The sequence below is a fragment of the Falco biarmicus genome, chromosome 5, assembly GCF_023638135.1.
Source record: "Falco biarmicus isolate bFalBia1 chromosome 5, bFalBia1.pri, whole genome shotgun sequence".
In the NCBI taxonomy this organism is placed as follows: Eukaryota; Metazoa; Chordata; class Aves; order Falconiformes; family Falconidae; genus Falco; species Falco biarmicus.
The window spans coordinates 78,252,146-78,324,234 of record NC_079292.1 but is presented as its reverse complement, the minus strand read 5'-3'; the positions used below and the strand labels follow the sequence as shown (position 1 = coordinate 78,324,234).

At 43.3% G+C, this 72,089-nt stretch overlaps 1 long non-coding RNA gene across 1 annotated transcript; it reads left to right on the top strand.

Annotated features, from left to right (window-relative positions):
• The first annotated feature begins 61,986 nt into the window (after positions 1-61,986).
• On the top strand, positions 61,987-63,123 carry LOC130150811 (uncharacterized). The gene is made up of 3 exons (XR_008822390.1): positions 61,987-62,142; positions 62,741-62,773; positions 63,057-63,123. It is a non-coding gene; the product is annotated as an uncharacterized LOC130150811 (long non-coding RNA).
• Positions 63,124-72,089: the final 8,966 nt, after the last annotated feature.

The following is a 72,089-nucleotide window of genomic DNA, read 5'->3' as shown; positions in this document are numbered from 1 at the left end:
TTCAACACAGGAAAAGTTACTTTAACCTTTTTTAATTTTTTTTTCTGTTTTCCACACAGCATCTGCCTCATAGGCCACCTGGCATGGGCTTATGGGCCACCTGGTGCTCCAGCAGATGCTGAGCACTCAAGGAGTAAAACATAGCTGTACCACCAGCAACATTTGCAAACGCATTTAGCACAGCAGCCTCTTTTTGGTTTGGATTTTACCCAGGACGATGACCACATGGGAGGTTTTCAATCCGCCAACTTGTGCCTGACCTTCACTCCGCTGCCAGCCAAACACTGGGATATAGGGTAGCAGGAGTTGAGGGTCCATATGGGCCAAGAAAAAGCTGCAACTCTTTTGGCTGATGCTAGTGGCACACAGCACCTCTATTTACTTGGCGGCACAGATACCTGGACCCTTTTATACAGGCACACACTCACACAAGCCCCTTTTTCCTCAAGTCAGATAGATCAGCTTACCTGTGCACCGAAATTATGGTCTGATGGTCCCCAGCTAAGGGTTCGTTTTGATCCTCTTCACCTGCTATGGTGCAAGCTCTGAAAGTGGAGATTACCCTGAGCAGCTGGCCTCCTTCCACCCTCCTTGAGAAACTTGTTCTAAAGCATGAAACTGCCCACTGTGGTCTAGGAAGAAGCAGGGCTTTATTAATTACACTTTAAGAGCATATGAAAAATTAATACTTGCACTGCTAATACTGTTAATATATGTACTGTTATAGAGTCTGGTTTGTAAAACACTGATAAAATATTTACTTGGTGCTGTGGTGACCACTTAAAATGGAAGCATTATCGCTGTCTTGCAGCTCTGCTTAAAAAACACAAAATGATTTATCATCCTCCACTGGACCCAAAATTCATCGAGGATATATGCACTCCAGGCTGATGAGCTTTCCACGTTGAATGAGATCGTTGGGGATTAGATGATGATCTAATTTAGGGCAATTAGCTACTTATCTGTATTTACCCCTCAAAGGCTAAGAACCACCCCAGGAGGCTGCTTTTCCCTACTGTGCACATAAATGTCTCAAGGGAGGGGTGGCACAGGGGCTCTGCACTGCCCTGGGATGAGGAGCAAGAACGTGCCACGTTCCCTCCGTGACAGATTCCCAGCCGTCTGGCAGCCAGAGTCCTGTGGCTCTTGCTCTGTGTGGCTTGCTCGTCTCTTCATGGAGCTAAATTCCTTCTCACCGAGACAAACTGGCTTTTCTAATTGTCGTTTGTTTTTGTGTATATGGACTTGGCGATCAGGAAAGGAGCTGCACCGGCAGGCCTGGAGAGGGAAGGCCTCTCTAACTGCAGAGATGGAGCAGCATGGATGGAGATGCCAGTGTACCTCACAGGATGCCCTGCTGGTGGGACTCACCTTGACTTGAGTGACTGAGTCTGAAGGGGTGAAGGGGAAAAAGCAGGAGTGGCCCAGACGCTGTGATGTCTTGTTAATGCTTCCTCACTAGACTGTGATGGGGCAGTTGGGGCAGGGAGTGGGGATGTCCTGGTGAAAAATACCCTGGGTTTTGGAAAGTGGCTACTTGCTGAAGAGAAAATTTAAAAATGGGAGCCAGCGTTAGCAGAGTGGTTCATTATGGAAATGTCTTTGATGTTCAGAAGAAAGTCTTAGTTTAAGAGAGCATGGGGGGATTCTTTACTGCAGAACTTAATCTTGGTCTAGCAAAACTCTGGGATGGGGAAGTCCCTGTGAGCAATGACCAGGTTGCCACTCTTCCTGCTGTCAGAAAACACAGACAAGGCTAGCAGCCCTTCTCCTAAGTGCTCTTCATAGTTCCCCTGAATCGACCCCATTTTTTTGTAATTTCCTTTAATTTGCTCACCTCTGACAAGCCCTAATGATTTCTGATTTTTTAAAGCCCTTCTTGCTTGTTAGGTTTCCTTCACTTCATTTCCTCTGTCAGAATCTCCTCTGAGGAACATCCTCTGGTCTCTAAAGAAGATAGTACACCATCTATGCTCCCAAAAGTCACCAGACTCTTGACACAGGTGGGAATGAAGGGAGATGGCAGCAATAAAAATAAAGTTCTCTATTAATACAAGTTAAACATTTGAAAACCTGTTGCACAGAAATAGGGATGAAACAGAGCTGGCACAAAGCCATCTGTTCTTTTCTTGAAACACTTTATCTGGTACCACTGAAGTCAACAACAATTTTGTCATTAATTTCCACAGTGGGGAGAGTTGGCTGTCTCTGTGAGGAAAAGACCATAGTGACAAGTTAGTTGAAAAGAGTAATTGAAATTACAGTAAAAATGTCAGTACTTTGAAGAAAGAAAAGGGAAAACTGTGGGGCTGAAAAATAGTATTGAGTTTTCGTTGTTAACACTTGATAAGAAATAATGGCAAATTTTAGAAAATCTTTTGTTAGTGAGAAACTTGGTACAAGTGAGTATTCCCACAGACACTCAAGTCCTGCTTCTGAGTTCAATGAAACATGCAGAGCTTCTGCCATCGGGTTTATCGTGGAACCAAGGCTGGGGAAGGGGCCAAGCTGCAACACTGTTGCTCCTCCTGAATAATGCTATATATCATGATAACACTATATATCATGAATAGCCCCATTGGACTCAGTGGGAATTACTCATGACAGAGGATACCGTTCTGTGCAAGTGAGATGACTGCAATCTGGCTAGCAGAAGACAGCATCTGAGCCTCCAACGTGCTTTGGAGATGGCAAGAAGTGGCAGAGCAATGGGCTTCCCAGGGACTTCTATTGGAATTTTGGGGATGTTTTGGGGAAGAAGCTGCAGGAAGTTTATAACAGCACACTGTGGAAAAGTGAGCTGACAGGATCAATGAGCCAAGGAGAGCTGATCACGTTGGTTTACAAGAGAGGAGAGAAAGAAGACATAACAGACCGGGGACTGGTCTCTACTGAGCGCTGTGAACAATGGCAAAGGTGAGGCAATTTTGTATTTGAAAAAAAAAAAAAAAGGCAAAATAAAAGCTGACATTAAGAGCATTAAGAGCAGCTGTCGAGGAGATTAGACTCAAAAGCGTGGAGTCCCTGAAAGATCATTTGATTTTAAAGAGTCATGGGATTTGTTATGGGAGAGAAGGAAATATGTTTCCCACTCTCACTCCACAACCATTTGATGTCTTGATCAAGTAGGAAAATTATTTGGCAGGGTCATCCATAGATTTCTTTGAGCAGGTTTAGTGAGAAGAAAATGGAGATCCATAATTTAGCTTTCATCCTTATTTTATAGATTTTCATGAGGTTTTTCCTTTTTTTTTTTTTTTTTGTCTTATGTTTTTATCAATTTTTTCCCTAATGAATACAGAACCAAGCTGCATTTTGGATGTGCATCTTGTCATGGTAGAAATGACTCAACTGAAAAAGGAGAGATAGTGCTAGAGGATATACCTAGAAGGAAGTGTAAGGCATGACAGAAGCACACAATGAAGTAATCACTAGAAGTGAAAGGAAAAACATAAAGTACCTGTGTTCACAGTGATTGGATTTAGTACTAAGCTGACAACGCAAGAGACAGAAATCCTCTATTTATCTCTGAATAAATCCAATGCTAAACTGAAAAGAGAACATCTTACAGATACAGCGATATTAATAGCTATTAAGTTAGTATGAAAACAAGTTCCACACACTGAAATCCCAAGGCAACATTCATTGTATTCGTGTAATAGGTATTTGTCACCCTTGTGTAGACTGTTCGACCAGAGGCTGTTTAGCGATCAGAAGGGCAATCCTCCTCTTGCAGAAGACCACATAAAATCACCTTTTAGGGGGGGAAAAACATTTCTACAAAAGGCTCACTTTATGCTCCTCGCGCTTTCATTCTGGATGATATTTCAGATGACTTGAAATATCTGGTTTGCATCATATGGTGCAGTGTAATTGAGATGTGGATGCTGTATCTACAGATGATGTCACTGCTAGCATAGTGAATAGTGATGGACAAGGTCATCAGCTGGGTTTGGTCTGGGCAGAAGAAGTAGTTATCTTGAGCCGATACTGTAAGATGTATTTTGGCTATTGGTGAGGACAAATATGCCACTGAAGTTCAAAATCACCTGTTAATGCTGTAGAAAGGCAACTGCTTGGAGAAGCCCAGTTCTGGAATGTTAAGGGAGGTCCTATGTGATGAAAAAGGCCTTTGCATTCAGGTAGATCAGGAACACAAGTACCACCGCACCACCTAGCCATGATGGCACCCTACTGCCATTCCTGCAACAGCAGCTGTGTCACTGCCTGTCCTGGTTACAGCTGAGATAGAGTTAATTTTATTCTTAGTAGCTGATGCAGTGCTGTGTTTTGGCTCTAATATGAGAACAGTGTTGGTAGCGCACGATGGTTTTAGTTGTTGCTGGGTAGATATTTATACTGTCAAGCACTTTTCAGTTCCTTGAGCCTGCCAGCCAGAGGGCTGGAGGGGCACGGGAAACTGGGAGGGGACACAGCCAGGGCAGGTGACCCGAACAAGCCAAAGGGGTATTCCATACCATATGACGTCATGTTGAGTATATAAGCTGGAGGAAGAAGGAGGGAGGGGGGGGACATTTGGCATTACGGCATTTGTCTTCCCGAGTAACCGTTACGTGTGATGGAGCCCTGCATCCCTGGGGATGGCCGAACACCTGCCTGCCCATGGGAAGTGGTGAATGAATCCTTGCTTTGCTTTGCTTGCGTGTGTGGCTCTTGCTTTCCCTATTAAATTGTTCTTATCTCAACCCTTGAGTTTTACATTCCTTTCTGGTTCTCCTCCCCATCTCTCTGGGTGAGGGGGGGTGAGTGAGCGGCTGCGTGGTGCTTGGCTGCCGGCCGGGGTTAAACCATGACACTGCCCAGTTCTTTGACAGTCACTAAAAAGGCACCTCTTGCCATCGTTGTCTGGGTGGATACTCTTGTTAAAGGGGCTTTGATCCCAAACCTGAGCTGATCTTGTATTTCCAGTGAGGTCTTCAAAGACACAACCAAGTTACTGCAGCACGGTAAATAACTGTGTGGCAGCTGAGCCACAGTCACTGGCTGCGTGCACGTGCTTAGCCCACTGCTCCGATTATTTCTGCTTAATTTAGCCCTCTTTCCTGGTGGTGAAAGTCGACTCTGTAGCCGATCGCTTGCCTTCAGAAGGCATTTAGAAACCTGGCTGTGGACATCAGGATTTGGATTCATGTGTCAGTAATGCATATGAGACATTATAAGTGCAAGGTTCTCTGTCATATGGCTTTTATCTCACTTTATAGCATATAATAATTACTAGCATTACGATATTTTTAAAACCTGCTTAAGCAATAGTTGGCTGTATTTGCATGCCAACAAATATAATTAGATTGCTTTCACTTGACACAGATTTGACTGTACTAGATACAAACAGGCAATGATCACCTTCTGCTGAAGAAAAGGAGGGCAGAGAAGCAGAAGAGAAACTGGATGTGAAACATTAGTTAATGGTTTAATGTGCATGTTGCGTTCACTCCTGGTTTTCTGCTTTCCCTTTGTAGGCAGTTCTGTAACTAGCTTGGGTTTAGCCTGAAACACGACTCTCTTCAGACAGATATATCATGTAAACCAGAGTAGTCCCATTTTCATTTAAACTAGATAAGTTACAGAACATTAGTTTATTCTCTTTGCTGCTAGGAGTTGCATACAAAACACTGAAATCTGTATAAACGCTATACTTCTCAAATAAGTTAATTCACGAAGCCAGCTCTATTTTTGTGCCTACATGTGAACTGGGTCTTAACATGTGAATTTATTTGCCGGTTACGTAACCAACTTGAACTGTGGTAAATCTACATAAAAGAAAATGTGAGTTTCCTGTTGTCATTCCTGTTTAACCCCAGGTGGCAACTAAGCACCATGCAGCCGCTAGCTCAGTCCCCCTGTCCCACCCGTGGGATGGGGAGTTGAACTGGAAAATGGTAAAACCTGTGGGTTAACTTAAGAACAGTTTAAGAATTGAAATCAATAAAAATGTAATAATAATAATAATAATAATAATAATAATAATAATAGAGATTAAAAGGTAGGAATGAAATCTAAGAAAGTCACATGATGCACAGTACAGTTGCTCACCACCTGCTGACTGATGCCTATATAGTCCCTGAGCAGCGATTGTCCTCTCCCAGCCAACTCCCCCAGTTTATATACCCAGCTTGATGTTCTGTGGTATGGAATATCCCTTTGGCTTGTTTGGGTCAGCTGTCCTGGCCATCCTCCCTCCCTGGCTTTTTGTGCATCTCCTCACTGGCAGAGCACGGGACACTGAAAAGTCCTTGACTTGGAGTAAGCACTACTTAACAACTAAAACACCAGTGTGTTACCAACATTATTCTCACAGTAAATCCAAAACATAGCACTGTACCAGCTACTAGGAACAAAATTAACTCTATCCTACTTGTAACCAGGACACCTGTGAAGGGAGCAAAGATTTTATCCTTGATCTTTCCTCCAGGTGATGAGGTTGCTGTCTACATTCAATTTATTGTCCTTTTAGCCTCTTGGCTGGTGTGCTATGTTTCTGCTCATTTGTGTTTTTTCTAGATGCCAGGTGAAAGCATGCTTCCAGTCCAGCCACTGGCTTGGAACAGGCCAGTTCCACTGAGAAAACTGGGTACTAAACCCAAAGCTCCTGCACCCTGGTTCAGTGCCTTCATCAGAAATCTGACCCACCTCTTCAGCCAAGTCTTACAGGTTATATGCAGAGAATAGTCCAAAGCAATGTCAAAGGTCTCTCTTGGCTTGACAGTGGTGAGGAAATCCTGCATTAAAGCTGCTCTGTTACTTTCAGCTTACTCCCTGATGCTGGAGCAGACACTGTGTAAGCACAAGGCTTTGGCAAAAAGGAGAGGAGAAGACATCTCAGTGGGAACTCTTCTTCCTTTACTTGCTGCAAGTTGTAATTTTTTCAAATTTTTTAATGGCAGGTCAGCTGCTTCTGGACCGTATTGTGCACTTTGCTCCCACTCACTTCATTTCCATTCTCCACCATGGTGATTGGGGGGGGGGCGGGGAGTAGGCAGGGAGGGGAAAGAATGAAAACTTTGTGGCACATCAATATTTGTCTCAATTCATTGTCTTGCATGATGACTCACCGTCAAAATACTGCTGCAGCAACATTTGACATGCCACACTGGAACAGCTTCTGAATTGCTACAATGTGCTATTTCCAATCGTAAGATTATGGGGGAATTAAAAAAGCAGATCTTTTGACACAATTCAGCATACCAACTTCAGTGTATTGTGCTACTTTATACCACAGAGTCGCTACTAAATGGGCTGTTTGACGTGATGCATTATACAGGATTTAGAGGTGTCATGTATAAGTACTTTATAGTCTTTGTGATGCAAATGAAAAAGGATGTATCCTGGGAAAACATTAGCAGTATTGCAGACAGTCCAAAGGTGTTTCTCTGCACAGCTGTGCCATGTAGCCCAGGTCAAATCCTGGTCCTTGTTAGTAACTGCAAGTAGGGCCAAGCAATGGCATTTTAACAGCTAAAAGACCCTTTACTCCAGCAGTGTTAAAACAAGAGGTGCTGCACGCCAGACAGCTGGTAGGAAGCAACATGTAATTAAGAAAAAATAATAACATCAAACATTTATATTGTGCATTTCTCCCATGTCTTTCAAAGTGGTATCTGGCTACCATGCGGGGCAATTTGCATCGCTCTGTATTTCCAGTTCACTTAGAGATAGCTACGATCGATCCACACTTGCTTGCACTACAGTTGCAGGCGAAGGGAGACAGGGAACAGTGAAACTGAGTAATTAGAGACTTTCTGCACTGGTGGCAAAATATGTGAAAAGGAGTTTTTAATAAGTAATGAACACAGAGTTAAACTGTGCGGACAATTTGCAAACTGTGATGGCCATCTGTGAAGGGTGAAGGAAACCTCTCTTTGTCCTGTGGACATGTAACCCTGCATCTTGAAGGGAAACCCCCATTTTCAAGTTACAGAGCCTCACGTGTGCTCTTAGGCCTGAAGCTCTCCCTGCCTCACGCTCGGTGAACATTGTGCTTATTCAGAGCTGAGGAACCCTTTCACCTTGCACTGCCATTGCATGGCACTTACGTCGCCTCAATTACCTGGCTTTGCAAGGGTCTCGGCTGGGTTCTGAGGGACCCCTCCCCAGCACCCATGCAGTGCTTTTCTGCACCTTTACATTAGAGAGGGAGAAGCTGCCTTGGCGCCAAGGTGGACGTTTTGAAGGCACCTCTGTGCAGGTCAACCCCCTTCCTTCTGGCTAGCAGTTGCTGTGCTCTGGCTCTTCCGTCTCCTTCCCACCTCCCTCTCTGGGAACACACGGCCACGGTGGTGTGGCAGACAGCAAAGGGGATGGAGAAGCCTCACTGGTGGCTGCTAAGGCTTTTGAGTGCTCCAGTCTTTGTCAACTGAACTTGCTGTCCTCTGATGGGTGCAGATGCTCTCAGGAGAAGGTTTCTGACAATGTGCCACGTGTCGTGTTGTTTAAAGACAGGTTCCACCTGGGGACAGTATAAATATATTCTCTGGGAAACTGAGGTAAAGTCTCTGTCTCAATGCTCATTCTTTTTTCTCCCTCAGAGACTTGACATTTTTTTGTGTTAGTTATTTTTCTTGGTTTTAATTTTCAGAGGCAAATGATCCAAGCCATTCAGCCTTACACTAAACAGCACGTTGTCCTCACCCTGACTCCTGTGGTCACAGGGTGCCATACTTTGAACTCATTAGCCAGGTCTGCCAACTCAAGGGAGAAGGGGGACACATTCATCAGGCTGCTTGCCCAGCCCTGGTGAGCTCTGGCATTCCCCTCCTGTTTGACTACAGGCTTCTGATCTCTTGGTTACAGTGCCAAACTTGCAGGCAGCAGGTTTTCAAAGTAATGTCCCTACACTAAGTTAGACATATGTGTGGGTATACATATATATATGCACATGCACGTATGTCTGTGCATATATATGCTTTTGCAGTGGTGGTGTTTTCCATGGGGTCCATGTCAGAGATGGGGACTACAACCAGCTCACGTGCTGACGCTTCAAGACAAGGAAGACCATATGCTGACATAAGGGCTGGTTTTGAAATCCCACACTTTCTAAAAAATTGGAGGGTAAACTTCTCTGTATTAGAGTGGCATTAACCCTTTCTGCTCTAAGTGGGGGTTTGATTCTCCATCTCTGCAGGGGCCCTTAAGTTAAAGACTTGCCTGAGGCAGGAGCAGGGATTTTTTCTGCAACCTTTCTGATCTACCTGGCATAGGAAAATAAAAAGCCGTGGGGAGTGAGAGAGAATGAACAGGAATGTAACACTGACAGGACTCTTGTAGAAGATTGGAAAGGTTGCTTCTAGTTCAGAATAGAAACCTAAACCTGGATTTTTCACATGTGGTGTACGACTCCATTGGCACTTCCAAATACTGAGTGGTCATAATTAGAAAAGGAGGGTGATACTGCTGCTCAGCCCTTACCTTGTGGCTGTGTTTCTGAGCAAAAGCTACAGCTGTCACTCTGTTTTCGGTGGAGCCTGTATGGGTGAGAGAAAGGCTGTGTCAGCATCGCAGCTGCAAGGGCAAGGGCAGCAGCAGCTTGGAGGCTCTGCAAAGCCACCGGAACCCATATGTGTTTGGAAAACACCATCATAAGTCTTTTTGCTTCTTTCTTAACAGCAATTCAGAAACATTTAAACCTTGACAGACTTCAAAATCAGATACACAATTAAATTAAAATTATCATGATGGCAGTTTCTAACAGAAGTACACAAATGCAATGGCCACAGCACAAACAGCAAAACAACTGAGAAGTTGATGAATATTTATGCAACAAAATGTTGTAGACTGTCATTTCTTTGAGGGTTTTGACTTCACTCAAAGCTTGGGTAATAAGGAGGAATCCCAGTGCATTCGGTGGTACAGGCAGGAGGAAAGACTGTGTGAGGTTTGCATTGGGCCAGTATGTAGCATGGCAAATGGAAAATACCTTATAATTTAATGCCTTTTTTTTTTTCTTTCAGAAGCTTCTTAGGATTTCTTGGTTGTGAAATTATAAACCATCACCAGAAATTATCTGTGTCAAATTTCCTTTAGGATTTAAATATACCAAAGAGAATACACTTCCTCCAGTGGAGATGAGGGCGTCTTCTGATATTTTTCTGCAATAACCCATTCAGATGACAGGGAAATAGCAGACTGGTGGGCTAGTTTCAAAGATTCACTCCACCATTGGTAACTCCCTCAGACAGAAGATGAAGGTGCTGGATGCAGCGATCCTGTGCACAGCATAGCTGGCTTTGTCAAACACCTGGCATGTCTGGTAAGACTTTTGTAGCACTGGGTTTATAAGAGACTCTCCATAGCCAGAAGGCAAGATTGCTGCTTCTCTTTATGACCTAGATAGTGTGCTGAGGCATGAGCCAATGTGCCTTCGGTAGGACCTCTGCCAGGTGAGGATAGATGCCTTGATTGAATTCAGCTGTCCCTAGTGCCTCAGGCAAAATGAGGCTGATAACTCAGACCAGGTTAAGCTGCTGAGGCTGATCCAGGTTTCCTGAAGATAATTAGGAAGCACTTATAAATCCTACTCTGTCAGCAGGTGAGGGAGTGTGTTCATTTCTGGTTAAGGATATAGCGTGTGGGATCTTCTATGTATTAGCTACACTCAGGAGAAGACCTCTCTGGGGTCCTCAAGTGACTAGACAGCAAGGTAATTCATATTACGAGGTCACCTGCAGACCTTTTGTTGTTTATGGGAGTGTGTTAGTGGAAGTGTTCCTTACAATTATTTTTTATTTCCATACAAGAATGAAAAAGAATGAGAAGTATGTTGGTGTAAATTGCCTTAACGCTGCTCTAACTGTATTTATCTTGGAACAGTGAATATATATTTGGGTGATAATGCCTTTCAAAAGAAATTACATCCTAAAGTGAGTATGTATATGCAGAACCTGTGTGTAGAACTGCTCTGAATAGTTGTGTGTGACGGATCTGACTCCTTACTATACTGCATCAATATTGTGCTGTTGTAACAGTCAGAGGTGGGAATTGTCTTTCAATGAAGAGAGTTCACTGAAATCACTTGTAGACTCTCCCTATTCTTTTGGATGTGTAAGCTTAGACTTGTGAAACAGCTCAATCTTCAAAAGTCCCAAGTTATTTTGAAGACTTGGTTACTCCTGTAAATTACTGCAAATAAACTTGTAAATAGGTAGGGATTACTGGGCACTCCTGTGAGTGGTGTTGCCTAGCAGGTAAAATCAACCAAACCAGGAAATTCTCACCTAGAAAAACTTTCAGGAAACTAGTGTGTGCTGAACCACAGGCCTTGCAGTTCCCACCCTCATCCTGGTTTTATGGAGTAGGGAGGCAGAGAGATTTCATCATGTTGTTCTGAATCAAGAACTGCGTTTGACTCTTCTTTCTTACTTGTGCCAAACACCATTCCTGTTTTATTCATTGAGGTGCTGGCCAGAATAAAAGGTAGCCCTCAGTTGCCATTGCTCATCAGCAACGCTCTTGCTTACCTGGAAAGGCTGCCAGGATAACAGGTGGCTGTGGATTGTCTTTAATGTAGAATTCCTTTAAAATGCTATTAGCTGTCTTTTTTAAGGATTAATAGATGATAAACAGATGCTGTATGCACACAGTTGTCTTGAGAAATCTGTGTTCAAATGGCAGCCATGAAGCCATGCAATCCATTTACCTACTGTATGCTGATAAACCGACTGTATCCATAAGGCAGTTAATAGCTCCCTGGAAATGCAAGTGTCAAGTGTTTCCATTTTTGTTGGTTGACTTCTAATTGTGTGTGTGAAACTGGCAGGATTAATAGACACCCAAAAACCTTGATGGTTCCATCAACTGCATGCGCAACTGCAAGCTGCTTTAGAGGTCTGAGCATATGATCCTTTTTACCTTTAGTTGCAGCAGTGGCACAATAAGTCTGTTCCCATTGCTTTTCCTGGCTCTACGTAGAATTGGGACATACAAAGTAGTAGAAAACAAAAATTGTGTACAAAAATGACCTTAAACTTGTTTGGTCTTACACACCACCACCAAAGCTTCTACTGAGTCTGAGTGGTGCTCTCTGTTGTGGTGGGAATTCCATTTTCAAGAGAGCTCACCCAGACAGCAACACGCTGCTTCGTGAGCCTTTGCCAGTTTGGGTTCAGCCAGCCCTGCCTGTATTATATTTCAGTCCACCTCTGCAAGGTGGACTTGAAGGGTTTGATGCTGTTTTTTCATCATCTCCCTTCCTAGTGTGTGCAACTGCTGCAGGCCACAGGAGTCCCTGAAATGAATCAGAATGAGACCAAATCAAAATTATTTGGTTTGTGCAGCAGTGAAGTGAACCTCATGAGAGGCCACTCCACCAGGTGTGATTGCCAGGCTGGGCTTTGCAAGTGGGTGCCTGTTGTGCAGCTTTTTCTGCTCACCTGGGCTACTTGTCATGCTCCTTGTGTCAGCTCCTGCAGTCTTCCAACATCCAGGATAACAAATGACTGGGAAAACCAATGTCTCATTTAGCGGTGTTGCTTAGCCCTGGCAATATTGAACAGAATTTTGCTTTTGTGCCTCAGTTCCCTGTTTGTAAAACTGGGATAATAACATTATTTCACATCACTGATGTGTGCAGTAGATGAATGTGTTAAAATTGCTGGGGCTTCCGTTTGCTATAGCAATGGGAATGTTATAGCCATCTGAGACAAATGAGTATTATATCTCTTTTCCCCAAAGGTAACACTTAACCTGTAGCTGAGGGTATACTATTAGTGCTGACATAAAATGAACACGGTTCCTGCCCACCACTGGCTTGGCTTTGCTTTAAAATATAACGTATTGTGGCCTAGTTGTTCGAAATAAATGTCCTTTTCCCTTCTTTGACCAAAAAGTTGTTGAAAAGAATAGTTCTTTATGGTAACAACTTTCTTTGCCTTGTTATTTTAACCAAATACCCTTGATGGCTAATGGTGATGCAATTATCCTATGAGCACAGCTGCTACTGTCTGCCTCGACTTTTTTATCAAAAACCCCGTTTTCAATGCTTTCCAGATACTTGTTACAAATATGTTGTCTGAGTGAAGGGTTTGAGCGCTTTGGAAAACATGCTGTCTAGTACACTGTCAGCTCCCTAAACGTTAAGGTGCAGCAGGACATGTGTTTCTTCCAGTGAAACAGCTTCCTGTGGCCGTAAGGTGGCAGTGGCCTGAAGGTGGGGAGGAAATAAAATTAAATAAAATAAAAAAAATCTTTGGGACATTAGATTGTAATAAAGCCAGGGCAGAAACTGCAGGCAGCAGTCAGCTCTTTCTGAGTCATTCCAGCAGAAACTTCTCTATATCTCGATCTCTATCTGTAATGTCATACAGTTTTTGCTTTGTCTCTTTTCATGAGCTCATCAAAGCCGATTACGCAGCGCCGCTGTAAGTGAAAGCTGTGAAGCTGAGCCGAGCAAATCAGGCCATCCCTGTGGATGTATAAATGAGTCAAATGACCTCCAAAAGCACACATTTTAAAATATGGTTGTATAAACTAACAGATCTCAATGGTGATTAGTGTGAGTGACTCCTGGAACATCAGAAAAGGAAGCGGGGGAGGGAAGAAGCAGTAACCTCTTTAATTCAAGTTTCGTTTTGCTCTTCCAAAACATAGTACTGACATGTACAAGGGCAAATGTGCACAGCATTGAAATAGTGGTGGGGGGAAGGGGGAGGCATGTTAGCAACTACTGCCGAGGTGTTACAGCTGGCTGTAAAAAGCATTTGTACAGGCAAATCAAATGGCTTGTTGAAGTCAAAGCTAGAAGGTGAAGTCCTGTTCACTAGTGGAGCAAATGGGAGCCCTGTCCTTGATGTTAAAGGCTTAGACAATGTCTGACCTGGAAAGCAGGGTGGCAATTATTTGAGTAGGAAATATTACCAGAATGTGTTAACTTTTAATTCTTTGTCAAATCGTGGCTGCGCAGGGGAGTTGCACAGATATGTAAAACCTGTGAAAAATGTGACCTGTTAGCATGTACATGTCTAGGATAGCGGGAGATGGTTGGGGCTGGTGGGGGCCACTGTGCCTGGCAGCAGCCGATAGCTGTTACAGCGTGGTGTGTTCCTGGCTTTCTGTAACAAATTATCAATCTCAATCCAGTTTAGGGCAAGGATTATTGCAATAAGTGGTGCAAATGATGATAATGCTTAAGCTAGGACCCAGAGTTATTTGAAACTGGAGCCTGCTAGGAAGCTTATGGAGCTTGAGAGCTTATTTTTCAATTATTGAGGTGGAACAGGTGGCTTAAATGACGGCTGAAGGGAGGAAGAACAAGTTTTCTGGGGCACGGAAAGTCATAAGTGACACAGCGTAGGTGAGAGGGGTCCCCACCAGTCCCCTTTGCCTAGCCTGGGGCATCCAGCAGGGCATCAGCCCGTCTCACCTCTCATCTTGGTGTGGGATCCCCAACCAGTCCTACTCCGAATGGCAAATAACCGATGGACTAAAACTTGGGTGATCTTTTTGTGTACATAGAGAGGTGGCTTTTAGCTGTTGCATGAGAGGGGCACTAGCTGAATGGGCACATATGCTTGACTTGCCATTTTGTATGTATTTCTGTGTCTGCAGCTCTGGCTGCCAAGGCTGTCAGGCCAATTGGTTTTTTAGATTGGATTTTATAAGGAGTCTCCTTCTAGGACTGAAGAAGGACCTACTAGTGCAAAAAAAATGTGATGTTCCCATTGCATATTTCTCTCTTCATTATACTTTGAGTTTTCCCAAGCTTCCTATTTCTCTGACTTTCTGGTACAGTTTTGAAGAAACAGTAAACAGACAGGAGTTTAACTGCTTTGTAACTCATTTTTTGCATGGCACAATTTTGAAAGCTGAGGATGGGATTGTTCTCTGGCCTGGAAAGCATGGGGGAAGATAAAACAATTTTCAGCTTTTGCTAAATTTGATCACTAAACTTCAAAACGGTATTGATTGGCAATTCTCATAAGTTAAATGACAAGAATGAGCTTATATTTAAAGAAGTGTCCCAACATAAGAATGCTGTTCTGACTTTCTCAAAGCTGTTTGAGAAGCTTTTCAGACTGTCCCAGACTTCTCCTTTCATGCCCCTTCCAACTGTTGCTTGACACCTGTGAGCTGATAGCAAGACTCTTCTAACATGTTTTGAGGAGCATAATTCCAAACTTCCTTTTTTACATTTCTGACACGTTTGCTTTTCTGATAAAAAAAATAATTCCTCTAAACCGGGATGAAAACTTCTGGTGCTGAGATGTGGAAGCAATCTTTGTTAGGTTTTTATTAGTTTTTAAATAAAACACATTTTCCCTAGGAAAATAAGTACAGGAGTATTTTATTCAATGAAGGCTGCTAAAGAGTTGGAACATCTTCTGTTCTTACTTGGTCCTGCTTCCCAAGTAAGTTGTGTGAGGAGAACTATTATTTCTGATTAACACCAGAGCGTAAGTGCTTTCTGCTTCATATGTTCCCTGATTTCACTGTACAACCTTACCTGAATTCAGCGTTGTTGAGCCCAAAACAAAAGAGGAGAGGGGGAGCAGGGGCTGAGACCAGGAGGGAATTCAAGACGTTTATCTTGCTGCTGAAAAAGTGGGAGAAAGGAAATATCAAAGTGTTTGGGGCAGAAATTTTGTTACAGTGCCTGGACATAATGAATTGGAAGACTTGGGTGGAAAGAATATTCTTTGTAGCTGTTAGCACACCTGTACAAAGGGTTGAGCAGCTTGGTTTGCATAGCTGCTGTAATAGATATTTTTCTAAAGGGTGTGATAGAAATGTGGCCAGTTTAAGGAAAATCAAGTTTAATTTTTCTAACCCTGATCATGGTGGTCATGCCTGCCTTCTCTTTATTATAAAGGAAGCATGTAGGGCCTAGGCAGGGACTAACCTGGGCCTGCCAGATACCGCAGGAAAGGGCTCTGTGTAGCTTGGTTTTGCACTGCTGTTCCACAGAGATGCTAGCAGCTCTCCCCTTTTTAAAAATCACAGCCTGGCTATATTAAGTATCTTAGCAGCAGCAAGGTCTATCAGGCATTGTAGCTGTGTCCCTTGTCAGACTTGCTCTGTTCTTAGGAGTGGGCTCCTGGAGCCCTCTCATGAGCCACAGATGTGATCTTCCCAAATTATTAGATGACGAACCTGCTAATAACCTGTATTGGGTTAAATCTGGAGGTGGCTTGTGTGAGCTATTTGTAGTTTAGCCTATGGCAATATGAGAGCTTGTTCTTTAAATTCCTGGTTTTCCTTTGAGCGCTGGGATCTGGAAGCTTGACTGATAACCATGGTTACTTCTCCTAGTTGATGCACTTGTGCATCAGCAACTGTTGCCAGCTCTTGTAATGTTAGACTTATCTTTAAAAAAAAAAAAAAAAGCATGAATGCAAAGTTGAGTCCAATCCTGAAACTGGGTGACCCTGCGTCTGAACGATTGTGGAGCTCTTTGCACTAGCAAAATAGCTTCTGTGTAGTAAGGTCTCAGCAAGCGCCTGCCTTTTGCTTTGTCCCCACTCATATAAATTAGATGACTCTGCTCTGATCGCTCATCCAGGTGATGAGATCAGAGGTGGTGGTTGATAAACTGTGAGACATCAGTGGAATTAAGTCAAACTGCTGGAGACAAAGGAGCTCTGAACCCCCTCCCTGGCTGGCAGATCAGAGAAGGATTTAACAGCTTGAGCAGAAATCACTCCATTGAAAGAGAGGCAGTGCAGTCACATTGATGCTCAGAGTAGAAAGCTATAGGTGTCTCTTCTTAAACATCCAGTAAGCCTTAATGACTCCCCTTTTCACACAGTGGAGCATTCCATTTGCCAGAGAAAAAAGCAAGTTACATAAAGCATTTTTCCTATGTGAATCCTCCTGTTACACTCCTGTCATTTCAGGACATTATTCAAAACAGGCTGATTATGATTGCTTCTTTGAGCCCACGGAGGTGACTTATTAAGCCACCTCTACTTGCTGCTTACTACTGGCATGCAAGACACCTGGGCTGCATCCGTGAGGCATTCCTGTATATCACTGGGAGCTCCCTTTACTGAGTCAAGATAGTTGCACTCTTCATGCACAGACTTACGTGCTGCCATTATAGGAGTCAGAGATGACTGCTGAGAAACTCTGGAACTAAATCTGCTATATATTTTTAAAAATAATTTATCTTTTTTGCTAGCACTTATAATTTAAAGGGCTCAGAGTAGAGCTATGCAGAGGTCAAAGGGGCAGCTACACCATGGGTAGCTGTGCGTATGCTAGCTTTAAACCAGCTAGCTCAGTTATCAGAAGTGATACAGAATTCAGGAATGACCTCAGAAGAGGATGTAAAAGCCCAGCTGGATCTTAAGTGCATACTTGCACTATTGGCTTGTGATGGAGATCATGAATGTGTCCTGTGTGACCATGCAGTAAAGTTAGCTAACCACCCTGATAGCTGTGTGAGCAACTTAAAATATGCCATGCATATATGCTCAAGAAACACAGCGCTCACAGCAGCTCTATTTAAATACTGTGATTATACTACAAATTCTTAAATCGAGGCGTCTGAGATGATGCCTTCCTACAATGCCAAAAGCATGAAAATGCTAACTTGAGCTCCTCTTGCACCAGCAGGTTCAGCCAGGGTGGCAGGAGATATAAGGCTATTTTCCTGTCATAACTTATGCAGGAGTTTTAACATTAAAAATATCACTTCAAATTTTATTTGGAAGTAAACTTGTAAGCTGACCTGTTGGTAGATGTGGGACTTTTTACATTTATTCTCACACCCCTTTGACAAAGGTGGGGCAGAAGTTGTTCATGGCCGTTTGCTATGGGGCTTTAATATGCAAATAACCTGCATTTATAGTTGTTGTAAGTTCTTTTTCGATTGAGTAGTGTTAGAGCACCCTTAGAATAAACGAGAGTTGCCCTATGAGAACAGAAATGAGAAGAGCTGTTGCAAAATAGATATTGCATTCCCACAGCCCCAAAATGCTAGGTAAGCAGCAAATAATTATTCTTGCTGTATCCAGATCAATAAATTGAGATAAAGTGGGGTTCTTACCAATTTTTTTTCTGAACTTGTATATAGTACTCTTCAACCAGAAGCAAAGAGCACTTGAAGTGAAATGATTAGTTTAAATTGTGCTTTATGTTTAAAAAAAATAAAAGCTGCCTTTTTTTCTGTCTCACAAGTTTTAGGCTTTTGGAGCTTATGTTTCCAAGCTTACCAATAACAATGGTGTAGGAAAATATGAATTTCAGCTAGGAAATGGAAGCTGGGAATCTTTCATAATCACATGATTCCAGCAGCTGAGGCTATAACTACTGAAATGCTAAAGTTGTAGATAAAATAAAATTTTGTACTGGAGTAACTTTTAATGGGGGTTGAAACTCATGGCATTCTTTCTTTAAGCTTTTACTTTTAGGACACACTTGCAAAAGTGATTCACTACGGGAATAAAATTCTAAGACTACCTTTTGTTTTTTCAACCAAGAAGCCACATTCTGCCCTCCAAGTCTGTCACAGCCATTTAGTGGATTAGTGGTCCCGGCACCCTGTTAGCGAGCATTGCTCTGGCTGGGAGGGGTTCAGGGACATGGTGACTGACCCAGCTTCGGTCCCATGTTGGAGAGAGGCAAGTGAGGAGACACTGTGCCAGGGAAGATGTAAGGCATGAACTGAGTGGACAGATGAGCCCTTTGCAGAGCTGCCCTGGAGGAAACTGAGCAGGATTTTGAGTTTATCTTGTTAATTTATTTATTAATAACATGAAGTCCCTGGAAAGAGAGTGAGTTTATAGTTTCTAACTAGTGCATGGGCTATCTGCGAAAACATTGGAGAAGATAGCAGCTCACAAACAATATTGTAGCATTGATTTTTTTTTTTTAAGTTCTCAATTGACTTCTAGTTAAAAATCAATGCTGTGATATGACACAAAGACAGGGAAGAGGCTGGCTATCTAAGAACATATTTCTTCAAGTACCTTTAAAAGATCAGCTTCGTAATGTTCCACAGCAATGTCAAAATCACTTCATTAAAATGAGTACAAGCCACTCTTTTTAAAAAGAAAGATTTTGTTCATGTTGGCACCTTCATTATAAACACACACTAACTCAAAATAACTTCAGTTGGGAGCAATGAAAACAGCTTTGTTTCCAAAATAAGATATGAAGCATTTGCACTTAATCGCAGTTACAAAATATTCTTATGGCTTTTAATAGTGATTCAGTGACTGGAGGAGTCTCTGTCCCAGGCAGCAGCTCTGCTGCCAGCTTGACTGAGTTCAGTAACTGTCCCCCTTTTCCACCAGCTGGACTGTCTAGTAGATGATCGCACACCAGACCCCATGTGTTCATCCAGTAAACTTAAAGCTTCTGTCTTTTACACAGCAGCTCCACAGCTTCTTTCTCCTCTGTTACACAATAGTTATTTATTTTTACTGCATTTGCTACACTTCAATTACACCATGACATGCTTGTAGGTACTACTGTCTAGGACCTGAGGGTGCTTTCCTCCTTGCTGACATGCTCCGCTGAGAGCCGGTGAAGCTGCTGTCTCAGCACTTCCTCTTGGTGGTTGTTCCATTTTGTTGTATGCTGACACCTTTTTTTATAAATCAATAATAATCGTTCCCTTAATTGAAGTTCAGTGACTGGAGGTTTTGTGTTTACTGATATTGCATTTAAACCTTACAATGTGGCCTTGTGCTGGTGTTACTGAATCCACCTAAAGGATCTTTCCATCAACCTCAGTCATTTTAAAAGAGTCTCTGTGTGGTTTCAGGTGTAAGAGAATGTCCTGGTTTCAGCTGGGATAGAGTTAGTTTTCTTAGTAGCTGGTGCAGTGCTGTGTTTTGGCTCTGATGTGAGAACAGTGTTGGTAGCACACGATGGTTTTAGTTGTTGCTGGGTGATGTTTATACCATGTCGAGCACTTTTTGGTTTTATGGACCTGCCAGTGAGAGGGCTGGAGGGGCACGGGAAACTGGGAGGGGACACAGCCAGGGCAGGTGACCCGAACAAGCCAAAGGGGTATTCCATACCATATGACGTCATGTTGAGTATATAAGCTGGAGGAAGAAGGAGGGAGGGGGGGACATTTGGCATTACGACATTTGTCTTCCCAAGTAACCGTTACGCGTGATGGAGCCCTGCATCCCTGGGGATGGCCGAACACCTGCCTGCCCATGGGAAGTGGTGAATGAATTCCTTGTTCTGCTTTGCGTGCATGTGTGGCTCTTGCTTTCCCTATTAAATTGTTCTTATCTCAACCCTTGAGTTTTACATTCCTTTCTGGTTCTCCTCCCCATCCCTCTGGGTGAGGGGGGGTGAGTGAGTGGCTGCGTGGTGCTTAGGTGCCAGCTGGAGTTAACCAGCATCTTCTCTGTCATAGTCTGGGGGCTTCAGTGTGCTGGGGTAAGGAGCACTGGCATAAACATGTGGGAAGTAAAACTGCACCAGCAGTTCTCATGCTGTGGCTAATCTGTTCTGAGGGCAATGTAAATTTCAGTGGAAATACCTTTTGCCCAGGATTTCTGAAGGGACATCTCAACTGAGACTGTTTTAATACATCTTAAGCACCGAAGAAACTCCAGGACAGTGAAAAAGTAACCACAACGTACTAATACCTCAATAAAAAAAAGAGGGGGGGAAGCAAGGTGTGGCAGGTTGGTTCTGGCCAGCAATGAAACTCCCACACAACTGCTCACTTGCTCACCTGCTGCTTTAGCATAAGGGGGGAAGAAAATGGAAGAATGAGATCAAGAAAGCTCATGGGTTGATACCCACGAGGGTATCAGTGAGGGCATCCCTCCCAACAGGGATGTTGCTTACCAGTTACCCTCACAGGCAAAACAGACTTGACTTGGAGAAATTAATTTACTGCCAACTTAATATGTTTTGTTTATCAATTTGGATATTGGGGACCAAAAATTAAAACAAAACAACCCCAAACGCTAAAGCCCTTAGCGAAAACATTTTTCTTTCCCTTTTCCCAGGCTCAGTTTCACTCCAAACTCATCCTCTGCCCTTGTTATTGCTGGAGGTCTTGCTCAGCCCCTTCGGGGGGTGCGTGGGTGGGATGAGTGGCACAAGGGATAGGAAGGGGGGTTGCAGTGAGTACACAGTGGTTTTTCTACTGCTCCTTCCTCCTCAATCTTTTCCTCTTCTCCCTGTGGGCCCTCTGTGAGCTGCAGTCCCTTTGGGAATACCTGCTCAGACATGGGGCACCTCCTCCTCTGACCTCCATGTTCTGTTTCGTGCTCTTCTGTTACTTCATCTTTCTCTGTTGTGTGTTCTACCCTTACACACGTTTTCAGAGAGGTGCCATCAGCTTCGCTGGTGGCCTTAGCTGTGTGCTGGGGTAGGTCTGTTATGGAGCCAGCTGGAACTGGGCATGACTGCCATGGGGCGACCCCTGGCCCCATCTCACAGGGGCTGCCCCTGCAGACCCCACACTGTCAACACCATGACAGATAAGCCCAATATGTAAGGTTATAAGCTGGTTAAAATAATATGGATTCCAGGAGAAAGAATTGAAATTAGACTTTCAGTTTATGCAGAATATAATTCCATGTGTATAGCTATTGCTAGTAAACCAAACTTTAGGCTAAACCTAGCTCCTCAAACAAATCATATTTAGCCCTTGATTGGACTACAAATTTGATTCATAGAAGTAACCTGATGTAATAAGCTTGGTTTTGTACAGTCAATCCAATGTAATTGCTCCTTTTTACTAATGACCAGTAGGGAGTGTAAAATCCTCGGTAGAATTTGCATGTAGCCAAAAAGACTGGACCGGCAGTAAACAATCTAGGGGGCAGCTGGGTTCCTCCGGGTTGCTGTGCAGCAAGGGTTCACATAAACAACCTGTGTTTCTATCCAAGGTGAAACACTAGGCTGAATGTGAAAGACCAAGGGATGGACATAACCCCTATTCCCCCATGGGACGAACTCTGGAAGGGGTTTACAGGAGATACGGAAAAGCATGAACTCCAGCATCCAGTGTGGTGATGTAGGGAAGGAAAAGAGGCTTATGGGCCCTGGCAAGGGAGAGCAGGGTGGTGATACTACCTCTCCATACCATAGAGCAGTATTTGAATTCTGTATCTAGTTTGGGCTTCTACATCTTGAAAGTAGGGTAGAATAGTGGAGATGGCACAGGCTTGCAAATGTTATTTTTGAGGGCAAGAATCACGTGGCAAGGGTGAGGGCCAGGATTGTAGGCCTTTCCATATCGAGCAAGGTAGAGCAGCATGGAGAGTCCTTGGCTGGTGGTGGACAACTGAGTTTGTATCCTAGAAAGCACCTGGAAGCTTCAGCACTGTGCTGCTGTGTTAGCTGTTCTTTGTGGTGCTCTCAGTAGAGCTGACCACCCTGCAGGTGGACTGTATGAAAGCGCTCCTCTGCTCTTCGGACCTGTGCTAGTGTTTCTGCCCTCTATATGTGCATTTGAAGTTCCTGGGACACAGGCTGGTCATCTCTGCTGTTCCCTTAAGGAGTTCACCTTCATGGACCATTAGGTTACTGGAGGGATGTGGTGCACAAGCACACTTTGGTGGGTGGGGCGGGAGAAAAAAAAAACCAACTGGTTAGCCAGCCTGGTGATCTTTGAGCTCTTGGCACCTCCAGGTCACCATTTCCTTCTCTGTAAATTGTTGAAATCAGCACAAGATAAGTTGGTTTTTAGTCTGGAAAACATAATGAAGTGGCCTTGGCTGGCAATGCTTGGGTCTGATTAAAGAACACTTTGTTTGGATGGGCATATCTAACAGAATCATGTCTTTGGCTTGCTTTAGGCTTGTTTTCTGTTGTTTCTCTTACAGTATGTAATAGAGCTTTTATGCTGACACTTTCCATCTGAGACATGGAAGGAAGTTGGCCTATTATTGACATTTATATGATTCTGGAGAGGTGAATAAACATCACTCTGCTTCTTGTTAACTACTGGGCAATGAAGCAGCGGCTGATAACTTACTTAACCTCTCTCTTTTTGCTGCAGTTTGAAACATTTTGAGATTCAGGTACCTGGCCTGTTGTTATCCGTATAGTATCTATTGGTGCATTCAGCAGAAAATCTTGCACTGTGTACAAATCTTCCATTCTCCATGTTCATAAATGCCTGGCTAATTGCTTATTATCACATTGAAAAGCTGCACATTACAGAGCAGATGCCAGCAATTTGAACGGCTGGATGAAGCTTGGGTACCTACTTCAGCCTGCTCAGTGCAGCGGCTGTGAGAACAAGAGGCACTGAGGAACACTGGGAAGTACGAGCCAGAGACAGCCTTCTTAAAAATCGGGATAGTCAGCAGTGTGTGTTAAATATGCTGTTAGAGACCAAAGATTTCCCTGCTTTATTCCTTTGGCAGTGAAGGAATGTATCATATGAAATAGATATAACAAGTGGTCTTCCACAGAAGAAGCATGCTGATAGTCTCCTAACAAATGCTGGGTTTAACCTTTTTAGTCTTGTTTGTTTGCCATGTTTCTTTTTTTTTTTCATTCCTGTCATTCAAATCCTGTTGTGTCTTTCCCTACAGATACTGAATGTGCACCTGATAAATACTCCTCTTTCGAGCAGCTTTGAAAAAGCTGTTCATAAGATCCTAGTACCTTTTCTACCCCGTGTCTTTTTTTACCAATTAATGCATTTGCTCAAAGAAATTTCGAGAGCAACCTACCAAACACTGCTTTCCCCCTGTGTACAAGCAGCTACTTTCTGCCTTTACATTCGGCTTCAGTTTTGCCAGCAAAAAAAGTCAGTGCTGTAAAGCGCCCTGGATCAGGGAACCGATCCAAGCTGAAGATAACCTGCCAAAAACATGAGTCCTTTAGTAGGAGCAGTTCCTTGGTTTGTTTCTGAGTGTGGCTGTACCTACCTCTGCTACTCAAGAAAAGACACAAGGGCAGAAATAGGGACTGGGCCAACTCAAACCAGTGTCACTGGCAAAAAAGTACTCGGAACCACATCTTACTAAGATAATTTGTCTGTTCTTATTATTTTGAGTCTTTCTTCTCTGTAATACTTACTGTGGTGCCTCTGCAGTGACTTTACATAGTTTTATAATGGGCCCTATAAACTGTTCCACCCCGACGCATGAGTTGAGCAATTAGCTGGGAAGTGCCTGCAAGGTTAAGGCCCAAGAGGCTGCGATACCTGCTGCTATCTTCAGGTACTCTGGGTTTTAGTGTACCGAGAATACTTGGATGAATGCTGTCTGGTGGTGGGGATTTATTGCCTGGAAGTTACCCAAGTTGTTATTGCTCATTTATTTTATACCAGCACAGCCTGATCCTCCAGACTTACTCTGTCATCTTGGGCAATAATCCTACTGGGCTGAATTTTAGCAGGCAGAAACTGGTATATCTCTGCCGAAACAGCTGAAATCAGGTGAGAGGGCGGAGCATCAGACTATGGAAAATAGGATTAGGAACAGCAGGAATCAGCCTTGTAAAACCTTGTCATCCCTTGTGATAAGACCGATGCAAAGAAACAAAGTGGTATGCAATCCTCTTCTGTCACTTCCATCTCTCTTCTGGGTCACTTGACTTTTAATAGCCCATGTGTGTAGCTGGAAGTGTTTGCCTGTAGGCAGCTGAGATTACACGGGTCCAGCAGCTGCTCCTGACCTCAGGAGGAGGTTTGGCTTGGCCGAGTCACCTGGGTCACCTCAATCAGTTGCTTCAGCAAATGTAAAGTATTAAGTAAACTTTGTGGAACTGTGAAACTTGTACTAAAATGTTACATGAAGAAAAATACCTCAGATTCCAGCGTTTTGGGGGTTTCTGCCTCTTGCAAACAGAAATTGTTCCTTTTAATCTTTAAAAAAATGACTGGTTTAGACTTTGAAGATGAGAAAGATTGAATAAATACCATGTAGAGTAGGCATGGTACTTCAATCCTTTCCCTTTTCTCTCCAAAGTTATTGCTGTCTGCAGCATTGTCCTATTGCAGTAATTTTTTCCTTAAATTGTATATTATTCACCTCTTCTTGAATAGATGTATATATCATTGCCAACAGTAACACCAGTGAGATGTTGGTACAGAGAAGATAACAATTTTTCCTCCCTTTTCTTACGGACTTGAGAGGATCGTAACTGACAATTGCAGTTTGGTCAAGCCAAAAGCAAATCGGAGCAGACATCAGAGTAAATGAAACGGTATTAATCAAGGCAAAAGGTGACTGTGACACAGGCAAATGTTTTGACTGCTGGGAAGGGCTGTGAGGCTGCAGCAGAGCCAGCTGTGATATGAAGTGTGGCTGCTGCCTCTTGAGAGCAGAGTGACAGATAAAGCTGCTCTGGGAAGATCAGCTTGTTGTCTTTGCCTTTCCCACACTTTTTCATAAAACAGTTAACTGCTTATTTTTGAATGGACTAAAATAATCCTTCTTATTTTTTCTCTGAAGTCTGATAATTATAGCCACATGTCTGCAATTTGTCTAGTCTAATTTTACAGGCTGATCGTGTGAAGGGCAGGTAGAGCTGGGTAAGTAAGAGGAGAACGCTGATGCAATGCGCCCCATCTTAACGTTCCAGGTTGTCACTATCAGCTGTCTGGCTGTCAGGAGAGTGTAAAAATATTTCCAGGATGGCTGGAAGATTTTCTGAAGGAAACACCTGGGAAGCTTTCACCTGCATGCAGGTCACTGAAGAAACACAGCAAAGCAGGGTGCTCTGAAACTTCAGGGTGATGGTTTTATAGAGAGAGGGTGGTTAAACTGATCTTTCTTCTTTTTTTTTTCTTTTTCCATGTTAAGACTAAAACCGTAAGGTGAAAAATAATAAGGTGGAAAAAATTCATCCTACAGTGGAAGGCTAGATTTGCCAGAGAAAGCCATCTAGTGGTCACTGTACTTTTCTCCACCTCTCCCTATGCTCAGCCTTGCAGGCGTCTTGCCAAAACGTTCAGGTTTTTAGTTATCACAGAGGTTTTGTACATGCTGCAGGAGATTACATGCTGACAGGGCTGTAGCTGTGCCCTCCCCAGCAGAGGCGGAGGATGGAGAGGGCTGTTCTCTATCGAGTGGGACAAGTGAAGTGAAATGACCCACCTGAGCAGAAGACAAGTCATGTTGCCCGTGATAAAAATTTTTGTAATGGTGAACGGTAGAGGACATTAAAGGTTGTGGCTGGTCTGGAAAAGCAGTGTCAGAAATGAAGTGACTCAAGTAAAATCCTGACTGGATGAAGCGTGTAAGCCTGTGCTGACCCCAGCTGTGCCCAGGGTGTGCGCATGACAGCAGAGTAACAACTCCTGCTGGCGTGTTGTACTGGTTAGGAGGTGTAAAACCCTGTTTCATCAAAATGCTTTCTGGATTAGTGCGGAATTTATTAAAATTCTTTTTGGAGGATAAAACAATTTAAAAACATGAATGCTTTTGTTTTGACATATTCTAAATGTTTTGACACTTATATATAATTTTAAGAGTTGAAAAAATGTGGAGTTTGGACAGCAGCTTTCACTTGATCACCATATGCATTTTTTCCACTTCCCCTGGAAAAAAACAATTAACCAACTAAAAAATATTTCATATTAACCTAAAATACACTCTCTCCTGCATTCTCCAGTTCAGTCAATGAACAAAAATCACGAGTCTTTGCATTGTGAGGCCTTAGTTTAATGCCCACTTTACTCTTTAAGATGACACTTTGAGACCTTGTCATCTGCTGCTATCAGAGCTGGCACTATAAACATTTCAGAAAGTATTACAGAATCCACACTGGAGGTACATTTTTATTAGGAAAACAACCATCTAGGCATCATAGCATGACAGAAATGCAGGGTTTCAGAAAAAACAAGGTATAACTTCATGCAGTGCAGGCTGAGTGCCCTCCTTTTATGTTTGCACAATAATTTTCCTGCCCTGCAGAGAGTAACTAAAATATTTCTGGTATCGTTCTGCCTCCACCTATTTGAGCAACATACTGAAGCCCTGTGCAATTGCATGTGTTCCTCTGAGCAAACTGCTCCTATCTTAAACTTCCAAACCTACATCCATCTTACTGATGGATGCATGTTACAAGTTCCCCTCTGCGGTCCATCTGTAAGAGAGTCAAGTTGGTGCAGAGGCTGGGAGTCAGCCTGTCGTGAGCTCTGGGGATCCCCTAACCAACCCCCAGCGCATTGATCGAGGTGGGGATCATCACACCTCAGTACATTTTTTTTCTATCTCCGTGGCTGTTACTGAATTAAATGGGTTGTTTTCTCTGAATCGGTGAATAAGCATTGCTTTTGTGGTCTGTGCCCAGGCAAAGCACCAGTGGAATCCAATGGCTGTTGCAGTATTGTGGGACTGAGCGCCGAGTTTTATTTCTCCTCTGCTCTCCCAGCTCAGCGTGTGGCTGTGGCCACTTGTGCGTGATCCTGGTCACAGCCAGGGCTGTAGGAAGGTTATGTCGCAGGGAAGCACAAAGATCATCAAAAGGACTGATGAAGTGAACGTGGTGGTGGTATTTTAATGTGTGTTGAGGTGAACAGTCAGTGTTGGTGAGGAAATGTGGCTAAGTAGACAAGCCCAGTAGAAATTTTTTTCTGCTGTGTACCCTTCCAGACGAGACAATGAAAGATGAAGCAATCCATTACTCCAGTGGCTGACACCAATTGTACAGCTTCTAAAATGTCTTTGCAGTGCATCTAGTGTGGATTAAGCCACAAACACAATCCTGTTATTAAAATCCAGCTCCAATGTACTTGCAAGTTACAGGGCTGCATTTGTCACCTTTTCTGATTTTTTTTTTTTTTTTTGGGGGGGTGGGGCGTGGGAATCAGAATTGCTCTGAAGAGCCTATTTCTAATTTTTACAAAGATTCCAAGGAACCCTGGACTAATAAAAAGCTGGTGGGATTTTTGGTTCCTAAATCACTAAGGTGCTGCTTGTAAATCTGTCTCTTGCCAGTATCAAAACTCTAGCATGTGAAAGTGAGCTCAAACTCTCAGTAATGAGGAGGTAGAAAAAAAAGAATGTGCATTTGATTTTCCATCCTGGCCCTGGTAAACCATTTTCAGCTATTTTAGAGATCCAGCTAATTAATCTTTGTATGTTTGGAGTTTGCGATATTGCACCTTGAATGACTGCAGAGTAAGCAGAGTTCTTTGGGTGCAAAGTGACAGGGAGGAAGGGAGGGTGGCGTGTGCCTCAGGAGCCAGCGTTCAAATCCATCTTCTGTTAAGAAAAGAAAAGACTGAGCAGTTTCTTTGAGTTTCCTTCATGTTTTTGTTTCTTTCTTTCTTTCTTTTGAAGACCACAAGTGCAAGAGAGGGTATCTGGTTGGAAAAGATCATTTTCCCTGACAGCTGGAATAGAAAAGACTATCTGGATGATCCTTCCTTCTTTGCCCACACCGTGTAAAACAAATAGTGCTAAGGGAGTCAGCAGGCCACGGTTTCCCCTGTTTTCACTGTAACTGCTCACTTTAAGTTGTTGCTTTAATAAGCAGATGGATTTTTTTCATAATGCTAAAAGGAGTTAAAGCATGAAGACACTGAAGGAAATAAGATGCCAAGTCTTTAACTAATGGGATTATACTGTAGAGACCCTTTATAGATGGCTTGACCCAAGTGATCCAGCAGCTGTACAGACCTTATTATAGGTCAACAATTTATTTTGTGGACAATAGTCCCTTTTGAAGAACTTCCACAATCAAAATTTAGATTTGTGCAAAGTGCTTAACGTTGTTGAAGTGTCTTAATATAAATGCATGAGCTTTCCTGAGCCAGCTGTGTATGCTTCTGTCTGCATTTCTTTTCTAGAATGCAGGCTCTTTTGCATGTTTTAATAAATGAAAAATTCTGTAGATTTCCTTGTTTCAAAACAGCATTTTTGTTGTCTTTTGTGATCTGATTAATGCAATCCTTTCAGGACTATGTGTTTCCAGGAGCAAGAAGAGGGAGGGGAAGTCACCACAATTTTTTTTAAAAAGAAAAAATATTTCTTGTTTTATTATTTAACAATGCAGTGATGTTTCTTAAAAAAAAAAAAAAAAAAACCAAAACTCAGCTGTGGGCTAAGGGCCATGCCTGTTATGTTTGACTGTAAAAGGCAGAGTTTTTTGTAAAGATGTGAGCATTTGAAAACATAAGGTTTTATAGAAACCACACTGCGTCTTTATTGCCTTCACTGCTGGTGAAAGTCAGGATGCCTTATGGGAAACATAAGGAGCTGCTGAAGATATGTGCATATCCTCCTCAATATTCTGAGGTCAAATCCCACCTATGAATTCTCCACTTACTGTTAAAGGATCTTTCTCCGTGGTGTCTAGGGCCTGATCCAAATGTATTAAAATAAACTGGAGTTCTTGCATTGATTTCCAAAGCCTTTAAATCACGTCCGAAGTGCCTTACTGTCTAAACATACCTCATTTTGGTAGATTTCTCACTGAAGTCGATGGGAACTTTACCAGGTTAATGAGAACTTTCCTTTGTATCTCCAAAGAGCGTTGCAGATAACTCTGGAAGATCTGCTTTGGTTGTCTGTCCTTTCAAACTGTCACACCTTGGTACAGTGCCATTATTTCAGTTCACAATGATTTGGGGTTCTGTGCATCGGGTGCAGAAATGGGGCTAGTGGTGGCATGGTGCTTATCCTGTGGCTCTTGAGCTCCCGAGCGGTTCGCGTACAGATCCCGACTGCGCCTCTGTGGTGGCACACAGCAGGGCTGTGCCAACACCAGCTGGGAATTCCTCCCTCTTGACACAAGCCATCAGAAGCTGATGCATTGCCATGGGAGCAAGAGGTCCTCAGAGCTGTGGTGGCCCACAGGGATGCTTTGAGGCTCTGGCAGAGAACCACTCCCATCTCTGACTCCTGAGCTATTTCTGGAATTTGCCCTTTTTCAGCTTTTTGGTAGTGGTTGGTATACAGCTCATGAGGTCAGGAAGAATGGTGACTCTCTGACTAGGAGTAGGTTCTGTTGGCAGATTTCTTGACATCAAGACAGGGTATCACCATGGTGAGTCCAAGGGCAGGAGACTCACCTCCCTGAGGGTTCCAGGGCTGCCCATGCAGGCAGAGGTGGCTGGTATCTACAGCTGCAGCTTCACTGCTATGACTGTAACACCTCTTGGTGGCCTGTAAGGGGGAATGTTTCTAATCTTCCACTTAGAAAGACTTGAGTGCTACAAGAACAAAACCCAGCAGTGACTGGATTGTGGAACTACTGTTAGTTTTGAGTTCACATTTCACCAATTTTACCTACAGTTACAGATTTTAAAGCACAAGGGAGGTATATAAGCATGAGACCTTTTCATCTGTTCCTTACATATATATGCACGTGCATGGCCTTTCTGAAGTGCCTGGGCAAAGGAATAACTTAGACATTCCAACAGACGTGCTGATCCTAAGCTGGGGGCTGTGATATGCCATTTGACCACTGGCTTCTGCTGTTGCAGTCATTTGTAGTTTTAAGGTGTCCGGTTTCCCTAAAAGGAAAAGTCACATCATGCTTGTTTTGCTGCAGGATGCCTGAGGTGCATAGAGAGACCTGGGCTTGCTCCAGCTCTGCCGGCCCTGCTGTGGGAAAAATGGGGAATGCTCAAGGGCTGACTGGTGAGAGCCAGCTAGTAGTGGAAGGGGCCAAGGCAGTGACAGACCCTAGCTGGTACATCAGTGCTCTCTGTTAGCTCCAGGTGATGCTTAACTGTGCTCCATTTTGCAGCATAAGCATTTCCCCAAGTGTCTTCTCTAAGGTCCACAAAAGGAGCTGACCTCAGGTTAGCCAAGTCCCTGGCCAGGTCCTCATCTCAGGCGCAATACATTTTGCTAGAAAGGCAGATCTATTGCAGGCAGGGAAAGGTCCAAACCTGACAGAAATCTTCAGTAGGATTTAGATTAAGCCCACAAATCCTGATTCTGCAAAGATTTAAGCTTGTGCATAACTTTACATATGTGAATAGCCTCATCGAGGTCAAATGAATTAAAATAATGCACGAATAAAGAATTAAAATAATGCACCTGCTTAAGTCTTGGCAGTTTCGGGGCCATAATGAACTGGGAAAAAAACAGGAAAGAAAAAAGCTGACTTTTTCAGAGCTATTAAGGTGTTATTTCAGAAACCTAGCCAGTGACAATTGTATTTACATGTACCATGCAAAGTCTAAATGAATGTGAGTGTTTGTTCATCTGTGTCATGTATTTGGGTCAATGAAGGATCCCATACAGCTTCAAAGGTTTGGCTTTTCTATTCTACTTGGAAAAGCACCTGAAAGTATTAGTTTTGCAGCCTGATCCTAGAGGGATCAGTGGCTGTTTTTACTGTACAGAAACTGCAGTACTGGGATTGCAGGCCTTATTAAAAATGGACCCATATTGAAGGAAAAAAAGTGTGACAGGCTGAGTGAAAGGTCTGCAGTGCTGCAAGGGCTTCCTCACGGTGCGAGAAGCCACTTCCTCTCCAAAACAAGGGTATGGGTAGTTAAATAAATTCTTACAGTGGCAAAACCACCCCTAAATCAAGCTAACAACTTGCTAAATCAAGGTTTGAGCTGAGGTGTGAGTGATACCTGCTGGTGCCTGCGATGACTTTGCTGGCGACCTGTCCCATCTTCTCCTCCTCCCCTCTGCCTTCAGTCCTGTGTTTTGGTCCCTTGGCTTTTCTCAGCTGCCTCTGGAAACCAGTGCCTCTTCATCCCTCTAACAAGCAAGAAAACTAGTGGAAGCAGCACCCTTGGTTAGCACACCTTTTGCCCCATCTTTTGTCTGTGTTCAAGGGGCACAAGCTTCCCCCTGAGCATGTGGTGTTTCTGGGGAAGGTGCCTGTCCGCTTGCGTCCCCTTCAGTTTGCCCTTCTACTTTTTGTCTGGGTCTGGCCCCGTGCATTTGGATTTTTAGAGCAAAAGGTCATCACTGCATGGGTAAAGAAACTGCAGAGGGGGAAATCATCCCCATGCCGATAGCTGCCAGAGCTTGTGTGCTAGTGGAGCTCTCAAAGTGGGAGCTAAGCAAGAGTTAAAGGGGGGGGGGGGGGGGGCAGCAGGTGGCACTGGAGCAGCTCTTTATAAAAGGCAGATTTTTATCCCTAATGCGTAATCATCATCCTTATGCTTCAAAAGTCCTCTGTGCTTCATCAAAGACTACCAAAACATGCTTCCTTAGGAAAGGCAGTGCTATGCCAGGCACAGCATACATACAAACTCACTGATGGCATTTTCTTCCTGTGAGCTAACCTCAACCGTTCCCCCAGTTGCAAGCACTGCTTGGGTCTTCTCAAAGACCCAAATGTATTTCAAAGGTGGAGAGCTCTTCTTTTTACAGTTCCCAGTCCCAGAGGAGCAGGGGGACAAAGCTGACCCTGAACTGCTGGCCCAGCCTCACCAGCCGAACTCACGGATGCTCTGCTTGGTCTCACCAGCACCAAGCCTTGAGGGAGGAAATGTAGCTCACCAAGCAACAAGTGACATTCTTGTAGTGTGCGTTTGCTGGAAACAGAAGCTCCACAAAGGGATAGTCAGATGGGACAGTCTGATCCAAGCCCTAGGTTTGGGAAGCTAGAGATTACATTGCGGTATGAACCTAACAGAGGAAGTGAATCAGCTTCTCCTCTTGGACTGGGGTCCTGGAGAGACACTGTGCAGTTCCCCTCCCAGGAGCAACCCGTGTTCTTTAAGCCACCTGAACCAGAAACAAAAGGGATAACAGCTGAGGTGCTTTTGGTGCCCATACCAGCCATCAGTAGTGTCAAGAAGCAACACCTGGGGAAATCAAAGCCCAAGAAAATCCATTGCCTAGGCTGAAGGGTCCCAGGGAGCCCCATGGACAAGTTGCCTTGTCCCCAGGAGCCGTAGCTGAAGCAGTGTGGTTACGTGCACCGGGGTGGTCGAAGAAGCAGGGCACGTACCAGTGCATATGGGGAACAAATTGTAATTCAGATGGTAAGATATGATCGTTGCACCGTAGGAGACTAGTGACTTCTGCTATTGTCTCTGTGGGAAAAGAGTGGGCCAGCTGGGAGTTTCCGCTTACAGTAGCGCCGTATAACAGCATGTGGGGGCCAAAACTCCGGGGAGTGGGGAAGATTTATGGAGATATCCAAGACTAATAGTAATCAGAAGAATACACATCTCTTCTGTGGCATTCCTTATCAGTAGAACACAAAAAGAAGCATATCGCTCAAATTTAGGAAATTAAGGTGAAATGGCTTTCTCCTAACCAGCCAGCTAGTGCAGAGCCCCCCTTAGCATGGGGCTGTTGCATCCCAGCGTTCTGTCCTCTAAGCCAGGCCAGAGCTATCTGGGGAAGAATGCAATCTCCATTCAACTCCCAGTGACAGGATTTTTAATGACAGCTTTGAAAATACTTTAAGTGGTTTTTTGGGTATTTTTTTTTGTGAAGAGGAGGCAATGTCACTGTGAAAAAGTTCCGCTCTATCCCAATTACTTGCGTATATTTGCAAGTACTCCCCATGCAGGCATAAAAATACATACTTAATAACTGTGGCTTATTAGTGGCTTCAGACCTGCAGAATCAGTCTGTAAGTATCTCCTTGGACACAAAAATAATAGTTACAAAAATATGAAAAACTACTTTATTGCATATGTGTATTCGCTCTTCCTTTGCTCTAGAAAGATACTTCCAAACCACTAAATGCTATTAGACATCTTAGAGGGGAAAAAAAACCCTGCCAAGAGTATTTATTTGTTTTAACTAGAAATCATTTGGAAGAACCAGAAGCATGAGCAGCTGGTAAACTTATTTTGATTATTTCCCCCTACATTTCTAATAACGAACTCAAATTATTTTAGCACCTTAAAAATACTCTGCTTAAACAGACTATGCGTAGGCAAATTTAGAACCGTACAGAAGTCCTGGAACACAGGTGAAATGATGTGGGGGAAAGAATGAAGATAAATGAGAGGTAAAGAGAAATAATAATGGGGAGAATAAAAAGCCATTTAAGGGACACGCAGACACAAAAACTTAAGGGAGAAATCCACATAGTGAAGAGTGTTGCAGCCTTACAGGGATGTATTGAAGGGTGGATGCCTTGTAATAATGCCAATAATTTTTGGGGCCTCTGAGCTGTGAGCAGGGGGAAAGCTGAGGATGAGAAGATGACAAGATGGGAGGGAAGGGGCTGGGACAGCAGCACTTGAGGAGAGTGAGAGGAGCAGGTACCTCTCCTTACCTTCCCTGATGGCCAAACCCTGTGTAAGCATTCTGGGAGCAGATCCTGTCGTTCTTCCACTGAAGTCACAGTGCTAGAGAGGGGCAGGATGGAAAAAGAGCCCTCATCATGCACAGCCCCCAGCAGCACCTCCTGGGACCCCACCATACCACCCTAGGAGCCCAACCAAACCATCTCAGCCTGCCCCTGGTGGGATCTGCTGTGCCATAGCCTTGATGCCAAGCTTTCCCTTTGCTGTCCACAAGAAAAAATGAATGTCTTCGTAATGACTGGGGTGGCAAATTCAGCGTTGCTCACATAGCTGAGGTGGTTCGGGGGGGGGGGGGGGGGGGGTTGGGGGTTAGAAAGATGATTACCAGCTATCTCTCTCCTGTGCCTCCCTAGGAGGCTGGTGTAAGCATGAGCTGAACAGAGGGGTGGGAAAATGTGCTCCGCAGAGCAGGACGGGCATGGGTGTTTTCAGGGTGTTTGTGGAAAGAGAGCAGCAGTGGCAGCCCTGCATGTGCTCTGACCTGTACAGCTAGGTGGATAGTACTGCTGGTTTGGAATGAACCCAGTATGGGGTTCGTGTCCTCAGCTGGCTCAGTTAGGCTGTCTGCAGGTTGTTTTGGAGGCCACAGCTTTCAAAATATCTCCCATTCAAAGGGCTGTCTTTAACTGGGGAGTGTACGACTCTTTAAACTCACTGGAGCTTTCTTAAGGGAAGACTGATTTCATGGTGTGTTTGACCAGTACCTGCCACAAATATCTTCTTTTGGATTGCTTCAGTACGACTAGAACATTCATGGAAGTAACTAACGATATGTGTCCTGAAAAGCTGTGCAAAATAAAAAGACCACTGTAAACAGAACTGAAGACGTACTTTAGAATCCTGTTTTTAAGAGACCTTGACTGTGCTTTACACTTTAATAGTGTATTTGAAGACTTGTGTTGTGTTCCCACATCAGTGAAATTGTGCAAATAAGTAAGTTTATACACCAAAAGTATCATTTCATAATTTTGTATGCCTAATTTTCCTTGAGTACACCAGGAACAAGAGGAGGTCATGAGCAACCTCTACCCTTGGTCACAGCTCCAAGCCCTCTTTAGCCAGTGTTCTGTCTCCAAAAGTTTCCTCTCTGACCCCATTCATTCCCAGGCTTTTTTTTTTTTTTTCCCCTCTTTTCTTTCTTTCTTCTCCTGACAGTCTTTTGGCTTTTCCGGTCTTATTTGTCGTTTCTCACTTTAACAGCATCTGAGCTTTCAGTGTGCCTGAGGAAAAGCTCTTCTCCCCTCATAGTGGAGAGGAGCTGGAAACAAGAGGGAGGACAAAGTCAAGGGAGCTGAATGGTGCTTCCCTACAACATCTCACTGGTGATCCCTGGAGAGAGGGAGGCTGGAGTTCAGGCTGGCTCTGCCACTCCTCCTTCAAGCATGAGTCTGCCAGGCTGTTGCCGTTGCTGAAGTTCTCCCAGGATCAACTTGTGGAGCTGAGAAGTTTTTCCCTTCTTTGCAACTCACACTCGGCTGTGAAAAGTTTTGGGTTTGGTACCCACATTTTATGACCAAAAGTTGTCTTAGGGATTCTCACGCAACTTCACAAAACGTTTTGCAGCAGCCTAGGGAGGTGAAGAAGTTGTTCTGTATTTGTAAAATGAAGGAATAGGTGAATTGCCAGCTGCCTGTGATCTAAGTGGATGAGAGCAGCGTGAGGGCAGAGAGCATCAGAAGACCTGTCGTTTCTGAGCTCTGCAGGGAGATTGAAACGTGGCAGTGCTGCCACTGCCATGTAAACTTCCTTGGAGCAGGAGCGCTGTCAGATGTGCAGTCCAGCTAAGTACAGCTTCTCACATAAAATAAAAAGGGAAAATGGAAAAGCAAGAACAACTAGGATTGCACCAAAGTGGAATTGCTGTGGCTCTTTCAGGGACTGTGATGCTACCAAAAGGCCTTGATGTCTGTTGTTTTCCCTTGCAGGTAGCTGTGTATTTAATTTGCATAGCTCCCAGTGAAAGCCTGGTGCTCTGGCACCTTTAATAGCCAGCCAGAGCACAGGGATTTGCTGTTTCTTTAATGAGATGGAAAATATGTGAATCTCAGTCATTTGACTGGTGGTTGTTACCCCTCTGCTCCGATTGGCTCCTGCCCTGCAATATTTTAAACTGTTTTGCAAGCAAGAAAAAAAAAAAAAAATGCAACCTCAGCTCTTCGTACCATTCAGCTGAAGTACGAAAAACTCCAAAAATTACATGAAAGAAGATGGGAAAAAACCACCCCAAAAGGCAAAGCAAATGGGCTGTGAAACTGCTGATAGGGAAAATGTTTTCATCAAGCGGTGAGTGCTCTGAGTCACTCTTCTCCTTTGAGTCCAGCATTGCTCCTGTTGGCGTTGACGGGAGTTTTGGCAGCGGAGTGGGGGGGTGCGGATCGGGCCCTTCCCTTCCCTCCAGTTGCTGCTTTCTGAACTCTCTGAACTCTCCCCTCTCTGGTGCTTTTGTTGTATTTACGATGCTTCTCATTCAGTTTTGTGATGACTCCCCACACATGCTTCACGTCCCCCTGAGGCAGCATAAGACCATTCCCCATTTTTCCCATGGAGGATGTCACCCAGGGGCTCAGAGACTGCTGCTCTTGACAGGTGCGTTAGGAATCCCCATTCCAGACCTGTGGACACCTGGGAAGGGATTTGTCATCTCCAGGCTGTGGGGAATGTTCTTCTTTCCCAAGTGCTGCTGACTATGGCGTGTGTATTCCCGGTCTTACCACAGCGTGGGGGGAAGAGCAGCCTGTAAGACACGTGTATAGGCTAGGGAACAGGCCTTTGCAATTTTATTAATCTCTCTTCCAGCGTCTCCTTTTTTCCTGCCACTTCCTTTTGCTCTGACTGAAAACCATCCCAGCAAAAAACGGAGATTTTTTGGGAGGTTGTGGAGCAAGTCAAGTTTGTAAACACTAAGAAGGGAGGCTATGTAAATCTGTTTAGGCAATTTTCATGTTGACAGTTGGCATTCGGCACTTAAATAACTGTGTAAGCAATTTAGGAATGATGACCAGTGTGCTCAGCGCCAGTGCTTTTAAATCTTCTTTAGCTTTTCTCTACTAAAAGCCCTACAAAAAGACCTTTGAGAAAATAGACAAGCAAATAGCAAAAATTGTTGGTGGGCCTTATAATTTCTGTTCGGTTACGGAAATAGAAACCAAGATTCTACCTGAAACAAAGCATTGCTGATAAATGCACCCAAGCAACAGTGTATCCCAAATTCATTCCTAAAAGTACCCATTCTTAAGGCAAAGTCATGTTTCAAGGCCTTTGTTACCAGAATGGCAAAATCTTCCCATGTGGTCTCTCTAATATTATCACAAATGGCCCTCTTAAGTTTGACTGACAGCTCAGGCCAGCGTTCCTTTGATTATAAATGAGGTAAAGTGTTTGCATAGAAAAATGGCATTTTATAGAAGATCTCTCAGCAGTAGAACTGGTAAAATTTTCAAACATAGAGTTTACTCATTGAAAAGTGGGGGTTTGGCTGAAAAAGTAGGAAAATCTGGATCATTTTAACTACTGAAGTTATTATCTTGTGTTTAGAGATAATGGGGGGTTTGAAATTTTTTTAATGCTGTTAAACACATTTTTGAAGTTGAATATGACGGGAAAACAGAATATTTCAGATTGAGCTAAATATTCAGTTTGGCACACAAAATATAGTTTTCAGTTCTGTGCAGTTTGGAGGTTTATTTCTGGAGACAGTTTGATGAATAAAAAGTGTCCATTTAGGGGAACACAGGGCAAGTTTTTATCTGATTTTTCTTTTTATTTATCATACTGAAAAAAAAATATCTGTTTGATGTGGTCAGATGGTCCTCAGCAATCGAATTCAAGTGCTTTAGAAAGTCACCACCCCGCGGTCGAGATGTGATAACTGACCATGTGTATTTTCCTGTTTCAAATGCAAAGTAAAATGAGCTTAGCCTGTTTACTGTTCTGGTAACATCTTAAGATATTTTCACTTAGTTGTTTGTGATTATATTTCCACAATTTGATTTTTAAATTAAGTGATTGAACTTCCAAGCTTAGGCAAGCTGTAAGTCTGGTGGTGTTGATTCCCACTAGTGACATAACTTCTGTACTTAGAAGTGTCTCCCAGGCAAAATTTCATTTAAGGAAAAAGAACATATATTTTCTGCTAGCATATATTAACATTTAAGGTATGTCCAACAACAAGCCAAAGCTGGTCCTCTGTTAAAATCTGTAGTTCTGAGGTACGTCAAAAAAAACCCAACCAGATGAAGCCTTTGAAATAAAGCTGAGCCGAACGTGCAGAGAAGTGTTTCTTGCTTTGGCGTTTATGCAACTGAGCAACGTTCAGGTACGATGCATTAGAATACAACGAAAATTGTTACGGTTATAGCAGTGTACAGAAGTAGTGGAAATAATTTTTCTGGATGAAAATAGTAACTTTATATCAGTGCTGGAAAGTAAGTTTAAAAGATGGAGTAGTTAGTGAAAACAATTTTGGGCAATTTCTGCAATGGAGGAACTGTTTTTTTTGGCTGGTAACTTAATAAAAAAAAATTATAATCAATACAATTGTTAGCACTGTCTGTAGCTTATTAGGTTATCTGATACAATGGAACAGATTCTGATTGAATTCCTGTTGGATGCAAACCTAAAACAATTTCCATGATGCCACCGCTTTTTTACTACTCTGGGAAACAAACAGCAACTAGAAGGTCCTTTTTCTTTCTTTCTCAGCACTGTCAGGGGGAATCAACACATCACTGATGAAACCCTTTTGGTTACTCCGTAAAGCTAACATGATCATTTGTGTGAAAAAGGCAAGGGGAATAAAGTGTCCACAGAGATACCTGGGCAGGTGGGTGCTGCTCTCAGGCATGTTTCCTTGGCTCAGCAGCCTGCACCACTATACAAAAGCCAGGGCAGGCACCACCTCAGAGCTGCACACCCGTCTTCCTGGGCACTGCAGATACATGCGTCTCTTCTAAGGAGGAATTAAAGCTGCTTCTCCATGATTTTGTTGCTACTGTTACCTGCAGTGTTTCAAATAAGTGGTCACAGCTCTCACCACAGAAATAAAGGGGATGCAGGGCTTCCCACACCACCCTTTCTTCCACTCTTCTTGCCAAGCTTAATTTGGGATCCATCACTCTAGAAAATACTGCCAGACTAGTGGCCATTTTAGATTAATATATTTGAATAAAATAAAAGGCAGTGCAAAATTTGCCTCTCTACAGTAACGCAATGTGTTTTGTTCTAAAACTGACTTGCAGATAGTATGTCATTTACAGAGGGCATTTGCTTCAGGGTCTTATTTCCTAGCAGGGAAAAAAAAAAAAAAAAGGAAAAAAAATGGAAAAGAAAAGATCAAGATGATCAATAACAGGCTTTTACTATTTGCCTTAGTATCTATTTTACTTACTGTCTCTAGTAAGAGACCTTGTTTTGGGGAATTCAGGTTAAAAGGCATATAGATTAAAAATTACTGGTATATTCTACCATATTGCATCAGATTAAGGGCCACCTTTCTTCAGCATTTAACCTACAGCTCATTTACTATTGGATTATTTTTAGTTCAAGTCAATGTGCTGCAATGTATCTTGGCTATAGTAGTGGCAAAAATGGAAATTTCTATCCCTACTTTCACTCCTGCCCTATGGTGCACGATCTCCGTTGTCTCTGCTCTGAACCACGCTGTCGTGCAGGAGTGCGACACCTCCTCTGTTAAGTGGCACTAGCTGTCAGCTGCTCCATGCAAATGCCAGGTGGACAGAGTTGCACGTGATCCTGTTTTCCTTTTATGTGAGGGGCAAATATACTCTTATAATGACACTATCAAAGTCATAATTCTACTCTGGTCTTCAATTGTGCATTCCCTGCACTGTTCAACTACTGTTACTGATTTTTAGCAACTTTCTCAAGGAGATTTAACTTTGCATATGATTAGATGGGTAAGATCATGGAGTGTCCCTCTTCCTCTGATCATTTATTTCTTTGCAAGTCACAGGGAGAGCAGGGTTTAAATAGCAAATTGACATCTGCCATACAGTCACGTGGAGCCTGTCTATATTTAGATCGATGTCTATAGCAGCTACACGCATCAGGATCATCCTCAGTCAGAAAGACTGTAATTATGGCATTCAAACAAAAAAAGAGTTGCTTTCCTGCCGGATTGGTTCTGGAGGCACATCACAGAACTTGCCTGGTGTAATGAAAAGTAGTACCTTGCTCAAGTAACGCTTCAAGTAGAGTTTAAGCCAAGTTGAAACCATGTCACTTTTTAATGTATAGCCACAGTTACCTGGTTTAGGAACATGGGGAAGGTGGCTTCTATCTGTGTTATAGCTACAGCATTGTCGCATGGTATGGGAATATAGGCTTGATACAGATTCTTTGTTCAGAATAATGGCATAATTGAAAAACAGGGAGATTTTTGGCACAGGAGTGTTTCCTTATGTCTGATAAAATTTCCAGCTAAGAAATTGCTGGGTTTAAGTGTGGAAGACATTAAAGCTTTTAAAGACTTTTCTTGCTAGAGTTATGTTTTAACATAGTTGCTTAGAACTTAGTGAAAAAAGCCAAACTTGAATAAAGAGAAACATCTGAAGGTTTGTCCCAAACTGAGACCCCTTAGTAGTGAAGTTCTCTATGTTCAAATAGCCCGTAGGTTGAGATGGCTGGTGAGAGCTCAGGGCAGCTGAAACTGAAACCTAACGGCCTAAACGTGCCAGCTTTGGGTTCTGCAGACACCGTCTGGAATTTTTTCAGTTTGCTAATCGAATATGATTTTATGCACATTTATGTTACACTTTGCATGCAGGGTGGAGTGTGTGTGTGTGCATCCTGACAAAAGTACTGCTGTGGTTGCAGCCACCCTCTTTTGGCAGGGTGCTGTAGCTGCTTGAGGGATCACAAGGAATATGATTACGCTGGCAGAGCAGTATGAAAAAAATGGCCTGTGCTGTGGACAAGGCTTTCAAGCACTAATCTGATCTGCATGTCTGGAAGTTACCAGTTTTGACTGCAGTCTGTTTTGGACTAGAGCCTGAATTGCCTTTCACATGCTCCTCCGAGGGACTGGTCCTCTTGCAGGAAGAGGAAGGTGTTTTGCCAGCAGTGATGCAGCTGACTTTCTGGGACGCCTGGAAAATGTGGAGTGAAAATGCAGGTATGTATAATTAATGTGATTTGAAAAGGCTTGTGCTTGCACCTGGTTGTACTGTGCTGCTCCTGGAGCCAGTTTCAGACCCCTTTTTGTGTGGCGTGGTACCCCAACACCGAGGAAGCGTGTACCTTCTGCCCCTATGAGCCTAACCGCAAGGGACAGTGTTGCCTCAAACCTAAGTGCAGTGAAGCTTTTGTAATTCTCCTGCCTATTCCAGTGATGCAGAAAGCCAAGTAAAATGTCCTTGGTAGGATATTACGATACTTCTAGGAGAGGATTTGAAATTTTCTCACTTGTCAGTGGTCAGTGACGCAGCATCCTCTAGGGAGTCATCAACTGACAGGAAATGCGTACACTTACTGATTTCTGCAGAGAAGCTAAATAGGAGAAAAGGTTTGTGTAATCCTGATTTGGGTTGTTGGTTTTGTTTTTTTTTTTCTTGTTTAATAAGATGGCCTGTGATGGAGAAAACAAGCTGAACTCTTTTTTTTCTCCATTCCTAATATCTCAATGTGATATAAATACCATCCCGCAATTTAGCATTGTTAATTAATATGCACTTTCCATTACCTTCCTTTTGGAGAGTTCATTATCTTGAGGAATGTAACTCTTCATTCAAACATTTCATTTTGTAGCAGGAGAAAGAGACGGAGGCGCAGAAGAACTACTTTAACTGGGTTGTGTAACAATGGTTGTGATAATAATTGTCTGGGAGAATTATATGGAGGTAACAAAAGGCCTCACAAAATGAGTACATTACAAAGACTCTTTTATGACTGAAAAATACTGATGTCCTTAAAAGAGAGAGACAGAAGTAGGAGTTGGGTGATTTTTTAGGAAAAAGCAAAGATTACACTGCAGTTTGTCTCGGCACGGAGAAGACATTTCCTTAGGATTGCCAGAGGAAACCTTAGATTTTTCTCTTGTTGCTGCACCCCTATTTCCACTGCGCGTGGTCCTTCTCTTGCTCCAACACCAGTGAGAGGCTGGGCTGATCAGCCTGACCTGGTCTCTGCCCATTTTGCACCCGCTGAGTGTTCTCCCAGGGGAGAAGCTCTGACTTTGGCTAGTGTGCCAGCAGCGCCATTTATCTCTGTACAGACGGCCTGTGCCCAATTTATTTTGGTAGCCTAGGCTCGCTGCCAGCACGTCACCCTTTAGGATCCTGTTGTACAAATAAGGCCAGATGAGGTAGCCCAGGGTCTCCACTGAGTTCCATGAGGAGAGGCTGGGGGGACATACAGGCTAAATAAGTGGGAGATTGAGAGGAAAGCAGGGAGGCGCAGAGGGGGTATACTAGTTATTCTGGGCACCCATCACCATGACAGCTACCTATTATTAGATCTATCATACACACACTTATTTCCACAGCATGCAGAGGGCTGGTCTACTAGTTGAAAGGTGGTTTTCTGACCCTTTTGAAAATGTCAGAGACTCTTCACTGGACCCACTTGACAAGTGGATTCAAGCTTGTTAGTTTTTTCTTAACTCTAAGTTATAATAATGAGAAGTCTTTTTCTTATCGTTTATTTCTGCTAAAAGGTTGCACTTGCTGTCACCATTTGGAATGTTGTAGCCATGTGTACTGAACACTGTGTTCAGAAATTCTTATTTTTGTCACTAAAGTACAGCTGTATCTTAAGGGTGGTACAGAATTAGAATAAGGTATAATGAAGTACTGTAAATTGCTAATACACATTACACTTAGCAGCACCTTGATGTGTGGAAATGTGCTACTTTCCACATCTGGATAAAAGGAACAAACAAGGAAGACACTGAAGTTCTTTTAACGCTAGCAAGGGAAATGTTATCTTCAGTGTAATTTCTTCCTGTAGCTGGTGACTGCCCAGATGACCGCCTTTCCATGGCTAGTGCTAATGTTAGGCACTTCAAAGGGAAGGGGGAGTGGGAGCAGAATCTGCTTTGGAAAGCAGTTTATTTTTCTGAGAGGGTAGCGGTTGGCTGGATCAGCTTTCTGAACTGGCTAACCACATCACTAAGTGATGCTGCTGCAGGAAAGGTGGTGGTGGGGAGCAGGAGGGTGTGAATGGAAGCAGGAGGGAAAGCAGAGCACGGCACCCTCAGGTAAGGTGCTGCGGTGGTGCAGCACCCATCTCTGCGCTGGCGCTCCCAGGTGCAGTGCTGCCATACCTCATTCCATACCTCTGCCATACCTCATTTCTATGGGCCCAGCTACAGAGTGGAGTTTGCAGCCTTTTGGGGACAATGCTGGGTTACAAATGCAATGTGGACTGGAAGAGCTAGGGAGCCTCTGAATAAAATCCACCAAAGTTGGCAAGCGGAGCAGAATCTGCTTAAGGTTCATAAGAAGCTCTGAGGAGAGAGGCACTTAAATTCCATCCCTGTCTGAGTCTGGTATGTCTCAGTCAGCATTAAGGACCCTTTGAACTTCAATTTGTATGTGTCCCCATTGATGCAAACATCTATAGTCTCTCAGCAAACTGGATGGTAGAAATACTGACATCCATTTCCCTATGGATTTGTGACCCACAATCCCACTGCAATGCCCCTTGATTCCTGCTCCGCTCCCCCACTGCAATATGGCATTTACCCCATAAGGAGGTGATTTCCCAGTTGTGTGTTCAGTGCTTCTCCTGACCAAAGCCCGTGGCTGGGGGCAGCATGGTGACTGCGGTGTCCCTGTACTCCACGGACAGGCCCTGGCCCTGGCTTTGGCTTGCATCTCTGAATGGCACCGAGTCACCACAGCTGGCCGGGAAAGAGAAGACAGGCTAGGGATACTGGTTAACAACAGAAAAAGTATCTAAGTACACATTAAAAATGGCAGCAGTGGGTTTTAGAGGGTGGGTGGGGAAACTGAGTAACCCTAATCTTAATCTCATTTGACTACGAGGTTTGTAATTAGTGTAAAAATTGGGGCAGCCCTGAGATGGGGAGGGAGGTGGTACCTACAGAGCCACCCCACCTGGCGGGTGCTCCGAGCGGGGCTGGCAGCAGCACAGCTCTGGTGAACACAGTGCTGGGAGTCCTCACGGTTTCTTCAGAGCTGGAAATCCAGGACCTCTGCGCTGGTGTGGGCTCCCGGCTCCCCCCAAGCAGCGGCCGAAAGGCAGAGCTGCCTCGGGGATGCTTGTGCAGCCCCCGTTCGGGGAGCACAGGGCAGAGCTGCTTTTCCAAGGCTGCCTGCGCATCTGTGCAGATGCTCCTTCCTTAACCCTTCCTCTCTCTCCCTTCCCCCCAGACAGACCCTCTCCCCAGTCAAAGCCTGTTTTCCCCAGCCAGTCACTAAATCAGTCGGAAGTGTCTCCCTTCCCCCACCTGACACGGTGACGATGAGCGCCTGCTGATCATTCCTTTCATGTAGTCTCTGCCGGTTGCTGCTTCGGTTATTAGAAGAAAAAAAAAAAAACCACCCCCCCCCCCCCCCCCCAAATTAAAAAAACCACCACCAAACCCAAACGAAAAAAACACCAAAAACCCCAAAACAACCAAACCCAAGCAAGCCCATTGCCGCTGCTACCCCGCCGACGGAGCGGCATCCGCGGGGACATGGGGGGGACATGTGGGGCAGCCGGGCTGTGCGCTCGCCCAAGCCACCCACAGCCCCCGGCTGGGACCGGAGGATGGAGCGGGGGCGGCGGCGGTGGGGAATTATTCCTGTGGACCTGGAGGAGGTGGAGCTTTCTTTTCCCGGAGTTGCAGCGGTCCTGAGCGAGCCCAGGGCTGCGGTGTCGCAGCGTCGGAGCGAGGCTGAACTCGGGCGCACTTTGCCAGCCCCGGCTGCAGAACAAAGCCCCCGTCCTGGCGAGCCGCGGCCGGGCGCCCCCTCCTCTCCCACCTCCCGCAGCAAGGCAAGGAAGGGAGGTCGGAGCATCCCTCCCATTCCCCCGGCCGCTTTCCCTGCTGCTCGGTGGATCTGGCATCCCGGCTGTCCTTCCTCCTCCCCCTCCTCCTCCCCTCGCCCCGCTAAAACACACGCACCCAGCGGCTTTAATGTGATAAAAGATGAGATCTTGAGAGAAGTCAAAAGCAGCTGGGGAAGAAAACAGGTTGGACACGTAAAGGGGAAAAAAAAAAAAAAAAAGAGTTCAAGAGTTTCACCAGTGAGCCATGAAATGAAAAGTAACAGCTGATGTACTGGAGGGAAGGAGCACAGAGTCATCAGCAGAAACTATGGATCCAAGGCTAACGTGGGGTGGGGGGGCTGGGGACCTGAAACTTAAAGTAATTACCAAGGCGAAAGAGAGCGAGAGAAAGAGATCCGGGCTATTGCCTTTGCATGTGCTGTGATAGCTGGGAAAGAATCACTAGGAAAACTGGCTACACGTTAGCAAAAGCCGCTGCGTTGTGGCGAGCCAATGCCCCCGTCCTTTAAAAGCACGAGGCTGAGCACCTGATTTCCTCTAAAAAAAAAAAAAAAAAATAAATCCCAGAAGGCTTCCAAGAATTCACATTTCCTACCCCCACAGTTGCTTGCCCGGGAGGCTGAAAGGAAGAAATTACTTCACTTTTTTTTTTTTTTTCCTTAGCTAGAAAATAAATACAGAAATAAAGAGATGACGAGTGGTAGTAGTGGTGTAGGGGGTAATTGTGCAGCTGGGTGTAGGTTGAAAATACCAACAATAACGGAGAAAGAACACCCCCTTAATTTTTCATTTAAAAATATCTAAATGAATGTGTTAAATGATGAGAAGAACATCGTGTTATCCTGGTGAGATGCGAAGTTAAAGGCAAGCAAACGGAATCAAATCCAAGGGAGTAATTTCCCTGCTCCCATTTAAATTGAATCCCTCTTATATACAAACAAAAAGCAGAGTGAAAGTTTTCCTCCTCGGCAGCCCTAGGACCAGGAGCAGCAATTCCCCTTGCTCAAGCCCTGATACTCCGAGTGGGGTGGCACACCGTACCCCACAGCAGTTCGCATGTGCCGATGAGGCTTTTCCACGAAGTTGGCCAAACCCCAAGAACAATGAAGCCAGGGTGACCTGAGGGAGCGAGATCTCCTGCAGCCACCCCTCTTCCCCCCCGCTCACCCCTGGGCCGCGATGCCCTGGGCTGGTACCCTGGGCCGGTACGCGGCGCCTGGCCGCAGCGCGATGCCCTCCCCACCGCAGCCCCGGCTCTCTTTTGTTCTAAGGCAGCTGCTGCTAGACTACATTTCCCAGCAGGCTCTACAGAGGGGGGGGGGGGAGGGGGGAGAGAAGGCTTTTCCACTCTTCTTCCTCCCCCATCACATTCCTCCTCAGCGAGGGGAGGAAAAAAAGATCCCGTATTCACTTTGCTGACACATCCTGTGCGTTGAGCGTGCAAGAGGGGCAGGGCTGTGAGAGCATGTCGTGGAAAATAAGGGGGAGCTTGCCTCCAAAATCAAACTCCAGAGACACATTAAAAAAAAAAAAAAAAAAAAAAAAAAAAAGGAAAGGAAAAAAAAAAAAAGGAAAAAAAGCCCAACCCCAAGAAGGGAAAAAACCACCCCAAAATAGTTAAATCCTGAACTAGGAAGGATGCAATCCTGAGCTTTATTCTTTTGTGTGCAGGGATGAACAAGATAGTTGCCAGTCACTCCAGATACACAACTTATGCAACTATTTCTCCATCACAAACTAAAGCACATGCATATCTTGCATAATGTTGTTTGCCACCATACAAATGTTTCTTTTCTGGCCCTTGTAGAGCCTACAGATTGCTTTACTGATCTTCTGCATCAGATGGCTTTATCCTTCTGGTACTGCATATATTCAGATCTGAGGTCTGTGTAAATATGTATAAACAAAATGCATATTTTGTAACAGGTTTATTTTTAGTCCCTGTGTTTTTACGCTAGGGAGCAAGAAGTTTGTTGAATTAATATCGAACCTGTTGATGTAAGAGTGGTTAGCGCTAACAGAGATCTGGTGGAAGCTGAAACCTTATCAAGGCTTTAAAGAAAAAAACCCCACCACCCACATTAAAAACTGCTGGGTTTAAGTGGTCTTCCTATAAACACTGCCCTCTCAGTTATACCTTTGTCTTCAGCCAAGTGATGCCAGTTTAAATGAAGAGATGCTAGCCTCAGGTTTCTAAAGAATCCTGGTGATAGAGTTTCTCTCTAACAAGAGATTGGAAGCAGCGATTATAATGAACTAAGGAAGCTGCTCGCCAAGCCTCTGCTCCTTGGGGAGCTGATTCAACTCACACAGTTGTGTGCTACTCTGTGTGCATGTGTTTAGAAGCCAAGTTTGAATGACTAAAGCAAAACTTAGTAGCAGACCTTACATTTAAGCATGTGGGTGCGTGCATATATGTGTGTGAGTATGTAGGTATTTACATATGTGTGTGTATATGGGTGTAGATACATGGATATATAAATACCATGTATCCACAGTGTATCAACTGACTGTGGTAAGAGGTAAATATAATGTCAATATATGCAATTGTCTGTGTGATACAAGACACATATAAAGTCGATATACATGACATTGAGCTTTATTTTAAATGGAACTGGTTTATTTATTTTAAAGGGTACAACCAACTCTGGCTGGTTTGGCAGAGCAAATTATTCTTGTTCAGCTGTAGATTTCATCACAGTGTTTTGTCCTTGGTGTCCTAGGAGACCTCGCCATGATTGTTTTCTTTTAAAGATCTTTACATGTATATATTAAAAAAAATATTTGCCCGTGCTGCTGGTAGCACATAACCATTCTGGAGGGAATAGTTCTAAATCTATAGTTTTCATATTAGTGTTTTCTGTTCACTTCTGAATTGTAGCAAAGGTAACAGTTCAGGCTGTTTCACTCCATTACACCTTTGCTTTTGTCTCTGAAGTCTGGGCTTCAGCCTTACTGAGGATAGCTAAAATTACATTTTAGCATGCTTATATCAACAATCAATCAGCATTGTTTTCACTGAAATTAAAGTCAATATCAAGGTGGTAATTTTATATCAACCAAGTAGGGCTTAGATGGTTGCTATATTTTTATCATACACAGTATAACAAACACAGTTTGGAGCCAGACTGGTGACTTCAAGCCCCAGCCATGAGAAAGAGGTGGCAAGGAGGCACTAAGTCTCAGATAGCCCCCTTGGGGTCATATTTTCTTCCCAGATCCCCTTTGTTCCTAAGAACAAGCACCAATTTCCCCCAACAGAATGTTGCTACCTCCTTTCTTTTCCAAACACCTCCCGGTCTCACCCACTCTGAGGTGGAGGGATGGTGGCAGTTTCTCTCCATTCCCCCAGCCTCACCTTTCCACCTCTTCCAGTGAGCTTCCTATTTTCTGCGTGAATCCCAAGCTCTGGTGCGTTTTATATGAGTATGTGGTGGTAATGGTGGCTTTGCTCAGATTGCTGTGGCTGAGCTGTAGTATTAGTCACAGTATGGTTGTCTAGCGGTGACAAAGCTCTGCCAGGATATTTGCTTGAATGGCGAACCTTTATACTGCATTTTTTAGTCCATCTTAAGGCTAGCGTTAGCTATACCCTCTCTACAGGATAAGCTCAAGGGCTTCTTCAGCTCTGGTATAGGAACTATGGATTAGAGCCTGATGAAGAACCTTTTCCACATTTGCTAGAAGATGTTGAAGATGTCCTTGCTCACTGCACGAGGGTTGGACTAGATGATCTTTAAAGGTTTCTTCCAATCCAAACTATTCTATGTTCAGACATTCAGGTGCCTTCAGATTATGCATAAGGTAAGAAGGAAGGAGGACACATCTTCTAAACTAATTGTTGATTAGAGTGGATGCATTTTATAATTCTTTGATTTCCCAAAGCTGAGTGCAGAATTGAGTAGAAGTGGAGTTTCTCCACTGCAACCTTCTATACTGCAAGAGTTAGGTGAACTTGGTTTAAATAGTTTCTTTTGTGGCCTCCTGTTTAACACCTTTGCCATGTATGTTTCTTCAGCAGCTCTTCATCCTATGTAGATGCATCTTGTCAAGACATCCATCCCATATTTGTGCTCATTGAATTCCTCTTGGACTCAGTGAAAGCATGATGTTTCTAAGGTGTTCGAGACTGGGCCCAAATAAAAATTTTTCCCTTTCAACATGTGGCTAATGAAAACATTACTGTTCTTACCCGGTTCTCAATGAATTTCTCTCTTGTTGCACTATTATTTTATTAATAATACTTGTCATTATATAGCTAAAATGCAAATTTTACTGTCATCTTGGTGTACTGAGCCCAGATCTTTGATGAAAATCAAGATCTCCTAGGTTTTTTCAGAAGGATCAGGACTAGTGTTTGAATGAAAGGCAAGCTGTAAGCCCAGTCTTGCAGTTTGCACTCAAGCAAGCTGGACCACTGGAACAAACCCTGCATGTCCTTAGGCAAGCCTCATTGAAGTCAACGCGTTTTAAGGCTGAATAAAGGAATTCATTGATTTCAGTGGTTCTAATCTCATGTGTCAAGATTTATTCATGTGAGCTTCAGAATCGTGTTTCAAACCTGATGGTATTTCATACCTTAAAACAGATGCCCAGACCTGAAGCTAGATCTCTGGTTGCTCTTCTGCTTATGATTACTCCTGGATTCCTGTTAGTATTTTATCTATAACATTGGAAGCAACAACTGAGGATGTTTTACATCGGGTATATACAAAAATATTGTTAGTGGCAAATACATTTTGTATTTTCCTATCACTTCAGAGCAGATGACTGTGGAATGCATTCATTGAGGTAAGTCATGTGTTTCAGAGCCTAACATAAAGATAATTAAGAAAAAAAGATTAACACAAAGCATTGTTTCACTGACACTGTAACAAATCAACATGAGCTGAGCAATGGAAGGGAAAAGACCAACGGGCTCACTTCCAGTCCCATAGAATCGGGAGAGACAACTTGGATCCCAGCAAAACTTGTTTGCTTGTTTAACTTGGTTGCTGCAAAGTAGTCCTAAAGGGATTCATCACTGAGGGAAAGTGAGGACAGAAAGTCACTGGGCCAGGCCTTTTAGTAGGATCACCTTTATTTCATGGTGCCTTTTTACAGGGTAGATTTATACCTGGGAATTTGAAGGGAAACCTGCAGGAACAGAAGCCAGCCAGTACAGGAGAGACCTCTCCAAGCCATGTTCTTTAGATCCGAATTATTTTTCCTTACTCTTCTTTAATTTTTGTAATCACGTATTTCCCCAGTAATGCAAATCAGCTGAGGGTGAGATGAAGGAGTGCAGGGACCAGAGGACATACACAGACGTTCTGACAGCAAAAACAGTATTGCTGAGCCAGGGCACTCACACATCATGAGTCAGCCTGTTCCTAGCTAATCATGAGACTAAATAAAAAAATCATGAGATGTTCTTAAAGTAAATTTGGGCTTCCTTTTGCTTGCTTTCTGGATCTGGTTTTGTAATATGCCTGAGATATGTTTGCAAGTTTTTCCCAATAAATAAAAGGACTAGAAGGGGGTTCAAGTCCAGAAAAAAGGGCATTTAAAAAAGCAAGTCTAATGCTAGTCTTGCAAGAACAGATAAAATTGTACAGAAGGTTTCTGTAGAGACATAAACAGAGTAAAATAGGCATTAAAGAACATAGTAGTATGAATTGCTTGGCATCCTTATACAACTCACCTAGTATTTAACTGGGACGAGGACAGGGAGGCTGACATTTAGCCCAGAAAAAGACATGGAAAGCATATAGACGGGGAATTTAGTGTGGAAGGTATATAGGAAGCATCAGGACACTGGTGGTCTTTTTTGCTAACTTGGATGAATTGCAGCTCGGACATTTGCATCAACTTTCAGGCTGTGTGTTATTCAACCTGTCTATTCTTATCTACATAGCATGGCCAGGCCATGGCTGGGGTCAATATCTTCCCATGGGAGACACCATTACACCTGAGACCTGCAGAGGCACTTCAAGACTTTCTATGCTGAACTGGGAAAGAAGAACAAGCAACATGTATATACCTAGTGTATATACCCTCTCCTTTATTTTGACAGTTCTGGTGACTTTTAGAAAGTGCTCAAAAGCCTTTTTGTTTTACTAGCTTTACTAGTGAGGTGAGAGCACTTTAATACCCTACCAGAACATTGGTTCTCATTCACTCAAGGGTTTAATCTATTTTTCCTGGTGCTCTGTTGTGTTTTGCAGCCTTTGCACATCTTTTGTTGCACTTATGCTTAGTGCAGAGAGGACTATTTAAAGAACCTCAGTATGTTTATTTAAAGAAGAGAAAAAAACCCTGAGAATGCAGAATGTATTTTTTAATATTCTTTGGAGCTGTTTCCCATGATTACGTGTTAAGTAAGACACAACAACCAATAATTGCCTTGAGCACAGGGACTTTCTGTCATAACTATTTTATTTATTTTATTTTATTTTATTTCATTTCATTTTTTTAACCTCAGCGTGTACAGCTCCTAGCACAGTTGTCTTACTGGGGAGCCTATGTGTGTGCTGCTGCAATACTAGGAGATAATTAGTATACCCTGCTCCAGAGAATGAGTTCATGGATTGAATGAACAATATCCTGTTGCTCAGCAATTCTCATTTGACTTTCTCAGACCCCCTATTTTGAAGATGATATTCCCACAGCCTCACTGTGGTGCTGTGCAATGTTACTTTCAAGTGATATTAACAGGGATGATATTGATCTGAATATATTCCCAGAGTGATCCTTGGAGCAAAATTTGTTGAACGAGTGTTATTTACAAATTCACCCCAATGTACAAAAAGAAATCCAATTCTTTTTTCAAAGCAGAGTGATAAAAGGATTCTAGTGACTGGATCAGCCTTGCAAAACAGAATGAGTCTGGAAGCGCAGGACAACAGCAGCAACCACAAAATTGAAAAAGGGGGTGGGGAGGAAAAGAGAAAAAGAAATACAATATCTAGGAGGTTTCTGTAATTAAAACCAGATTAAATATTTGTGCTTTGCAAATGATATAAATTGATATAGTTTTAAAAAGCCATTACTGGGTAGTCCACTATGGGAGTTCAATGTATTTTCTGCCCTAGGGCTCTATTCAGCAGAAATGTTAAGCAGGGCTTCTGCGTGCAGGAGCCTGCTGAATACAGTGAAATGGGCTGCTTCATCTTTTCATCCTACTCAGCAGAAATTTGACTGTCCCGTGAAAGTGTGTCTCAGTAGTGCTGGAGACTTTTGCACAGAGCCAAAGAGAGGTGAAGGCTTCTTTTTCATACTCCTCTTGCTCGCTGCTGGGTCGCTGTCTGTTCATTGCACTACAAAGCCCTGTTGCATTCTGCCACAGACATTAATGTAATATTTCCTTTTGAAGTAAAAGTGGCATTGGGTTAAATCAGTGCCAGCGCACAGGGGAGCGAAACCTTGGGAGTAAGTTTGCAGGCACTTTGTGTAAGAGCAAAATGTGGCATCAGGCAGATAAGTCAATTGGGATGGAGCCAAGGTGACAGGTGTCAATGCTTTTTCTATGCTGACTAAATGACAACAGAGATCAGAAAGTTGGTGGCCTCTGCCAGAGCCAGGCCTGGTTTCTAGGGTATTAGGACAAACACCAAGTTTTCCCCATGACAGATGACTTGCTTGGTAGAGCGAGGACATTAGTGGCACAGGTACCTCTCCGTAACGGTATGGTTGAAGTGTGAGCAGGCTTGGGCTGATAGCTGATTTTTCTCTCCTCTCTTTCCCTACTAGAATGCTTAAATAAAGGATTTTCCAAACTGTCTGAGAGGCTGAAATTTGTAACACTTGTTGGAAAGGGGCTTCTAAATCTCCTTGGCAGCCTGGGAAACCTCAGGCTTAGTGTGAGATGGTTTTTGCATTACTGTGGTTTTCAGCCAGCTTTACATATCAAGCTGCCCAAGTTTTCCCATATGCTACTGGGTGCTGAACCCGTTGAGAAAGTATTTTGTAGAAAAAGTTGGCTCATTACCTCCTGCCTGAAAAGGAGGTCAAGGCATGCTCTGGAGAGTGGTGCTGGAAGGTATGGACTGTTCATTCCTGAGGAAGGAGACAGATCTACTAAAAGTGAGGAGAGAACTTGCTGTGAACTTCAATATCCTGTTGAATCCTTGATTTGTGTGAAATGTCTGGAAGTAGATGTTATTCAGCAGAGATAGGATTTTTTCTCAAAGGAGATGTGAATGCACACATCCTGAAAGGGCTGGAGCATCCTAAGTCCAAGTGACTAAGTCACTTGCAGGACGTAAGTTTATTTTCTAAACTTTTTACACTCCAACACAATGTTATGCTTTACTAGCTATATGCCCCCACTCTTATGCTTTTAGCCTAAATTAAAAAAAAAAAAAAGAAAGAAAAAAAAAAAGCAGCTAGTGTATTTGGCAACTGTTTGTTTTCAGGTGTGTAACTTGCTACATCTCAAAGTGACTTGGTTCTCTGGGAGAAGAAAAGATAGCACCATTTCCAACATAAGAAGAGAAACACCCAGAATTTGCTGATCAAATTTTAAAATATTCCGTGAGCCTCAAGCTCATGGGAGGGATTTTCAGAAGTGCTCAGCATTATTATACCTCATTTGAATTTTAGTCTTCACTTCAAAGTTAGTGAAGTTAGCCCAGTATGAGAGCTTTTGAAAATCACACTGCATTGATTTAAATCTCACAGGCAGTGATTATACTGCACTGACACCACAGGTGTAAATCAGGGGTGTGTTACACTCTCAGGACGTGCTTCAGCAGTTCAGCCCAAGCACATCCCCTCTTTGGAGTAATGTGCGAGATGTTCTTTCTGCACTGGCTGCACTGTACAATTTCTTGACATAGTAGAAGCCTTTTCCAGGTTCTCCCAAATGTCCGACTATGTGAAGCATCACTACCTTTCCATACAGGCTGCTCTGTAATATGGGGACAGTCCTAGAGCTTGGGTTTTACAGTATGAGACTTTGTATGGTCATTTACATGGATATAAAAGTCTATTTAGAGAGATTCAAAATGTTCTTTCAAAACAAAAAGAATCAACTGAGAAGAAAACTCTTTGTTTTAACTCTTCCCAGGGAAAATGAACACAAAAATCCCCTACAGGGAATCATGCTTCCGAAAGGACCTCATTTACTTTACCAGGCACTGTAGAGTACATGATATGTGAGAAGCAGCATACAAAAACTAGTTTGGTATTTGGAATAAAAAGAAATTGGATCAAGAATGGAGCTGGCTTTACCTCTTTGCCCCCACATAAGGCATGTGTACCTAACTTGTGATTCGGGGGGGGATGAGTAACAGAACTTAAGTTAATTCTTCATGATCACTCCTGACAAGAGAGAGAAATGTATTGTTTATCCCTGTTACCTGAAGTTCTATGTTATGCTTACTGATGCAGCTGTTTTTCATAAAAACAGCATGGGAGTGGTGCTGCTGAGACTTGCAAATGTGCCGAAAGTTTTGATTTTAATAGATTTTTTTCTCTCATTGGAATGTCTGCATTTTTCAGAAGTCCTTTTACCTGTTGGCACGACAGCACAGGGAGGGCCTTTCCAAGGACTGACATGAAAGTGAAGCCCAGCTGATGATTTATACTGTCATGTAACCCACTGGTAGTTTTTCAAATGCATAAAAATATTGGCTTCATTTTGCATTTAAAGGGCCAGATCTTTTCTGCAGATGTAATCAAGGCATTTTCCACTGAAGTCAGTAAGAGCTGTCTGCACATAGAATAGGATTTCATCCTGTCTTGAGATTCAGTCTGCTTGGTAGGTCTGATCCTGCGATTCAGATAGGAGGCTAAAAGGAGACAGCTGGGAAAAATCAGGGGAAATGTAACAGAGAGATGGAAGGACAGGATAAAAGGCAGAACAGGAAAGTGCTTATAACACAATGGGAGAACAAGGGAGATTGTTATAACTAGAGAAATGCTTACAGCTGATAATGGAAAGGAAACCATTTCGTTGCAAACAATGGACTTGAGACCACAAGATGAAGAGCTCCTACCTCAAGGGAAAAGCCAGATTTTAAGGGTGTATAGGCACCTAACACCTTCTGAAAACAAACTAATTGATGCTTTGCAGGACAAGTCAGATTTCTAAAGGTGCTTGGGATCCAACTCAGAGGTGTAAATACCTTTACAAATCTGGTCTTCTGGGCACTCAACCCTTCAGTGTTGAAGAAATCTGTGTTCCAGAACTGGGATCCAGCTGATATGAATGAAAGTAGCATGACAGAAAAATCCCACAAGCCAAATCCTGAACGCCTCGCTAGAGCAGGAAGGAAATTTGCCCTTACAGTGATAGGATAAAGGCTGTGGGAAAGCCTCAAGACTTTCCATTGTGAATGCCAGTTTTGTAGAAGTGAGTTTCAGACGCAGGCCAAAGTGAGTACTTTTGTCTGTTGGTTCCACTCTGAAATTGTTGTGTATCTGCTTTTAGATTATGGCAATACCCTAGAACAGCATCCTGTCTTCTGTTACATTGATACTGTAGTTTCCACAGTTTTTGATGTGAACCTTTTCTCACAAAGAAAGCCTGGAGAGTGTATTTATATCTACTGGCCTCTAGAGTCTTTGAAGGAAGGATCTTGTGCTTTTTTCAGACTGATACGAAGAGTATTTCTCAGAAGTCAGTATGTGTAAATCATTTCTGTAGATGTGGAAAAAGTAAAGCAAGAAAATATACACATTCAGAGAAGTCTTGATACTTCTTTAAAAACTAGCAGTATTTCAGACTTCTTTCAAATTGTGTTTTACATTTGGAATTATTACCAAGAAAAAGCCTTTGTTCTCTTTCTTTTAACACCCTCCCTTCCCCCTCCGGCCCCCAGATGAAGGCAACTGGAAGTCTAAAAACCCTGGTAACTGGAATATGGTCATAGGGAACCAATTTTTTCTCTTTTTGCTATTTAAGCTATCAGTGGGAAGTTTGTATTTATGATGGTTTAACAACAGAAGTAATAGGTTGCAAGGCATAAGGTTAATATTTATTGTAATTGGGTAACTGGGAGTAAGAGTTGTATGTGGCCAGTTAGAGAGTGAACCATAAAACAGGACAGCTGAGTATCAACAGGAGGAACCCTATAAGGAAGAAGGAGAGCCAGTAGTAGATGCAATTTAGGGTATCCTAAACTGGTGCATCAGCTGTATTATCAGAAGGATAATAGTATACTGGTGCAGAAAAGGTCTTAAGAGGTTATCTTGCCTCTCTCATTCCTCCAAGACAGTATCAGACAACACTCCTATCTTTTCTGGAGGTTGTTTGTTTAACTTCTTCTTAGAGATCTCCATTACCAGTGGTTCCAGCATCTCCAAAGGGAATGTGTAGCAGTATTACCTACTTTTGCCATTAGATGTTTAGTCTGAGTCTCCCTCTCCGGAATGTAAATCTAACCCTTCCTGTTCTCTCCCCGAGATGAGAAGAACCAGTTACTCCCTTCCTCTTTCTATATGTCTGAAGACTGTTAATATGTCTCTTCTCAGTCCTGCTAGCCTAAGTAACTCCAAGCCTTTAACTAACTCTTTGCAGATTAACAATCTCCAGACCTCTGACTGCTCTCACTAACATCCTCTGCTTCCTCTCCAACTCAGTCACATGTTGCTTGAAGTGTGGTACTTAAAACTGGACAGTTGTCCAACTGAGACTTTGCCAGTGTGGAGCAGAGCAGAAGGATCACTTCCTGTATCTTAATTTCACTCCTGTTTATGCATCTCAGCCCTTTTTGCAACAACCTGACAGTTTTGACTCTCATTCAGCTTGTGATCCGTTATAAACTCAAATATCTTTCCTGCAGAACCACTAAGCAGTTAAGTCTCTATCTCTGTATTTGTGAATTTGATTATATCTACATAAATTTAATCTCTAAAATTTGTTCATATAGAATTGTAGATCACTTTGTCAGACCATTTCTCCAATTTGTCACAATCATTCTGAACTCTCATCCTATCCTTTAGCATATGTATTGCGCTCCAAACTTTAGATTATCTTCAAATGTAATACTCTCCATTACATCATATAGTTCATAAATGACGATTTTATATAGTCATAATCAACAGTGCAAGAAATCTGGTAAGATGCTGATTTGCTGATTCTTTTCCATTCTACCTTACAGGAATAACATTATTTGGAGTCAAAGATTTTCTGGCAGGAAATGGGGAAAGGAGTAGGTGAAACAATTCGTCTGTATTGTCAGAAGATCAGTAGATGTTGGACTGCCGTTGGTGACCAGTGAAGTATCTTAAATGCTTGTCTCATCTGCAGGCACCTGATGCTGCCATATCATTGTACTTCCAGAACCATCTGAGGGAGCAGGATCAGGCTGGGGAAAGTATGTGAGTTGAGCAGCAGCCGGAGGGAATTGAGAGTGTGCCGAAAAAAACCCGGAGATGACAAAAAGATGACAAAGAAATTTGCACACAAGGAATAATAGCTTGAGGAATTCCAGCTAAATAGGAGTTGCAAAAGTTCAGCAGAGGTCTTTATCGTGGCTGGTATGATAAGCTCCTTTTCCCCCACACTGAATCTCCACAAGAATTGAAATGCAGTCTAATGTTGTTGTTGTCATCTAACAATGCGTCATTAATAGTTGGGGTCCTCTCAGCTTTCAAATGCATGATGCAGAAACAATCAGAGAGGAGTAAGTTCTGTTCCTGTGACCCTGATTTTAGTCAAGTAAAGGAAGGGAAAGGACACAATTAATCTTGCAGCTGTGTGGAAGGGCTAGCTTATGAATCTGTGAAGAGTGAATTATTTGCAGCTCTGGTGAAGGAATTGGGGGGGTTAGGGACACGCCAGGTAATGAGACAAAGAGGATGTCAAAGACTTAGAAATGAACGCAGAGGATCAGATCTTTAGATGAATGTTGCAGCCTCCTGCATATCTTAGACAGCCACATTTCACTGTTCTTCATCTCCTTTTCCTCTGGTAATCACAGGGAATGAAGTTCCTGATTCATTTTGCCTCTCCCAAAGGTTTTTCCACCAAAGACAAAAGCTGGCTACATCTCTCAGTCTCACTGAGATAGCCATTGTCTCTAGTCCCCGGTTAAGCTGACTTTGGGAAGAGGAAAAAGTTATTTCCATAAAGTAATTCCTGTTCTCTACAGCATCTTCTCAGTTAAGCTGGAGAGATGATCTCAAAAGGGCAAGGAACATATTGTAGAATGGAGGTATCAAAAAAATACAGGGAAACTACACATCTTGGAGAGGTCATCTAACCTTAAGACTCTCAATGTGGCTTCAGTCTCCACTCTTCCATTTTCTTACCTGGCTGGTTCCTAAGTTTTATAACCACTGGCTATTCCCACTTGCGGAAAGAGCCCTTGCTTTTACAGGAAAGTTTATAGTGGCTTGTGTATAAAGATGAATCTGCACAGTACATTGCCATTCACTTCAAGTATTTTCCCTGGGCAGCCTGTGTTGAGCAGCAGCTGCTCCTTCTTGTTCAGCTGCCCATGATCTTACTGTCTTCAGACACTTTTCCTTGCCAGTTTGGGAAGAGGAGTTCAAAGTGCATGGAATTTGCAACAAAACCATTGATTGTATTTACAAATCACTGTCCAGTACTTTATTCCTCCACATCTTTGTAGTACTCTTTGGAGGAAAGAGAGGGAGCATATTACACAAAGGTATGTGTGGGTGTGGATTTTCCAAGTTAATTATAATAGAAAGATGGCATTACCAAAGCAATTAAATGCCTTGTTTTCTTTGTAGCTTTGCAAGTCTTCTCCTGAATCAGTAATAGCATCTGATAAGGAAGGAACATCATCACCTCTTGTGAGGATTTGAAGTGTAAGATTTGACTCTCAGGTGTTGGATTCTGGGCTACCTGTAATTAGATGAATTAGTAGAAAGAATTTTGGGTATCTTGTGTTCTTCATACAATGACTGGTCCTGAGATGCTGTATGCAGGAAATATTGTTACAAAATGTGTTTTTCTTTGGTCTTCTATTGATACCGTACTGTGCATTTTTAGGCAATCCTATAAGGTAGGTCAATCTGTCAAATACATTGCTGCAATAACTTTTTTGCAGAAAAGGAGTCTGATTTAGAAATGCTTGTGCACATAACTTTATTATGAAGGATTATCAAATTGATTCACATTCATAAAGTTTTCATGAGCTGTGTTTGTAAAATTGCCCTCTTAGTCCTTATTTATCCAAACAATGTCATACGGAAAACAACAAAACTTCTGGCAACAGAGAGGTTACACTCACATTTCGCTGTAGAACGCACACCTTTTCTCCAGGATATTTTTGTATGTGAAAGTCCCCATCCAGGCTCTGAACATGATCTCCACCACCAGGGGAAAGGAGGGGTACAGTTTCTTCTGGAGGACTTCTGAAGTTCCACAACTTCTAAGAGCAAGGATAATCTTTCCAGGGGTCAATGAAAAATGTGCTTAATCACATGATATGTCACAGTTCACATAACATGACTTTTTTTTTTTTAGTTAGCTGTGATCATAAATCTCGATGCTTAAGCAGACCCCTTTGCAACACTGCCAGCTGTCCTACTTGGTCTCCCGTTCCCTTTGCATTTCCCAGCCTAACTGTAAGACTCCCTTATGCAGGTGAACAGACGTAAGGGAAGCTCACTGAGCTCTCCTGTGCCTCCAGCAAGCAGGATGACTTTTGCCACCATAATCTTCAAGTACATTGCATAAAGCTGTTATAAATGATTGCATAATGCTATTGCATAAATGTATTTGACAGATTAATGTATTTTACACAACTTTGCTAGAAAACAATACAAGCAGTCTCAAGAAATGAAAAGCAATGTACTTTGTTATGTTTTTATAATTTATAATTTATGTTTCAATTAAAATCTGTGACCCATCATAGCACTGGGGACGTATAAACCAATTTTTGAATGGCGAGCAGGTTGAAACAAATGTCTACGCTTTTCCTGTTGGCATCTCACTGATGTGGGAAGGACAACACAATAACTCTCACCCCTTGCAGGTAACGTCATAAAATTGTACACTTCTTTGCAATAAGTTAGGCTAGCAGTAATTGTTAATTTTATTCTGATGAACAAGTGACTATTCTGTAATGTTGAGAAAAAGTTTCTTTGCTCTACCAATGAAATATGCATTAAAACAAATCAACCAGCATAATGCCAATGAATTAACAAGTAATGCATAGAGAAATCGTACGTGACTAGTTTAGTCAGTTGTTGATGGGCTGATTCTGAACTCACACAAGGTTTGCACTGATACAGCCAGAGGTAACAAAGGTAACATTCCCAATTTACAAAATCCTTCAGGCTTCCCTTTTTCAAAAGTTAAGTTCGAATGCTTCATTAGCCTTTTTAAAGCCACTTCAAATTTCTCGGTAACTGCTCAGAAGCCTAGCCTGCTCTCTCACCTTACTTCACAGGTCAGGTATTATCAGGTACTCGTGTACTTTCGTTGGGTCTTGTCGCTGGTGTTAGCAACCGACCGGAGGCCGTGCTGCCGAGCTGCCAGCCCTCGGCCGCAAGTTTCTTTGATCGCGTTGCATGTCCCAGCGTCCCACGCACCCCACCGCTTCCCCCCGCAGTTTGCCGTGCGGGTGCTCGTGCCCCCAGCGAGCTGCAGCCCTGGAACCCCCAGACCCCGCAGCGCCCCTGGGGACACTTCGCTTTTCAGCGCGGCGGGGGCCGGACGCCCCGTCCCGGGCGCGGGGGGCGGCAGCGCCTGCCCGCCAAGGGCGCGCGGGGGCGGGTTGACCTGGGCGCGCTGCCGGGGGGCGCGAGCCTCCCGCCGGCGGGCTCGCAGCTCGCGCAGCCCTCGCCAACGGCCCGCCGCGCGCGGGGCCGGGCCGGCAGCGGGAGGCGCCAGCGGCCTGTGGCGGGACGGGGCGAGCCGCGGCTGCTCCGGCTGGCAGCTGCTGCCGTGCCGGCCGGGGAAGGGGAGAGGCGGCCCGGTACCGGGGATCCTGATGGAGGGGGACTGGGAGAAACTTCCCCCTCCTCAGCCGCTGGGACCTCTCCCTGGCTAAGGGGGAGGGGCTACCCCTGCCTGGGCAGCCGCCAGCGGACACCCACGGGGCAGCGAGGGGAAGGGGCCACGCTGCCCCGCCACGGAGAACCCCCGCCCCGCCGGCGACGGCCCTGAGGTGCCGGGCTGGGGGGTGGGGGGCGGCCCTGAAGTGCCGGGCGGGGGGTGGGGCGGGCTCGCCCCGCCCCGCGGCTCCGCCCTCTCCCCGCCCCTCTCCCCGCGGGCCCTCGCGCCGGGGAGCGCGCGCGCGCGCGCGCTCCGGCACTTTGTTGTTCTCTCGCCCGGCGCGGCGGCGGCGGCGGCGCAGTGCGCATGCGCGGGCCGCAAGCCTTCACTGCCCCCGCTCCTCCCCTCCCTCCCCCTGCCCCCCGCTCCATCCGGGCACCGCCGAATTAGCATTGGCAGCCGAGGCACAACTTTTTCCCCAGGCAAAGTGAAATCAAGGCGCGCACTCCGAGGAAATATAGTCCCTCCCGTTTTCAGCCCTTGCCGTCCCCATTGGCGGGGGCGGCGGGGCGGCGGGAGGCGGCGGAACGGCTGCGGGGCGGAGCGGGGGCGGCGGGGGGGGCGCGGGGGCGCGCGGGCGGGGGCGCGGGGGGAGGGGCCCCCCTACTTTGGCGGAAAGTGAGTGATGAGTCTGTGTCCCCAGCAAAGAGGCAAAGAACTTGCTTTGCAGACTGAGTAGTTGTTTCTTTCGCTTGTTGTTGTCGCTTTTTTTTAATATTATTATTATTACTGCCATTCCTTTTTCCTTTTTTTTTTTTTTTTTTAATTTTTCCTGGCTTTTCTTTCTTTCCTTCCTTCTTTTTTTTTAATTACTTTTTTTTTTTTTTTTTTTTTTTCCGTGGAGGGAGGGGTGGCTGCCTGGCTGGCTGGCGGGTCGGTTGCAAAAAGCGAGAGAGAAAAAAAAAAAGCCAAAAAAAAAAAAAAAAAAAAAGAAAGGGAGGGGGCAAAAAAAAAAAAAGCAAGCCAAACAAAACCAAACCAAAAACCAAACCAAACAAACAAACAAAAAAACTTCATTCGGATCTGAAAGTGGCAGGAAAGTGCCTGGCAAGTTGCAGGGATGGAGCTACACAGCTTGCAAGAGGCGTTAAAAGTGGAAATCCAATGTCATCAGGTAAAAAAAAATAAAATGATAAGCAAATAAAAAATGCTTTTCTATCCCCGGTGCTTTTTAGAGGGAGAGGAGGATCGGAAGGGAGCCAGTGTTGCATGCTTATCAAGTAGCCTTTGCTTCTTGTCGCAGGGTCTATCGATCAGGGGAGGGGGGGGAGCGGGGCCGGGGCCGGGGCGGCGGGGGAGGCCGGGGCCGCGGCGGGGGCCCCCCCCGGGCCCCCCCGGCCCCCCGCGGCAATGGCGAGCACTTCGCCAAAGTAGTTTTGCGGCTTGTTTGGCTGAGTTTTTTTGTGTGTGTGTGCGTTGTGGAGATGCGGACTTAACGTTGCGGTGGGTGCTTGTGCGAGTGTGTGTGTGCGTGTGCGTGAGTGTGAGCGAGTGTGTGCGAGTGTGTGTGCGTGTGTGTTGGAGAGATTAGGACGAGACTTGAATATTTATGAGCTTTGCTTGAAACTGACTCGCAGTGTTTACTTGCCTCTTTGTTCCTTACCCCCCTCCCTCCCCCGTCCACACACATACATACATTTAAAAAAATCCATTAAACTTGAAACAGTTTCTAATTCCTCCTTTTTTGGGGGTGATTTTTTTTTTTTTTATAGAAACTAGTTGCACAGATGAAGCAAGATCCACAGGTAAATGCAGATCCTTTTTTTTCTCTTCTTCAGTATTTTATCCCCGCTGTAATAAGCGCAGTTGTGCTGGGACAGCAGGATGAGAAACTTTATCAGTAAGAGATCTCATTTTGTAGTCTGCACTGAGCTTTCTTACTAAGGAGGGTATTTTGTGTGTGCATGCTTTCGTACGGCTTTGGTGGAACGGTTTTGCCTTTGAACAATTTCTAGATCGCAAGTTTATTCATTACAGGGGTTAGTTTACACTTTGCCTTTAATATGCATCTTATTGCCGTTTTTGCAGAACGGGGATCTTAAGAAACAAATCCATGAAAGGCAATCAAGAATAGCAGCTCTTAATGAGAAACAAGTAAGGAACAGATCGATTCAGTTGTGTTTGTTTTTTCTTTTTGTTTTTACAATGCACTATCTAAACATCCGAAAAGTGTCTGCGTTAGCTGAAAAATACCGACAGCGGAGAATATAACATCCTTTTTCCTAAGCGTAAAGTAAGAAAATGCATGTTTTCAAAATGAGGTCGGATTCTCGGATGTCTTGCTGGGGTAGAGAATGATTTTAGTACTAGTACTAAAAAGATAAGCAGTAGTTAAAACGTAAAAAAAAAAAAAATGAGGCGTCCATTTTGAGTTGGTCGACATGTTTTAGGAATATGGAAAATTCTCCTGTCTTGGGCTACTTTGTGCACTTCCGTGCAATGTGCAGAGCAAGAGTTGGGAGGGAGGAGGCTGGAGCCCAGTTTGGAGCCATTTCTGGGTTTGATTACAAAACTGATTTTTATTGATCACTTTATTTTATTTCTTTTCTTCTTCTTTTTTTTTTTTTTTTTTTCTCCCTCCCCACTTGCCTTTCTCTTCCCTTGGTCTGATCTGACGTGTTAGCTTTTGATTCGAGTTCACTTAGGCACTTTCACTTTTTTCCCCCTTCCAAAAATACGAATAAAAACGGATTAACCTGTTTCAGCTGCCGGGGTGGGGGGGGGGTGGGGGGTGGAAGAAAAAAAAGCCGGAGGAGGGGAACAAAACAAATCAGAAACCTTCCTTCCTCCCTCTCCCCCCCACCCCCCCCCTTCCCCCCTGCCCTCCCCAAACTTTCTCATCTCTCTTTTTGTGCCGAGTGACCCCCGGGCCCGCTGCTCCGCCCGTGACCCGCTCCCCGCCCCCCGGGAGGAAAGTTGCCGGGCGCGGCGGGGGGCGGCGGGCGTTCAGCACCGCGGACAGCGCCGCGCCGCCGGGCGCACGCTCACGCCGGCACACTCGCACTCACACTCCGCGAACTGCCCGCGCCCCCCCCCCGCTCTCCTGTCCCCGCTCCCACCACTTGCCGTGCGGGAAGGGCACTTGACAAAGCCGACGGGAGACCTGCCGGCTCGACCCCCCCCAGGGGTGAACTTTCACTCTCCACACCCTCCTGCCCCCCCCTCCCCCACCCCCCACCTCCCCGGGGGGCCGGCGCGGCCGTGCTGAGCTCCTCTCCCCGTCCCTCGGCTCCCGGCCCCGCCGGCGGCGGGAGCGAGCGCCGTTCCTCCGGAATGCAGCAGCCCTTTCAGCACCAGGGCTGGGGACAGCGCCTGCGGGGCGCCGGGCTGCCAGCCCCAAAGCCGCCTCCTCCCTCCCTCCCTCCCTCCCTCCTGGCGAGGGACCGCCGGGGGAGAGGGGAGAGGGGAAGGGGGCACGTGTGCGATTCCAACCCTTTTTTCCTTTTTGTTTTGTTTTGTTTTGTTTTGCTGGAGTTGTGGTTAAAGTTGAAAAGTGATCCGTGCATATATAATCTGTGCCCATAGGTGATGGTGATTATATGCCACCCTTTTCCTCCCAGTTTATTGTAATCAGAATTTGTCAGCACTCTCAATTTGGTAGTGGAAGCTTCCATTTTGTGAGGAAGGGGTGTTGGTTTCTTCTAACATGGAGAAAAGTCTGCAGAGTTTGAAGGTGGGGGATGGGGCCCCATTCATGCTGAACATTACCATTTTGATTGCTTTGATGCCATTTTTGGAGGGGGGAGGGGATAGAATACCCTACTCAGCAGAGCACAAAGATGTTTAATCACTGTATAGAATCAAATCAGATACTTTCTTTTTTAAAGCAAATCTGACACTACATGATAGCTAAGGGCTGTTAGTCCTTTTTTTGCAGTGTAAAACAGCAAGTTGTTGACTCTAATACTACTATACTGAGTAGAAGATTTTTTTTTTTTTTAAACAAGGTAACAGCCTTTACTGCAACAATGCATCTTTATGTGTTCTTTCTTCAATATGGAAATAGTTTTACTGTTCTAAGTGGGTATTTAGGACATACATTTGATCATTTTCCACTGTATTGTAGCAACTATTTCAAGGCTGTTTAAATTTTTATGATGATAGTAAATGAGAAGCTATTTATTATGTGTCATGTTGGAATTTAGATAAGGCAGAGAGACACATTTGAAAATACAGTTTGAATGTTCTGATTCAGCTTGGTGAAAAAAGGTTTTTGCTAAGCTTGTGCAACATATTTATGTACAATCCAAACTAACTAGTGAACAATTGTCGTATATTTATGAGTTACCCTCCTCATAATCTTATAAATAAATCTGTAAACTATGAAGTAATTAAACATAAAATACTAAAATTGTGCAAACAGCAAATCTGGCCTAACAGGAAACCTACTGTTTTTAGGCAAAATCCTAGTTTTCTTCTGCTGATATCAACATCCTGTGCAACAAGAGCTTATAAATAAGAGTAGCCAGTGATGTGGTGTCCTCTGGCTCCAGACTGCCACCTCTGGAGGTCTAAACTGAAATCTTTCTTGGGTCACAAGTGGAATGAGCTTGGAGGTCTTAGCTGTTGACCAAGTCACAAAACCATTGTGTAACTTTACAGACTTGCTATAATGGTAGTTGCTCCTTAGGTAATAGCTTATAAATGAACTATCAGTTCTTGAGGACATGAAGAAGGTGCACTGAAGGCTGCTGAGACAATAGATAGGCTAATGTTGGAGCCGTTGAGTGGTTTCAAGCTCTTACTTTTGTGGCTATAGCAAAACACTGATGTAAACTTAAGTAGGCAGTGTAAATAGGTAGGTTATTTTTACATACGTATTTACATTCCTTCCCTCCTAGCCCCCCCGAAGATTTGTTTAGGCACAACTAATTCATAATTCAATAATGTATACCTTTGATTGTGCATGCACTGAATACAAAAGATGCTGAAATTGCATTTCAATTAAACTGCACATGTGGGTGATGAAACAGATAGTAAAATGAATGGATGATCACATCATCCACATCTGTTAGAAATATAGCAGGAGTGAGTGTTATTTTTCAGTACCTCTATTCATCAGTTTTCCATTGTAGCCATTGGCATTTGTGGCAATATTTCCTTTTCTTGAAAGTTACAAATAAAGACAGAAAGAACTGAATGACAAACTCAACTTTTGGTGCATGAGGTAAATGTATAAAGTAGACTTTTATGCACAGTGGGATTTTAAGTTGCAACTTAAGGATCCCATGCCAGTCATAGATGTTTCTTTTATGTTGGTGGTTTAGAGAAATACGGAATTCAATGTAGTTTTAATATTTTCTCAGTGTTTTCAAATAAGTACTCTAGAATAATAATTTTCATTGTTGAAATGGTGCAGCTTCAATCAGTACTTAGTTTGGCATCCAACTCAGAAAGACAAAAGTTAGACTTTTGTTAGAAGTGTATCTTTCATATACTATATTTTTGATGAATTGTAATAGCATTTGAGAGTGGGTTACCTCTTCTTTAACAAGATATGATGTGTGAAGACTCCATTAGTTGGTCCAGTGGTTTTACACCTTCAATCTACAGCACATGCAGAGCAGCGGTAACATTTTTATCTAAATTGTCAAGCAACAAGCATTTATATGTAAATAAAAGAGCTATCATAAGAGCCAGCGTTGGCCTTAAAAGCACACCAGAGGTGCTCTGCTGCACATGTTTCTTGCTTTCTTTATGTCCTTAAAGAGTCATTAAGGGCCTTTTAATTTTGGAAAGTTGTGTCTTATTAATTAATAGATCAAGATAAACGAATAAACAAAGCTTTAACCTCCAGTTGGAAGTTACTTGTTACTGACGTAAGTATTGGGTGGTAGACCAGGTCTTAAAAATCAACAATGAGCATGTGTGGGCTACTATATTTTCAACTGCGATGAACTCTGAATTCACACAGCCTGTCCTGGAGCGCAGTAATAAAAATATGTCTTCCTGAAAGACATTATGTATATGCCATTCACTTGTGCACTGCCTCATTTCTTTACCATAATTTACTATCTATGCAGAAAATCAACATTAGTTTCAAGCAGACTCTCCCAGCCTGTGTTATTGCTCATTTGTATTTTTGGGTAGTATATCTGAAATTAAATCGCTGACTGTATTTTGCCTGTGGTGATCACCAGCAAAGACTGTTTGTGGAAAGTGTTAGAATTCTTTAATTTTAAGTACAGTTCTTATGCAAGTTGTTGGAAATGATTTAGCTCAAGATGTCTGGTTTTACTGGTGTTGTATCTTTGTTTTGGGGAAAAAGAGGAAGTGTTTTTTTGGTTTGTTGAAATTCATGCTGCGCTGTATCTGGAAATGGCAGCATTGTTTACACATGTTAAAGGGTAAATTATTGACATTTGCCAAAGCTCAGTATTTCATATGGCTTGGTACTTTCAAAATTGTTGAAGTAAAATATGGGTTATAAGCTTCAGTGAAAACTAAGATAAAACCTGAAAGGCATTTCCAAATCAAGTTGAACCTCCTGTCAAACTCTGTCCCAAGGTACATAGAGCATCTGGTTTGTCGTGGCAAGAATTGCGTCTATGTATGACTTGCTGAAGTTGAGAGAGGCAGGGTGATGAGCTCCCAGTTGAAGTATTAAACTTTTCAATTACTGAGTTGAGTCTTTAAACACAAAGACAACCAGTATTAAATACAGGCTTCACTTTGCAGTTCTTCCACACACTGAGGTCCTTCTGACTTTACTGGGAAACCTGAACAACTGCAGAGTCAAATGAACTTACTGGCTCAAAGTAAAGATTAGTTCTGGATTGTAATTCAGAAAGCTTTGGTTCTTTTTTTTTTTTTTTTTTTTTAATTGCTAGAATCAATGAGTAATTTATTGGTTGCTTTGCCATCTGTAGAAAAAGTGACAAAACTGAGGAAGAATTTACCTTCAGCTCCTTGGAGAAGAAACTTGGGAATATAGTTTGCATAATGGCAATCCTAGCGTTCTGTTTGTGCTTTCAGTAATACCATATTGAGATTCCCTGTTCATATTGGAGGAAAAGGGTAATAAAGGACATTTCCACAGAGGTGAAACACAATGGCAATATGTATACTTGTGGCTTTCTGCCTTCCATTAGGTTGCCCTTATAAGATTCATGGAAATTGCACATCCATAATGAAAATGTGTACTGGAGGGGGTTAGAACCACCTTTTGTTTGGGAGCTGCTTGACTGGCATGTGAAATACTATTTCATTCCAGCGTTTTTCTTTGACTGTACACTTTTCTGTACTTGTACAGTATATCACTTGGCAGGGCTAAGAGTTGAAAAGTGAATGTTACATTCATTGTAACCATTTTAAAGAGTTCACTTTGATATTTTAGCCACTTAAAACACCTGCTGTCAGAACAGTACAATTGATTTCAATTAACTTTGAATTTCCTCAATAAGATGACTCTTATAATAACTCCAGTAATCCCATGATGCCTCATTAGAGGAGCTGGCTATGATGATTATCCCTGTGATTTAGCAATTTTTTCCTTACAATGCCTTTGTCTATTCAGAAAAAGGAATTATGCCAACAATACCTTTTTATTTCACTTCAGGTTTTACACCAACGGTACTTGCTACCTGTTACACATTGTAAAATATCTAATTTATACTCACAGCAAACAGCTATTTGTTCAGATATATGTGATACTTCGGTAGGGAGACCCTTTCAAAGAAACTTTAGTACTGTATAGGAACTCTACATCTTGGAGTTGGAATTTGTTATAATTTTTTAGTAGATGCATGGACAGTTAGAAGTGGTACTTCTGTAGGAGTCTTTGTCTAGAGCTCTGGTTTAATGGAACACATTCTCCACTGTTTTATGCTGTGTGTGCAGCTCATCCAGAACAGTGTATCATGTCAGGGGTTTATACCAGTTCACCTTGTTTCAGGATCTGGTCCGTGGACTAATTCTGCCTGTGGAAGAAACAGGGAATAGGTCTCTAAATGTCTCCTTTCCATAGCGTGATGGTAGAGTAGGGGTTTTGAATGGTGTTTTTAAATCACATTTCCAATAGGATCCTGCATCACTCCAAACACTTCTGGTATGTTCAAGTGCAGAAAATCCCTTTTCAGCTCATTCCAGATTTGATTTTTAAGTTGAAAGCATGAAGGCGTATAAAGGCACGTTAATACAGAGTTACTTTTAACTTTTCCCTCTATGCCTTTCTCTTTGTGATCAAAGATAAAACATGCAGTATTTTTGTACTTGATTATAAAATCATAGCTCCCTCTCCCCTCCACCCCCCAAAACAAAATCTGAAGCATCAACACAATTTCTAATCAATAGAGTTAAAGGGTAGAACTTTGCAAATCGATAAGACAAGGCCGTGGAAAATGGTATAAGTGTGGTGACGATGTCAAAGAGGGCAATTTGTACACGCAGAGTAGTTGGAGGTAAGGGAAGTATGAAAATGGGCTGCAAGTTTCAGATAAGAACAAAGAAGAACAAAAAAAGAATTGGACTAATTGAAATGCAAATTTCTCTTTCTGCCATTAAAGTAGACAGTTATTTCAACCTAACAGACTCAAAATTGGTCTGTCCAGTCCTTATCGTTGAATCACCTTAAACACACTTCCCTTATATGCTTGTATATAAATACATGTACAGTATTTTTCTTTTCTTTTTTTTTTAACTTAAGGTGGTACTACTTTTTTTATTTGGAAATATTCTTCTTGCGCCAAAATGCACTTCCTTAAACATGCTTTCTACTCACCCCCCCACCCCCCTGCCTCCCTTTTTTGAATCAGCTACTTATTGTTATGTAGTAGCAATTTCCAGAGTGTCATATGAAATTGCTGATGCGGCTTAGTTCTAGCTACAACCTGCAACTGCCAATAGTAAGCATCTATTGAAATCTAATATGTATCACAGGGCTTTTTTGCACATGTACAGGCAGACCTTTCTGGTTAATATACAGAGACAGTGGAAAAATAGAGGAGGATGTATTTTATTTTTTTAACCGATGGAGGAGCTAAATATATACACAAGTTAAATATTTATGCTACAAAATGACCCTTTTGACTGAATGGAAGTAAACCAGTGAACTGGCCCTAAATGTGGCTGAAGTAAAATCAAAACACTAAGTACCTGGGAACTCTGTAAATGTGAGGGGTGGTGTTAATTTGACATTTTGAGGGGCAATCTTATTTTCAGAGTTGGAATTTAGCCGTAAGAGCCTAGGCACTGAGGCTGTGGCAAGAACAGTGTGTTCACCTGAAAGTTTGTCTGATTGCTTGCATTTAATCAAGAGAATACAATTGGACTTGAAACCGAAGTTAAATCTGTACACTGTATAGGTTGTTTTCCTTTTCACATTGATTTACCTTGATCACGTTCGTACTTTGTGATGTAGCTTACCTCTTATCCAGAAAGAAGGAATGGAATAACCTTTTTGCGCAAACTCAGCCATTGATGACAAATCTTAGAAGGTTACAGAAAGTGAAAATGTATATTACGTTTTTATTAACATGAGTCAAGTGAGAGTCATTGATACTTTTGACATGCAGCAGAGATTAACCTGCATTTTCTGTAATTTTCCATTTTTCTAAAGCGCTTTGAATCAGCTAAGATTGCCTAAAGATTTATTGGTGAACCAAAGCTTTTCTAAGAATGAGAAAGACGAGGGAAGCTTCCATTCTTAGAAATGTACAGACTTGAGTGTCTCTGTGTATAAATGTGCTTGTGTGTGTGGTTGGGTGTGAGCATAAGGTCTTTCTCTTTGATATCATTCAGGCAGAAAGCCAATATGCGCATGTAAATGAGCCTGAAAATGTAATTAAAAATATATACATACTGAGGACTGTGATACAGAATTTAATATGAGATGCAGGTTACAAAGTGACAAGTAACATTTCCTATATAATCACTGTTACTAACTCTCATCTGTGATTTATGCATCTCATGCGTTATTAAGTGCCAAACAGATAAATGAAATTATTTCTTTAGATATAATTTCACCACAATGAGTGAATGCAAAGTACGCCTTGCTGATTCTTTTCCCTTCAACCAAAACAGAAGCCAAAATACACTTGCCATGAAGATGTTACTACGGAGACTAAAAGTATTTTATATAAGGTCAGATAAAGACCTCTTTGATAGCACATCTTTCCTGGCAATAAAAAGTGACAGAATAAACTTGCGTCGTTAGTATATTAAGATCAAGGAAATTCTGCAAATCATTAACACACATCTAAGAACTCATATACAGATGGACAAAGATAAAGATTGCCAGGTGAAAGACATAAACATTCTTGGCCTTTATTTCAGTGTAGATAACAAAGGCTCGCAATAAAATCTTAAGTGAGAGGCATCTTAGAAACTCCAAACTTTAGGCAAGATGCCAGTTTTCTTTGCCTGAAAATATTTTCCGAAAGTTAGGTTAGAGTGCTGCGTGCAGAAGCTGACATTTCTGCTTTCCAGCCTGGGGAGAAACTACTTGGAAAAAGCTTTCTTTTGTATTTAAAAATAAAAGTGGAATCCAGATGTATTTCTATCAACAGCTCCATAGCCCATAAATATATACAACCTAAGCCAGTGCCTTATTTACGTTATTTTATTAACATTCTTTGCTGAGTGGGCTTGAATGGAGCACAATCTCTCATATAGAGGATCTAATTATAAACACAAGGGACAGAACCAAATAAGCAGTCTTTAAAGGGAAAAGAGTCTGGCAGCTTTGTTTAAAGTGTCCTTTAATGAACTTCTTTAGCAGCTTGTATCTTAGCAACACATTTTATTACATACCAGTGTGGGAGAAGCAGTTTGCAGATGGAGTTGCACACAGTAATTTATTTCCCCCCTTTCCCCCCCGCCCCCCCTCCCCCCTCTTTTTTTTTTCCCCTGCTTCTCTGTGGTGACTCAACTGGAATGTGCAGAGTAGCTTTTCTAACACTGATAGCTCACTCGAAATCCCTGATTGGTTCATTTGTATCTGTTCTATTTTGTTAGTTGATGAAAAAGGCATTTAGTATGGTAAATGCGTAGTGATTTTGCTTGCTCTTAGAAATTCAGATATGACTGTTTTGAATAGGCATGGATTTAAATTAAAAACAACCC